The sequence below is a fragment of the Triticum urartu genome, chromosome 5 (genome assembly GCF_003073215.2).
Source record: "Triticum urartu cultivar G1812 chromosome 5, Tu2.1, whole genome shotgun sequence".
In the NCBI taxonomy this organism is placed as follows: domain Eukaryota; kingdom Viridiplantae; phylum Streptophyta; class Magnoliopsida; order Poales; family Poaceae; genus Triticum; species Triticum urartu.
In genome coordinates, this window is record NC_053026.1 from 337,448,628 (window position 1) to 337,520,716 (window position 72,089).

Here is a 72,089-nt window from a genome sequence, read left to right on the forward strand (position 1 = left end):
TACCCTCCCGTGGCAGCGGGTTCCTATTGGAAACTAAGGGATATTAAGGCCTCCTTTTAATAGAGTACCGGACCAAAGTATTAACACTTAGTGAATACATGAACTCCTCAAACTACGATCATCACAGGTGAGTATCCTGATTATTGTCACTTCGGGGTTAACGGATCATAACACATAATAGGTGACCATAGACTTGCAAGATAGGATCAAGAACTCACATATTTTCATGAAAACATAATAGGTTCAGATCTGAAATCATGGCACTCGGTCCCTAGTGACAGGCATTAAGCATAGCAAAGTCATAGCAACATCAATCTCAGAACATAGTGGATACTAGGGATCAAACCCTAACAAAACTAACTCGATTACATGATAAATCTCATCCAACCCATCACCGTCTAGCAAGCCTACGATGGAATTACTCACGCACGGCGGTGAGCATCTTGAAATTGGTGATGGAGGAAGGTTGATGATGACGATGGCGATAGATTCCCCTCTTCGGAGCCCCGAATGGACTCCAGATCAGCCCTCCCGAGAGAGATTAGGGCTTGGTGGTGGCTCCATATCGTAAAATCCTTCTCTCTCATTTTTTCTCCCCGAACATGAATATATGGAGTTGGAGTTGAGGTCGGTGGAGCACTAGGGGGCCCACGAGGCAGGGGGCGCGCCCCCCACCCTCGTGGACAGGGTGTGGGCCCCCTGGCCTTGATTCTTTCGCCAGTATTTTTATATATTCCAAAAATATTCTCCATTGATTTTTAGGTCATTCCGAGAACTTTTATTTCTGCACAAAAATAACACCATGGCAATTCTGCTGAAAATAACGTCAGTCTGGTTTAGTTCCATTCAAATCATGCAAGTTAGAGTCCAAAACAAGGGCAAAAGTGTTTGAAAAAGTAGATACATTGGAGACGAATCAGTGGGGAAGAGGGATCTTTATCCACTTCAAATAAAACCATAGAATCATCAAAACAAGCACACAACACAAAGAAAATAGAATATGTCAAAAACAGAACAGTCTGTAGCAATATGGATATTTCGAATACTTATGTAACTCCAAAAACTCTGAAAAATTAGGATGACCTGGGAAATTTGCATGTTAATCATGTGCAAAAAGAATTGGTATTTTATCGCTCTCTGGTTAGACATGAGAATTGTTTTCATGAGTGTAAAAGTTTATGTTTTTCAGCAAGATCAAACAACTATCTCCCAAGAAGATCCTAAAGGATTTACTTGGCACAAATACTAATTAAAACACAAAAACACAATCATAGCAGTAGCATAATTGTGCTAACACTTAAGAATAGAAAGCAAAAAGCAAAAATAAATTTTATTCATTGGGTTACCTCCCAACATGCTCTTTCTTTTATAGCCATTAAGATAGGCTTTGAGATTTCAATGGTGCTCACACGAAAGATAAGAATTGAAACACAAAGAGAGCATCATGAAACATATGACAAACACATCTAAGTCTAACATACTTCCTATGCATGGGAATTTTATAAGCAAACAAATTATCAAGACAAGAAACATCTAACATATGCAAAGAAGAGGAATAAAACATTGCCGGTCTCAACATAACGAGAGGTAATTTAGTAACATGAAAATTTGTACAACCATATTTTCCTCTCTCATAATAATTACATGTAGGATCATAATTAAATTTAATAATATAGCTATCATATAAAGTTTTCACTTCATGATCCATATGCACAAAAGTTTTATGATCTTCCAATATAGTGGGATAATCATCAACTAAAGTCATGACGTCTCCAAACCCACTTTTATCAAAAATTTCATAAGATTGAACACTCTCAAAATATGTGGGATTATTTTTACTAAAAGTTGACGCTCTTCCAAACCCACTTTCAATATTATCGCGAACATTATTATCAATATCATATTCATCACGAGGCTTAAATAAATCTTCAAGATCATAAGAAGAATCACCCCAATCATGATCATTGCAACAAGTAGTGGACATAGAAAAATTAGCATCCCCAAGCTTGGGATTTTGCATATTATTAGCAGAATTGACATTAATAGAATTCATAGTAAAATCATTGTAATCATGCTTTTCATTCAAGGGGCTATCATGAATCACTTCATAAATTTCTTCATCACAATTTTCAGATTCACGAATCTCAAGCAAAACTTCATAAAGATAATCTAGTGCACTCAAATCACTAGCAATTGGTTCATCATAATTGGATCTTTTGAAAAGATTAGCAAGTGGATGAGGATCCATATTAATAGTTTTTAGCAAGCAAAGATGCAAGCAAATAGAAGGCACATGGAAACAAAGTAGGCAAACAAGAACACACACAAAACAGATCTGACAAGAAAACGGCGAACGAAAAAGAAGGCGAATAAAACAACAATTTTTTGTGAAGTAGGGCAGAGGAAAATGAGAGGCAAATGGAAAATAATGTAAATTGTGAGGATATGATATTTGTGATTAGGAACCTGGTAGATGTTGATGATCCTCCCCGACAACGGTGCCAGAAATTCCTTTTGATGCGGCTTGAAGCTACGTCAGTATTTCCCCAAAGAGGAAGGGATGATGCAGCACAACGACGGTAGGTATTTCCCTCAGTGATGAGACCAAGGTTATCGAACCAGTAGGAGAACCAAGCAACAATATGTAAACGGCACCTGCACATAAATAACAAATACTCGCAACCCGACGTATTAAAGGGGTTGTCAAACCCTTTAGGGTAACAGTGCCGAAAATTGGCAAACGGACATTGATACGTCTCCAATGTATCTATAATTTTTGATTGTTCCATGCTATTACATTATCAACCTTGGATGTTTTATATGCTATTTTATATGATTTTTGGGACTAACCTATTAACCTAGAGCCCAGTGCCAGTTTCTGTTTTTTCCTTGTTTTTGAGTATCGTAGAAAAGGAAAATCAAACGGAGTCCAATTGACCTGAAATTTCACGGAGATCATTTTTGGAGCAGAAGAAGCCCACGAAGTACCGGAGTATTCTAGAATTTTCCCTTGATAAAGTTCTTGATTTTGATCTAGAGGAAATTTATATGTATTGTGCGGTGAATTGCATTGAAAATCCTTATATTTCCAATTACATAAAGACAATAAAACAAATAGAAGATGAAGAGAATACTAATGAAAGGGAAGAGACTTCCCAATATCCTCCTATTATTTCTTATGATGAATCAGGTAACGAGGAAGAGCTTCTATCCAACCAATCTCATTAATAAGGAGCCCCAAAAAGAGGGTTAAACCCACACATGATGCGAAGAAGCAAAAGAAAAGACGTAGAAGCAATGGTAAAAAGGTATCCCTCCCAAATGATGTTGCTCCTATTACTCATTGTGATGATGATAATTGCTATACTATTGGTTCTATCCATACTATTAATGATGAGAGTGATTATGCTTCTGATACGAAAAGGCACAAGCTTGGGGATGCTATGTTTGATGAGAATGACATGTTTGAGAATTTATTTGCTGCAATTAATGTTTGTCCCAAGCTTGGGGATGCTATGTTTTATGAAGATGATATTTTTAACCCCCCAAGTTTTGATATGCAAATTTATTATGATGATAGCATGCATCCTATTTATGATGACAATTATGAAAGTGGATTTGGAGAGGTCATGACTTTATTTAGTAATGATTCCACTATCTTGGAAGAGGTTTCAATTGATTATGATGAGAACAAAGTTGCTACTTATGATGATTATTGTGATGACACTTATGCTATAAAAAGTAGTGATGATTATATTAAAACTTGTCATGATTATGATTACCCTTTTCTAAACATTACTCTTTTAATGTGGAAACAATTTATAGTATTCGGGTTTCTTATGATACTCCCACTATTCCGGATGAGAATAATTTCGCTTATGTGGAGAATAGTAAATTTCTATGCTTGTAGATCATGAAAAGAATGCTTTATGTGATAGTTATATTTTTGAATTCATTCATGGTGCTACTAAAAATTATTATGAGGGAGGAATATATGCTTGTAAGAATTGCACTAATATCAAGTTTCCTCTCTATTTTCTTAAAGTTTTGAAGTTGTGCTTGTTTTGCCCTCCTATGCTAGTTGATTATTGTTCCCATAAGTTTTTTGCTCAAAAAATCCCTATGCATAGGAAGTGGGTTAGACTTAAATGTTCTAGTCATATTCTTCAAGATGCTCTCTTTATGTTTCAATTCTTATCTTTTATGTGAGCATCATTGAAATCTTCATGCCTAGCTAGGGGCGTTAAACAATAGCGCTTGTTGGGAGGCAACCCAACTTCATTTTGTTCTTTGATTTTTGCTCATGTTTAGTAATAAATAATTCATCCAGCCTCTATTTATATGTGGTTTTATGTTTTAATTAGTGTTTGTGCCAAGTAGAACCTTTGGTAACACTGGGGTGAAGTCTTTGCAATCTTGCTGTAAAAAACAGAAACTTTAGCGCTCACGAGTTTTGCTGCCATTTTTACTGGAGAGTGCGATTAGGTTCATTCTTTTTGCAGATGATTAATAGACAAATTTATCATGTCCACCAATTTATTTCAGAATTTTGGGGGTTACAGAAGTATACGTTTGATACAGATTACTACACACTGTTCTATTTTTGACAGATTCTGTTTTCATTGTGTTGTTTGCTTATTTTGATGAATCTATGAGTAGTATCGGAGGGTATGAACCATAGAGAAGTTGGAATATAGTAGATATTACACCAATTTTAATTTAGAATGAGTTCACAACAGTACCTAAGTGGTAATTTATTTTCTTATACTAACGGAGCTTACAAGTTTTATGTTAAGTTTTGTGTTGTGAAGTTTTCAAGTTTTGGGTAAACATTCGATGGGCTATGGAATAAGGAGTGGCAAGAGCCTAAGCTTGGGGATGCCCCGGATGGCATCCCCTCTTTCGTCTTCGTTCATCGTTAACTTTACTTGGAGCTATATTTTTATTCACCACATGATATGTGTTTTGCTTGGAGCGTCATTTTATTTTCTTTTGTTTTGCTTGATGTTTGAATAAAATACCAAGATCTGAAATTCTTAAATGTTAGAGAGTCTTCACATAGTTGCATAATTATTCGACTACTCATTGATCTTCACTTATATCTCGTGGAGTAGTTTGTCGTTTGCTCTAGTACTTCACTTATATCTTTTTAGAGCATGGCGGTAGTTTTATTTTGAAGAAATTGTTGAACTCTCATGCTTCACTTATATTATTTTGAGAGTCTTTAGAACAACATGGTAATTTGCTTGGGTTATAAAATTAGTCCTACTATGATGGGCATTCAAGATGGGTATAATAAAAACTTTCATATAGAGTGCATTGAATACTATGAGAAGTTTGATACTTGATGATTGTTTTGAGATATGAAGATGGTGATATTAGAGTCATGCTAGTTGAGTAGTTGTGAATTTGAGAGATACTTGTGTTAAAGTTTGTGATTCCCGTAGCATGCACGTATGGTGAACCGTTATGTGATGAAGTCGGGGCATGATTTATTTTTTGATTGTCTTCCTTATGAGTGGCGGTCGGGGACGAGCGATGGTCTTTTCCTACCAATCTACCCCCTAGGAGCATGCACGTAGTACTTCATTTCGATAACTAATAGATTTTTGCAATAAGTATGTGAGTTCTTTATGACTAATGTTGAGTCCATGGATTATACGCACTCTCACCCTTCCACCATTGCTAGCCTCTCTAATACCGTGCACTTTTCGTCGGTATCATACACCCACCATATACCTTCCTCAAAACAGCCACCATACCTACCTAGTATGGCATTTCCATAGCCATTCTGAGATATATTGCCATGCAACTTTCCACCGTTCCATTCATTATGACACATTCCATCATTGTCATATTGCTTTGCATGATCATGTAGTTGACATCGTATTTGTGGCAAAGCTACCGTTCATAATTCTTTCATACATGTCATGCTTGATTCATTGCACATCCCTGTACACCACCGGAGGCATTCACATAGAGTCATATTTTGTTCTAAGTATCGAGTTGTAAGTAAATAAAAGTGGGATGATCATCATTATTAGAGCATTGTCCCATGTGAGGAAAGGATGATGAAGACTATGATTCCCCCACAAGTCAGGATGAGACTCTGGACGAAAAATAAAAAAAGGAGAAAAAAGAGGCCATAAAAAAGGAGAAGGCCCAAAAAACAAAAAAAACCAAAAAAAGAGAAAAAGAGAGAAGGGGAAATGCTACTATCCTTTTACCACACTTGTGCTTCAAAGTAGCACCATGATCTTCATGATAGAGAGTCTCCTATGTTGTCACTTTCATATACTAGTGGGAATCTTTCATTATAGAACTTGGCTTGTATATTCCAATGATGGGCTTCCTCAATATGCCCTAGGTCTTCGTGAGCAAGTGAGTTGGATGCACACCCACTTAGTTTCTTTTTGAGCTTTCATACACTATAGCTCTAGTGCATCCGTTGCATGGCAATCCCTACTCACTCACACTGATATTTATTGATGGGCATCTACATAGCCCGTTGATACGCCTAGTTGATGTGAGACTATCTTCTCTTTTTTGTCTTCTCCACAACCACCATTCTATTCCACCTATAGTTCTATATCCATGGCTCATGCTCATGTATTACATTAAGATTGAAAAAGTTTGAGAACATCAAAAGTATGAAACAATTGTTTGGCTTGTCATCGGGTTTGTGCATGATTTAGATATTTTGTGTGATGAAGATAAAGCATATAGCCAAACCATATGATTTTGTAGGGATAGCTTTCTTTGGCCATGTTATTTTGAGAAGACATGATTACTTTGTTAGTATGCTTGAAGTATTATTATTTTTATGTCAATATTAAACTTTTGTCTTGAATCTTATGGATCTGAATATAATTGCCAATAAAGATAATTACATGGATAAATATGTTAGGTAGCATTCCACATCAAAATTTCTGTTTTTATCATTTACCTACTCGGGGACGAGCAGGAATTAAGCTTGGGGATGCTTTATACGTCTCCAACGTATCTATAATTTTTGATTGTTCCATGCTATTATATTATCAACCGTGGATGTTTTATATGCATTTATATTCTATTTTATATGATTTTTGGGACTAACCTATTAACCTAGAGCCCAGTGCCAGTTTATGTTTTTTCCTTGTTTTTGAGTATCGCAGAAAAGGAAAATCAAACAGAGTCCAATTGACCTGAAATTTCATGGAGATCATTTTTGGACCAAAAGAAGCTCACAAAGTACCGGACATGGGCCAGAAGAGTCCCGAGGCCACCACGAGGGTGTGGGGCACGCCCTGCCCCCTGGGCGCGCCCCCTACCTCGTGGCCCCCTCGGGGACCCCCTGACTTGTTCCCGACTCCAACACCTCTTATATAACCCCAAACTTCCAGAAAGAAACCTAGATCGGGAGTCCCGCCGCCGCAAGCCTTTGTAGCCACCGAAAACCAATTTAGACCCGTTCTGGCACCCTGCCGGAGGGGGGAATCCCTTTCCGGTGGCCATCTTCATCATCTCGGCGCTCTCCATGACGAGGAGGGAGGAGTTCACCCTCGGGGCTGAGGGTATGTACCAGTAGCTATGTGTTTGATCTCTCTCTCTCTCTCATGTTCTTGATTTGGCACGATCTTGATGTATCGTGAGCTTTGCTGTTATAGTTGGATCTTATGATGTTTCTCCCCCTCTATCTCCTTGTGATGGATTGAGTTTTCCCTTTGAAGTTATCTTATCAGATTGAGTCTTTAAGGATTTGAGAACACTTGATGTATGTCTTGCATGTGCTTATCTGTGGTGACAATGGGATATCACGTGATACACTTGATGTATGTTTTGGTGATCAACTTGCGAGTTTCGTGACCTCGTGAACTTATGCATAGGGGTTGGCACACGTTTTCGTCTTGACTCTCCGGTAGAAACTTTGGGGCACTCTTTGAAGTTCTTTGTGTTGGTTGAATAGATGAACCTGAGATTGTGTGATGCATATCGTATAATCATACCCACGGATACTTGAGGTGACATTGGAGTATCTAGGTGACATTAGTTTTTTGGTTGATTTGTGTCTTAAGGTGTTATTCTAGTACTAACTCTAGGATAGATTGAAAGGAAAGAATAGCTTCGTGTTATTTTACTACGGACTCTTGAATAGATCGATCAGAAAGGATAACTTTGAGGTGGTTTCGTACCTTACAATAATCTCTTCGTTTGTTCTCCACTATTAGTGACTTTGGAGTTACTCTTTGTTGCATGTTGAGGGATAGTTATATGATCCAATTATGTTATTATTGTTGAGAGAACTTGCACTAGTGAAAGTATGAACCCTAGGCCTTGTTTCAACGCATTGCAATACCATTTTCGCTCACTTTTATCATTAGTTACCTTGCTGTTTTTATATTTTTAGATTACAAAAACCTATATCTACCATCCATATTGCACTTGTATCACCATCTCTTCGCCGAACTAGTGCACCTATACAATTTACCATTGTATTGGGTGTGTTGGGGACACAAGAGACTCTTTGTTATTTGGTTGCGGGGTTGCTTGAGAGAGACCATCTTCATCCTACGCCTCCCATGGATTGATAAACCTTAGGTCATCTACTTGAGGGAAATTTGCTACTGTCCTACAAACCTCTGCACTTGGAGGCCCAGCAATGTCTACAAGAAGAAGGTTGTGTAGTAGACATCAGACATGAATAAATTGTAGTAGATTGATAGATCGAACGCCAAATAAAATAAAGTGCAGCAAGGTATTTTTGTATTTTTGGTTTAATAGATCTGAAAATAAAAGGTAAATAAAATAGATCACAAATGCAAATAATATGAGAAAGAGACCCAGGGGCCGTAGATTTCACTAGTGGATTCTCTCGAAAAAAATAGCAAACAATGGGTAAACAAATTATTGTTGGGTAATTGATAGAACTTCAAATAATCATGACGATATCCAGGCAATGATCATTATATAGGCATCATGTCCAAGATTAGTAGACCGACTCCTGCCTGCATCTACTACTATTACTCCACACATCGACCGCTATCCAGCATGCATCTAGTGTATTAAGTTCATGGAGAAACGGAGTAATGCAATAAGAACGATGACATGATGTAAGGACATATTTATCCCTAAGTGTTTTGGTGATTGATGACAATGCATTTGCGGACTAATCGTGTGCCATGAGTTTTCCGGACACTTCTTTGCTAGGCACAAGACGATTGGGTGCCCCTCGAAGACTGACAAAGACGGCGTCTTTTCTACGTTTCTTTTTGGTGGATTTGAGTCGTAGGAAATCCGTACTATTAAGAGGGGGTCCGCGTTGGAAAGTTTTGGGTGGAATCATCACGTACACGTCTCCTTTTATCCCCTCCTTATTCCTTGGAGCTTCCTCCGTTTTTCCTGCCTCCTTTGACTGGCTGCTATTGTGGTTGCGGTAGTACCGCTCCTGGATCAACGGTAGTACCGTAGGCATCCACGGTAATACCGCGCGGTGGCACGGTAGTATCGCTGGTGCTCACAGTAGTACCACTCCCCTGGAGCCGCACTACCACTGCCCACCAGGCTAGTGCCACCCCTTTGCGGTAGTAGGAGCGGATGTAATTTTTTACATCCGCACCTGCCGCGGTAGTACCGCTTTCGCCGTGCGGTAGTACTGCGCTATGCGGTCAGGCAGTAGTACCGCCCCTCGGCAGTACTACTGTGTCGGGTTTTTGCTACTTCCGTTTATTTGCGGAAGTAGGCACGGTAGTTCCCCTTCCCCCTGGCTGGGACTTTTGCGTTGTGGTAGTACCGCATGGGGGGCGCAGTAGTACCGCGCGTGCGGAAGTACCGCCCCCAGCTTGCGTCTGTTTTTGTGCTGGGGTCGCGGCAATACCATGGGTCGGTACGGTTGTACCGCACTGCCGTGCGGTAGTACCGCTTGGTTGCAAGCAGTAGTACCGCGCGGCCTTGCGGTAGTACCGCTGGCCAGGCGCGGTAGTACAGCTGGCCGTGGGCTGGTTGGTGGGTAACGGTTGGATCTTTTCCACACACTATATAAAGGGTCTCCTTCTTCCCCATTGACTCACCTCTTCCACCATTAAAGCTCCATTATTGCTCCAAGCTCCATTTTCACCCGATCTCACTCCCTAGCCAACCAAACTTGTTGATTTGCTCGGGAGTGGTTGAGAAGGCCCCGATCTACACTTCCACCAAGAGATATTCGATTCCCCCCTACTAATCCCTTGCGGATCTTGTTACTCTTGGGTGTTTGAGCATCCTAGACGGTTGAGGTCACCGCGAAGCCATAGTCCATTGTGGTGAAGCTTCGTGGTGTCGTTGGGAGCCTCCAATTGAGTTGTGGAGATTGTCCCAACCTCGTTTGTAAAGGTTCGGTCTCCGCCTCCAAGGGCACCAATAGTGGAATCACGGCATCTCGCATTGTGTGAGGGCGTGAGGAGATTACGGTGGCCCTAGTGGCTTCTTGGGGAGCATTGTGCCTCCACACCGCTCCAACGGAGACGTACTTCCTCTCAAAGGGAAGGAACTTCGGCAACACATCCTCGTCTCCACTCTTGGTTATCTCGTGCCTTTACTTGTGTAGATTATTTGTTTCTTATATCTTGCTTGCTTGTGTTCCTATTCGTGTTGCATCATATAGGTTGCTCATCTAGTTGCATATCTAGACAACCTACTTTGATGCAAAGTTTAAATTGCTAAAGAAAAGCTAAAAATTGTTAGTTGCCTATTCACCCCCCCTCTAGTCAACCATATCGATCCTTTCAATTGGTATCAGAGCCTCGTCTCTTTATTAAGGACTTTACCATCCAAAGAGTATGGTTGATACCGTAGACGGTGCGGAGGAACACTCCGGTGTGAATCCTATTTCATCTACGGGCGATGGGGGAACTTCGGTCTCTCATGAAGAGTTCAATGTGGCCTTGGAGACATTGAAAACCTCCATGATGACCGAAGTTGAAAGCATGTTTACTAAATTTCTTGAGGGGCTTAAACTATCCACCGCACCGTTGAAAGTGGGTGATCCCGCCATCAAGGTGTCGGATGCTATCCCCGACAAGGGGGAAGCTAGTCGTGAAAGGCTCCTTCTTCTAGTGGCAAGAATGGCACCGACATCTTTGCCCATGTGGAACCACCACTTGTTTATGGTGGACCGGTTCCTTCCACTCATTTGAATCATGCCGGTCCTCCCCCTAAGATTGTGAAAAATGAGGATTTTGATTCTTGGGTTTACCGCTTTAAACGTCATTTAAATCATGTGAACACTAACCTTTGGAGAATCATTGAAGAAGGTTTCTATCCACATGATCCAAGCAACTTCACTCCTCGAGAAGCCGCGGACAATCAATTCAATGAGAATGCTCTCTTCATCATTCAAGATGCAATTCCACCCGAAGACCTACCTCATCTTCGTCCCTTCGCCTTGGCCAAAGATGCATGGCATTGTGTCATGTCTCTCTACCGGGGAAGCGCAAGCATTCAACGCTCCAACTATGAAGTGGTACAAGATGAGGCCGATGAGTTTGCAATGAAGGAAGATGAAGAACCTCGTGAGCTTTATCGGAGAGTAACCAAACTCGCTGTATCACTACGAGATCACGGGAGCAAGGACACGGATGACAATTGGATCAAGCGCAAATTCCTCAAGGCAATGATGCCCTACCACAAGGCCATGTCTTCCGTCATTCGTCAAAGACCGGACTTCCACACTTTGACCTCAAGCGAAGTGTTGGATGAGTTTGTGGCCATGAACATTTTGGACAAGACCGCCGATAATGCGGTGCTCCGTTCTCAACGGGCAAAGAAGCCTAACCTTGCATTGAAGGCCAAGCTCACCGTGGAAGAATAAGAAGAGGAAGAAGAGGAGAGCAACCCCGAAGATACGAAGTATGCATATCATGAACACATGGCACTTGCTTCAAGGCAATTTTGGAGCAAGAAAAACTCGAGGCCCAATTTTATCAAAAACAACTCGAGTGGCACAAGGGGCAAGAAACGTGTAAGGACTTGCTACAATTGCGGCAACGTGAGTCATTTCGTTGCGGAATGCCCATATGAGAAGAGGGAAGACAATGGTGGCAAACTCATCCGAAAGGACAAGGCCAAGTCGTTCCCCAACAAGAACAACTTCACCAAGAAGACTCCTCCCAAGGCTTTGGTTGTGCAAGAAGAGTACAATGAGGATGATGATGATGATGAAGATGATGAGTCGGTTGCCATGGCCTCCGTTGCCATTGCAACAACGTCACGGGTGTCTCTCTTTGACTCACCCAACGAGAGCATCACCGCCAAGTGCCTCATGGCTAAAGCCACCAACAAGGTAACCTCCAACATCAAAACTACCATCATTAATCATCCTTCCCCAACGGATAGCATTAATGAACTTGAGGGAGCTAATGTGGAGGCTAACGAGTTTGAGGCCTTTATGGGCAAACTCAAGGGAAAATCCAAGAAGCACTTTGTTGCTCTCTTGGAACAACTGGGTGAGGCCAATGACATGATCGAGGCTCACGAAGACACCATCTCTAAGATGGAAGGGCATAGTCGTGACTATGCCGATGAGATTTCGGATCTTTCCAATGCTCTTGAGGAAGAGCGTGGTCTTCATTTGGCTCTTGAGGAGTCACACAACGTTGATCATGCTAAGTTAAAGAAAGATTATGATCATGCCCTCATTGTTTCTCGTGTGCTAAATTCCGAGAAGGCCAAACTCGGGGTTGATCTTGCTAGACTCAAAGAGGAGTTTGATATACTTGACAAGGCCCACAAGGCCTTGAAGGGTATTCACGCTGGTCTCAAGGAGTCTCATGATCAACTCCAAGTGAAGCTAACTAAGGAGAAAGCAACTTTTCCTCATATGGTTTTAATTGATAATGCAAATGCTACTAGCCCGTGTTGTGAGCATATACATCTTGTTGAGGAAAATGCGAAGTTGAAGGAGCAACTTGAGAGAGGTCTTGCGACTTGCATACAAGGCAAGAAGAACCTCAACGATCTCTTGATCAACCAAAAGGGAGGTGTGGCCAAGGAAGGGGTTGGGTACGTGCCCGACTCCAAGAACAAGAAGAAGAATGACAAGACCAAACGACCTCCTCCCCTCATGCAAACCTTTGTGAGGGAGGGAGAGAGTGCCCCTGAGGAGAAGAAGAAGAACAATGTCAAGAAGGGCAATGCCATCCCTCTCAACAAAGCCGGCGATTTTAACCCTTCTTATGTGTTATGTCGTGCTAGTGATGGGCATGTTTATGCCAAATTTGTTGGTTCTCTTCATGAATACATTGAATGGTCTATTTGGGTTCCAAAAACCCTTGTTACTAACATCAAAGGACCCATTACAAAATGGGTACCTAAAACCAAGCATTGATCTCTTGTAGGTGTTTGCTTCCGGTGGGGGATCATGGTTGCTCGATAGCGGAGCTACAAATCATATGACCGGAAGCAAGGACTTGGTGGTGGACGTGCACAAGGTTCCATCTATGCCCACCAATGTCGAGTGGGGTGACGCCTCATCTTCTAAGGTATTGGGACTTGGCAAGGTGGTCATCTCTCATGATCTCACGGTCTAGAAGGTCATGCTTGTTGAGTCCCTTGCATACAATTTACTTTCCGTTCGTCAACTTGCTATCATGGGCTTTGCCACTTTCTTTGATATCGATACTGTGGCCCTCTTGTGGAGCAAGACTCTTAAAGTAGCCTTTGTTGGGCATGTCGAGAACGGTCTATATGTGATTAACTTTTCGGAGCGACCCACTAAGGCCGCGACATGCCTAATGGCTAAAGTTGATGTGGGATGGCTTTGGCATCGCTGTTTAGCCCATGTCAATATGAGATCTTTGCAAAGTCTCCTCAAGGGGGACCATGTCCGTGGACTAACGAATGTTAGTTTTGCTAAAGATCGTGCTTGCAGTGCATGTATTGAAGGAAAGCTACATGAGAAGGCTCACTCTCCCACGACTATCATTTATTCAAAGAAGCCTTTGGAGCTCCTTCACATGGATCTCTTTGGGCCTCCATCCTTCGATAGTCTTGGAGGTAGGAACTATTGCTTGGTGATTGTGGATGACTACTCAAGGTACACGTGGGTGTATTTCTTCAAGAGTAAGAGCGAGACCCAACAAACCGTCATTGACTTTGCAAATGAAGCACAACGTCAACACAATGCAAAGGTCTTGACAATAAGAAGTGACAACGGCACCGAGTTCAAGAACTACACCTTGGATGAGTTTCTTAGTGACGAGGGAATCAAGCATCAATATTCCGCACCCTACACCCCTCAACAAAACGGTGTTGCGGAGAGGAAGAACCGGACGTTGATGGATGCGGCAAGGACCATGATGGCGGAGTTCAAGTCTCCGTACAACTTTTGGGCCGAAGCCATCAACACCGCGTGTCATGCATCAAATCGGCTCTACCTCTGCAAGGGCTTGAACAAGACTCCATATGAAATACTCACCGGTAACAAGCCCAACCTCAAGTACTTCCGGGTATTCGGGTGTAAGTGTTTCATTCTCAAGAAGGGTGTTCGGTTGTCTAAATTTGAGGCTAGAGCTTATGAGGGCATATTTGTTGGTTATGCTACAAACTCTCATGCTTACCGTGTCCTCAATAAATCCACGGGACTTATTGAGGAGACGTGTAACGTGGAGTTTGATGAGAATAACGTCTCCCAAGTGGAGCAAAGTGGCACTTGTGATGTAGGTGATGAAATTCCTCCTCAAGCCATAAGAAGAATGGGTGTTGGTTTCATCCTACCCATTGAGGAACCCCTTGTGGCCGAAGGAGAAGGACAATGCTCCACTCAAGTGGAGCCATCACCAACCCAAGGCCCACACGCTTCCGAAGAACAAAGTGAAGGCCCTCAACCTCATGAACAAGACCAAGGGCAATATCATACTCAAGACGGTGTGGACACACCAAGTGATGCCCAAGGTCAAGTTCTCTCCCCCGAGCAAGTTCAAGATCAAGAACAAGTTCATGACGGCGCTCAAGATGATCAAGTAACCGCTCCTCAACTCACCACCGAGGAGGAATTAGAGCGCCGTGCTGCCAAGGTTGCTTCCAAGCTCTCCACCAAGGAACATCTCATGATGAATGTGCTTGGAAGTTTAAGAAAGGGGGTAAGCACTCGTAGAAAATTAGCAAATTATTGTGAGCATCACGCATTTATCTCTTGTGTGGAACCCCACAAGGTCTATGAGGCGCTAGAAGATCCGTATTGGCTCAATGCCATGCACGAAGAACTCAACAACTTCGAGCGCAACAAAGTGTGGAGATTGGTGCCAAGGCCAACGGGGAACCACAATGTCATTGGAACCAAGTGGATATTCAAGAACAAGCAAGATGCCCATGGGATTATCATTCGCAACAAGGCTCATTTGGTAGCACAAGGCTACTCCCAAGTCGAGGGTATCAACTACGGTGAAACCTTTGCTCCCGTTGCTCATCTTGAATCCATTCGCATGTTGATTGCATATGCTTCTCATCATAACTTTAAGTTACAACAAATGGATGTGAAGAGTGCTTTTCTTAATGGTCCCATTAATGAATTGGTGTACGTCAAGCAACCCCCCGGGTTCGAGGATCCCTACTTTCCCGATCATGTGTATCAACTCGATAAGGCACTCTATGGCCTTAAACAAGCCCCACGTGCATGGTATGACCACCTTACCGAGTTGTTACAAGACCGTGGTTTTGAAGTTGGGCTAATCGACCCCACTCTTTTTACTAAGAAGGTCAAAGGGGAGTTGTTTGTGTGCCAATTATATGTTGATGATATTATCTTTGGTTCTCCTAACAAAGCTTTCAATGAGGAATTTGCCGCTCTCATGACCTCAAAGTTCGAGATGTCCTCCATGGGAGAGTTGAAGTTCTTTCTAGGGTTCGAAGTGAAGCAAAGAAGAGAAGGAACCTTCATCAATCAATCCAAATACACTCAAGACATGCTCAAGAGATTCAAGCTAAGTGACGTCAAGCCGGCTTCCACTCCAATGCCCACCAAGTGCCAACTTGACTTAGATCCCAATGGTAAAGTGGTGGATCAAAAGGTATATCGTTCCATGATTGGTTCCTTGCTTTACCTTTGTGCATCTAGACCGGACATCATGTTGAGTGTGGGAATTTGTGCACGGTTTCAAGCCACACCTAAGGAAAGTCACTATGTGGCGGTTAAACGAATCTTTCGATATTTGGCTCATACCCCAAACTTTGGCTTATGGTACCTAAGAGGATCAAACTTCAAGCTTGTAGGGTACTCGGATTCCGATTGGGCGGGAGACAAAGTGGATAGGAATTCCACTTCCGGAGGGTGCCAATTCCTTGGTTGCTCTTTGGTAAGTTGGTCTTCCAAAAAGCAAAGTTGTGTGTCTCTCTCGTCCACTGAAGCGGAGTATGTGGCGGCCGGTAGTTGTTGTGCACAACTCTTATGGATGAGGCAAAATTTAAAGGATTATGGTGTCACTTGTGACAAAGTGCCTCTTTGGTGTGACAATGAAAGTGCCATCAAGATCTCTCTCAACCCGGTGCAACACTTCAAGACGAAGCATATTGAGATCCGGTATCACTTCATCCGGGATCACATTAGGCGAGGAGAGATCGAGCTCAACTACGTCAACACTCATGATAACCTTGCAGATATCTTCACGAAGCCCTTGGATGAAGCAAGATTTCGCGAGTTAAGGCATGAGCTAAATATCATCGATTCGAGCAATGTTGCTTGAACCCTTGCACACCCCACCATACTCAACGTGTTGTCCTATTTAGATGTAGGCATGGACATAGGGGGAGTGATGTTCTCTCAATGAACTCTCCCTCCCCCATTATGCATAAATCAATCAAGTCTTTCACATTAGCCATGTTTGATGGTACCTGTGCTTCAAAGACGAGTTTTGGTCATGGACCCACGGATAATTCTTCGCGGTGCCATACCAATTGACTCAAACATAGGTGGCTACGGCCACCGCCCTCTCTTTTGGAGAGGTGGTGTCTCGTGGTTGGTTCGTTTATCGTGTGCCTTTCTGGTTTTGTGTGTTGCGTGGTCTTGTGGTGTCGTGTTGGCTCGGAGTGGTTTGTGCAAAGATCCAGTTTTTCGCACTCGAAACGTGCATCTTCTTGAGCCCACGGTACTACCGCGTCTGGGCGCGGTACTACCGCTTTGGGAGGCACGGTACTACCGCGCCACAGCACGGTACTACCGCTCTGGTGTGGTACCTCGGAAGTACCGCACTGTGCGGTACTACCGTGTCTGGGCACGGTACTACCGCGTCGTCAAGGGCACGTGGGGGTTATGACTCGGGCAGGGGAGTTCCAACTCCCCATACCCATTCATTGTGTCTCTCTCCACGTCTCTCCCTCTCAAGAACGGCGCTGGAGGCCCTCGCCGGATCTTCCTCTCCGGCCACTCTCCTCGGATTCCGACCGGTGGGATCGTTCCCCACCACTTCCTCTTGCCATGGACCAAGGTTTTTCCCCAAATCCCTCTTTTTTCTTGGTTGTTCTCTTGCTTCTAGGCTTTTGGGGAGAAACTTGTCGTTCTTGAGATTTTAGGCCAAATCTATGCAAGAGTAGGATGTAGGAGAGTCGTGATGCGTAGGAAACATACTTGATATGCTGTCTTGTGTTAGCTTTGTCCAACCGTAGTACCGCCGTGGTTTCGCGGGCTTTCTCAGATTTGAACCAGTTCAGATCTGACGCGGTGCGGTACTACCGTGCCCGATGTGCGGTACTACCGCTCTTGCGGTACTACCGCCCGTCAGGTGCGGTACTACCGCTCCGCAGACGCGGTACTACCGCGCCGGCTGCGGCGCTAAGGTCGTACTACCGCTCCTACACCCGGTACTACCGTGATCTTGCACGGTACTACCGCGTCTAAGAGCCGTACTACTCTCTTAGCTCCGCAGCTCTTGGCAGTACCACCGTAGGGATCAAATCTCTCTCTAGGCATTTATCATGTGTGCTTTCTACTTGTTTCACTTGCTTTGTTGTGGTCTTTGCATTAATCTCTCTTGGCTGTTGTGGGTGTTTTTGCGTTCTGTGTCTCAGGTGGTGGCTCTCGCCGTTCCCATCCTAGTCGTGACACTGGCTCCAAGCGTCTGCGCAACCCTCAAGATGAAGCCCCAGAGGGCTCCAATGCCCCCAAGCGCAATGTCAAGACCACTGCCAGCAAGCAAAAGGAACCGGCTAAGGGCATGGACGAAATTTCAACCACTGAGTATGTCGAGCGCCGGAAGATCAATCCCTATGTGAATCCTCGGGCTATCCTCAGAGGCACCGAGTTGTTCTGGACCAAGCAACATGTTCTCATCTATCTGGATGTGATCAAGAACAAGCAGAATACCTTCGTTGATGTCAAGTGGATAGACATGCATCACCTGCGGAAAGACAAGTTTCGTGACTATTTTGGAGAGGCTCTGGACTTGGTGGAGCAATTTGCTATTGAGCCGGTGATCTCCTTTCACCTTGACTATGACCCTGAGCTTATCTGTCAGTTCTTTGCCTCGGTGTACTTTCATCCCGGGGAGGAGCGGAGGATGACCTAGATGACCAATGGCCGTCAGCTGTCTGCTACATGGAAAGAGTTCATGGATCTGCTGCACATTCCTGATGACGGGCTTCACACCCCCGTTGGCGTTCGCCCCCATGCCAACTCTGAGTCTGCCAACAAGAACCAGCTTCAGCCCTTCCTTGTTGAGAAGGTACTCCCCAATGGCAAGTCATCTTGGGTGTTGAACTCCTTTCTGGATATCATGCATCGCATCTTCCGCAACACTCTGTTCCCAGGCATTGGCGACAAGGACAAGGTTCATGCATATCTAGTGGACATGTTGCTCTTGTGTGCAGAGGCACGTACTTCTCAGACTCAACCACTTGATGTCTCACACATCATGTGGTGTGAGCTTCGGTTTGCGGTGTTCACTCACAAGGTACCTATCTATGGACCGTACCTGTTTCTGCTGCTCTCCACCACTTGGGAGAAGACGTATCCAGGTGATGAGTTCCTTGCTCCAGACTGGATTCGCCATGAGTTCATCAGCCTCCGCGTCAAGCCCAACTGGGCCAACACCACTACCCGTGCTGAGGCATCTTCTGCTAGGAGGGCTGCTGGTGAGGGGGAGGCTGCTGCTGAGAACCGTGCTGCTAGGTCCACCACTTCTTCCTCTGAGCCGTCATGGGCCAAGAAGCTGAAGGACAAGATGAAGACTCTCTTCTACATGCAGGCAAAGGGACAGTACAGGGCTCACGTGACTGACAAGGAGAGTCGCCGCCGTGACAAGAAGGTGATGAGGCTCTTTGGAGAGGATGTGTCTGGCGGGTCTAAGGACGTCATCACACCTGAGGCTGCCTGGATGTCAAAGCAGGGATACAAGTGGACCAGTTCAGAGGATGACATCAAGGAGACTATCCCCGCCGCTGAGTCTGACGAGGAGCACGAGGAGCAGTGGGACGACTTCTCTGCCTGAGCCACCCCGTGTGTGTAGGTGTCCTCTCTGCCTTTTTGGCGTCTCGATGCCAAAGGGGGAGAGAGTGTAGGGATTTGCGTTGTGTCGTGCTTGGTGTGTTTGTTTGCTTTGTCATTTGGACCTCATTTGCCTCGTTTGCTTTTGTTCGGTTTGTGCCTTCGAGACCTATCCTCCATATGGTGTAAGACATATGCACTCTATCTATCTTAGTTATCTTATGTTTGTACTATCTTGTCTAGTGATAAATTTGCCTTGTCTCTATAATATAGGGGGAGCTCTGTTCCTAGTATTCGTGCTCATCTAGGTGGCACACATTTAGGGGGAGCCCGTCTATATTATAGAGAGGAGGGGTTTGCTTTTACTTAATAGTATTTTTCCTTGTGCAAATCCCGTTTTGTCATCAATCCACCAAAAAGGGGGAGATTATAAAGACATATTTATCCCTAAGTGTTTTGGTGATTGATGACAACGCATTTGTGGACTAATCGTGTGCCATGAGTTTTCCAGACACTTCTTTGCTAGGCACAAGACGATTGGGTGCCCCTCGAAGACTGACGAAGACGACGTCTTTTCTACGTTTCTTTTTGGTGGATTTGAGTCGTAGGAAAGCCGTACTATTAAGAGGGGGTCCGCGTTGGAAAGGTTTGGGTGGAATCATCACGTACACGTCTCCTTTTATCCCCTCCTTATTCCTTGGAGCTTCCTCCGTTTTTCCTGCCTCCTTTGACTGGCTGCTATTGTGGTTGCGGTAGTACCGCTCCTGGATCAACGGTAGTACCGTAGGCATCCATGGTAATACCGCGCGGTGGCGCGGTAGTACCGCTGGTGCTCACAGTAGTACCGCTCCCCTGGAGCCGCACTACCGCTGCCCACCAGGCTAGTGCCACCCCTTTGCGGTAGTAGGAGCGGATGTAATTTTTTACATCCGCACCTGCCGCGGTAGTACCGCTTTCGCCGTGCGGTAGTACCGCGCTATGCGGTCAGGCAGTAGTACCGCCCCTTGGCAGTACTACTGTGTCGGGTTTTTGCTACTTCCATTTATTTGCGGAAGTAGGCACGGTAGTTCCCCTTCCCCCTGGCTGGGACTTTTGCATTGCGGTAGTACCGCATGGGGGGCGCGGTAGTACCGCGCGTGCGGAAGTACCGCCCCCAGCTTGCGTCTGTTTTTGTGCTGGGGTCGCGGCAGTACCGTGGGTCGGTACGGTTGTACCGCACTGCCGTGCGGTAGTACCGCTTGGTTGCAAGAAGTAGTACCACGTGGCCTTGCGGTAGTACCGCTGGCCAGACGCGGTAGTACCGCTGGCCGCGGGCTGGTTGGTGGGTAACGGTTGGATCTTTTCCACACACTATATAAAGGGTCTCCTTCTTCCTCGTTGACTCACCTCTTCCACCATTAAAGCTCCATTATTGCTCCAAGCTCCATTTTCGCCCGATCTCACTCCCTAGCCAACCAAACTTGTTGATTTGCTCGGGAGTGGTTGAGAAGGCCCCGATCTACACTTCCACCAAGAGATATTTGATTCCCCCTACTAATCCCTTGCGGATCTTGTTACTCTTGGGTGTTTGAGCATCCTAGACGGTTGAGGTCACCGCGAAGCCATAGTCCATTGTGGTGAAGCTTCGTGGTGTCGTTGGGAGCCTCCAATTGAGTTGTGGAGATTGCCCCAACCTCGTTTGTAAAGGTTCGGTCGTCGCCTCCAAGGGCACCAATAGTGGAATCACGGCATCTCACATTGTGTGAGGGCGTGAGGAGATTACGGTGGCCCTAGTGGCTTCTTGGGGAGCATTGTGCCTCCACACCGCTCCAACGGAGACGTACTCCCTCTCAAAGGGAAGGAACTTCGGCAACACATCCTCGTCTCCACCGTCTCCACTCTTGGTTATCTCGTGCCTTTACTTGTGGAGATTATTTGTTTCTTATATCTTGCTTGCTTGTGTTCCTATTCGTGTTGCATCATATAGGTTGCTCATCTAGTTGCATATCTAGACAACCTACTTTGATGCAAAGTTTAAATTGCTAAAGAAAAGCTAAAAATTGTTAGTTGCCTATTCACCCCTCCCTCTAGTCAACCATATCGATCCTTTCACATGATATGGACAAGATCTATTTATGTAGAAATAGACCCCATCGTTTTATCCTTAGTAGCAACGATACATACGTGTCAGTTCCCCTTCTGTCACTGGGATCAAGCACCGTAAGATCGAACCCACTACAAAGCACTTGTTCCCATTGCAAGATAAATAGATCAAGTTGGCCAAACAAAACCCAAATATTGGAGAATAAATACGAGGCTATAAGCAATCATGCATATAAGAGATCAAAGAAACTCAAATAACTTTCATGGATAAAAAGATCTGATCATAAACTCAAAGTTCATCCGATCCCAACAAACACATTGCAAAAAGAGTTACATCATATGGACCGCCAAGAGACCACTGTATTGAGAATCAAACGAGAGAGAGGAATACATCTAGCTATTAACTACAGACCTGAAGGTCTACGAAGAACTACTCACGCATCATCGGAGAGGCACCAATGGAAGTGGTGAACCCCTCCGTGATGGTGTCTAGATTAGATCTAGTGGTTCTGGACTCTGCGGCAGCTGGAATTGATTTTCGTCGACTCCCCTGGGGTTTCTAGAATATTGGGGTATTTATAGAGTAAAAAGACGGTCCAGGGGGCACCCGAGGTGGGCACAACCCACCAGGGCATGCCTGGGCCTCCTGGCGTGTCCTGGTGGGTTGTGCTCCCCTCAGAGCACCCTCCATGTGCTTCTTCGGCCCATTGGTTGTCTTCTGGTCCAAAAAAATTCACAAAAAGTTTCGCTGTGTTTGGACTCCGTTTGGTATTGATTTCCTGCGATGTAAAAAACATGCAAAAAACAGCAACTGGCACTTGGCACTATGTCAATAGGTTAGTACCAACAAATGATATAAAATGATTATAAAACATCCAAGAATTATAATATAACAACATGGAACAATAAAAAATTATAGATACGTTGGAGACGTATCATATGTCACTCACTTTTATTGTTGTCAAATGTCGCTGTTTTGTGATGCTCTTGTACAAGTGATGCTGCTATATAAGTAGTGCTGTTATTATATGATGATGTTGTACAAGTGTTGTTGCCGGTACGTATGCAAGTTTTGCCGTTTTGTGATGTTGTTACATGTACAAGTGCTGTTGTTGTTGTTGTTGTTTATTTTATTTTATTTTTATATAAAATCATTCAAAAATATATTCATTTTAGTTTCACTCAATAGAACAATGTGCAATGTAGATCCAGCAACAAATGAGCAATTCCAATAAAACTTATGACTATCCAAACAAGCCATGGAATTGAACCACCCTCTCTGAATGCCAAGTGCCAATTACTTGACATCCAAACAGCCGAATTCACATTCAATATCAATATCAATGTCCTGTATGATTTGGCAATGCTTCAATTCAATGCCAAGCCTCCCAATGTCTACATCCAAACGGTGTGTCAAAGATAATAGGAATACTTTCTTCTTAACTCCATCATCTCATAAACTTGCAAGCTTAAACAATCCACAAAGTTCATCTATATAGATTAGGTGCATACCAGTATGTATTGTTCCATCTCCTGCATGAGGATTAGCAAGTAGTTTTCCCATAATACCCAAAGGTTTTCATAATAAATATTTTCAGTAGGTTGAAGAGGGGCTCTTACCACTTCCGGTCGAGGTGAATATACCCCGAATAAGCTCCTCAAAATAAATGTTTCCTTACCAAATTCAGCATGTAATATATATGTTTCCTTAGCAAAAGCACTTCACTCCCCGGCAACGGTGCTAGAAAAGAGTCTTTACGACCCACAAGTATAGGGGATCAATATAGTCCTTGTGTCGAACTCAACGAGGAGCAGAAGGAATTGATAAGCGGTTTCAGCAAGGTACTCTCTCAAAGTGTTGTAAAGTAGTAGTAACAAATAGTTTAATAGCAAGTAACAAAGTAACCAAAGTAACAAGGTGCGACAAAGTGGCCCAATCCTTTCATTGCAAAGGACAAGCCAGAAGTACTTCTTATATTAAGCAAAGCATTTTCGAGGACACATGGGAATTTCATCTGGTCACATTCATCATGTTTAGTTGATTCACGTTCACTACTTTGATAAGTTGTTATGTGGGTGAACCGGTGCTAGGGTGTTGTTATTACTTGAACAAACAACCCACTTATGATTATCCACACTCGCAAGCATCCGCAACTACGAAATAAGAATTAAGATAATTCTAACCATAGCATGAAATATATGGATCCAAATCAGTCCCTTATGGAATAGCGCATAAACTAGGGTTTAAATTTCTATCACTCTCACAACCCATCATCTACTTACTACCCCACAATGCCTTCCCCTTAGTCCCAAGCATGGTAATGTGTCGTGTAGTCGACATTCACACGACACCACTAGAGAAAGAACAACATACACATCATCAAAATATTGAACGGATACCAACTTCACATGATTACTTATAACAAGACTTTTCACATGTCCTCAAGAACAAATGGAACTACTCACAAATCATATCCATGTTCATGATCAAAGCATAAAATTATATGATTAACAATCTGAACATATGATCTTCCACCAAATAAATCAACTAGCATCAATTGCAAGATGTAATCAACACTACTAGCAACCAACATGTACTAATATGAGGTTTTGAGACAAAGATTGAATATAAGAGATGAACTAGGGTTTGAGACGAGATGGTGCTGGTGAAAATGTTGATGAAGATTGGTACTCCCATAGTGAGAGGGTTGTTGGTGATGTCGATGGCTTCGATTTCCCCTCCCGGAGGAAAGTATCCCCGGTGGAACCGCTTCGCCGGAGAGCAAAAGTCCAGGTTCCAGCTTGAGACGATGGCGCTTCATCCCAAAAGTCATCTCTTGATTTTTTTTTCTAGGGTAAATGGCTTCGTATTGGCGAAGGAGGGCCACAGAGGCCTACTGATAGGCCCACAAGCTCACATGGCGCGCCCCAGGGGAGGGGCACGTCATCTGAGCTTGTGGATCACTGGTGAGCAGGTGAGGCCCATTATGGTGATTCTTCTTTTAGTATTTTTTATTTATCCCAAAATAAATCTCCGTAAATTTTTAGGTCATTTGGAGCTCCGGATAATAGTTATCTCTGTTCTAGCTCTCTTTAGGTCCAAAATTCCAGTTGCCGACATTTTTCTTCTCCATGCATATCTTGCATAATAAGAGAGAAAAGACATTATAACTGCATCATAAAGTGATATATTGATCTAAACATTATAAATAACAGTAGGAAAACATGATGCAAAATGGACGTATCAAGCTGCAGCGCGACGCACACACTCCTCCTTCTCCTTCTCCCGCCGCTCCTCCTCTTCCTCCCATGCCTAGTGGGAACGATGTTCTTCCTCCCCGCGCTCGGTCTGCATTCGGCGCTCGCCATTGGCCCGCTCCTCTGCCAGCACGATCTGCCTCCACCATGGTACGCAGCCTCCTACTCCAACATTGCGCCCAGCTAGATGGCCGGCGCGTTCACCCACTCACGCAGGCCGCCAGTCCAGGCTTACTTCCCCGGCTCGGCCTCCGTGGGCTCCTCCTTGGGGGCGGCCGAGGCTGGTTCAGGCAGAGGCGACGACGGCAGAGGGTAATCACATTCCTCGACCGCCTACAATTGCAGCGCCTCCTCCATGCCTGGCTAGCGCGCGTCCTCCTCACGCTGGGACTCCACTAGGGCGCACTGGAGCACCTCCTCCAGTGCGGTTTGGTATGCCACCTTCGCCGCCTCGTCCTCCTGTGCCACCAACGGGGGCAGCGACATGTAGCCGTCCTCAAGCTGGACGGTGCCGTGGTGTCACACGTCATGCTCGGTGGCGAACTAGACTTCCCAGTTGGGGGAGTCTAGCGCTTACGCTGGGTCGCGACGCTGCTCTAGCATCAGGAGGGCATGATGCTTGCGCACCTCCTTCATGTGCATGCAGCACACCGCCAGCACCGGGATGCGTTGAGGGTCAAGGTGCCAACCGTGGGAGAGGTTGACATCGTGCCACGACATCAGGATGTAGAGCCGATCCGTGGCCAGCGACCCCTCTCCCCACGCGGCACCATCGCGAAGGTGTCTGATGACGGTGGCACGCGGGATGAGCCAGCGCCTGTGTCGAACATGCACTTGCCCTTGCCCTTGTTGAAGAAACCCATGGCGAACGCGCGGGGCTGGCTAGGCTAGGCTAGGGTTTTGCTGTCACCGTCGAGGGAGTAAGGGTGGCCAGATGTGGACGGATGGAAGAAGTGGATGAGGCCGGTCGTGGGCTCTGGAGGCTTCCAGACGCTGCCATGTGGGCCCAGGGTAGATGAACACATTGACTACGACCACGTGGGGTAGTTGGGCGGCCGTCACACGGGTCTAAGGCGGACACTGAACAGACACACGGCTCGTCCATTTTATATCCGTGTGAATGCAAGTCGGACGTAAATATGGACCAGAAATGCGTCTAGACGGATGACGAGCAGACGAATGCATCGGCGGGTTGGGCCGGCGTCCATCCATTTGCATGGGCGGGTTGGGCGGGCTCGTCCATTTTATATAATGCAAATCGAACGTAAATATGGACCGGAAATGCGTAGGGGACGAATTTTCGATTTGCATGGGCGGATTGGGCCGGCGTCCATCCATTTGCATGGGCGGGTTGGGCCGGCGTCCATCCACCGTTTTTGTCCGTCCAGTTGCCCTTACCCCTCCAATTCGCTCTCTCTCTCTCTCTTTCTCTCCCCTCTACAATTTTCTTGAGACAACGGCCCCCCCCCCCCCCCCCCCCCCCTCTCTACTTATCCCCATCGCCCGTATCCCCGGTTACTTGCTCACTCTGGCTCCGAGGAACAGAACCCACAACCTGATCAGGAGGTACGGATCGTTTCTCCTCCATCGAGCTTCCGTCGATCTATCTCACTACCCGTGGTGTTTAATTTGAATCGACCGTGTCTTAGCGAGAGAGGAGACGGCGGCGCCCTGGTAAGTCCCCTCTCTGGCCGTCCTCCTGCTCCCGTACTCGGCAGATCCGTCCGCCCTGCCGGCCCTCCTCCTCCTCCCCTGCGGTTGCCCCCCTAGCCGGCCCTCCTCCTCCCCTGCTTGCTTCTCTTCTGCCCGTGGCCGCCATGGGCTTGCCCGAGCCGTCCGCCGCCGCTCATGCTCCTATTCCCGTCCTCCGGCGTACGTCTCCTGCTCCATCTTCCCTCCCGTGCTCCCTTGTCCCTCCTCCTCTGCTTGCGGGGTCCCAATCTCCTCTGGTCCATAGCCACCAGATCCAGTCGCCCCCTTCCCCTGCCTCTACTCATCTTTCTTGTTCATATATACTCAAGTCTCATCCCCTGCCTCTCCTCATCCTCCCAGCAAGCAATTGCTTAGCATTGTAACAGTCCTTGTTTTTTTTTGGAAAGTTTCCTAACCCTAGTTATATGTTGGTGCAGATCTTACTTTTCCTTGGGAATTTGAAAGACCTATTTAAACTACATGTGTTGTACTTTATTGGCGTATAAACTATTTTTTTTATTTTTTGCGTCAATATTATATGATGTCCCCTTGGATTTCTAGAATATTTGATAAAACATTGCTACATAATCATCCAATTATAGTAACACATTATACAACTTCTGTTTTGATGCATATACTAATGTTGCTATGCATATGACATCCAAACATGATTACGTATTGAAACCTGAGTAGGATTCTGTGAGCCAATTCAATTAACACCCAAACAACCGAATTCGTATTCATGTCCATTACAGTTTCCTGTCTGAATTGGAATTGAAACCAATTCAATACGGAGGCCTTGAATACAGACATCCAAACACAGCATTAATGTTATGATATGGTTTGCTATAGGGTTAAGGTTGAACACCAATTGAGTTCGAGTGTTGGGATTCGGAATGGCTCGTCGTCTCATTAGGCCCGCCGCGGCGTGCCAAGGTTGCGGTTTGGTTAAGGCTGGGTTTCTGGGCGTGGTCTCCCCTCTCCATGTGATTCCACTTTCCCTCAACTACTCACTCGTTTCCTTCCAGTGTTCTCCTGCAAATTGTAGCTAGTTTCCCTTCTAGAGTTTACAAACACCTAATGTTTCAATGTTGGAATTGCTACCGACAGTGTAATTTCAAGTTAAATTACTCCTTTTGTGCTGGTTTGATGGGATTCTTCATTTATTTGCGCATCTGACATAGATTTGTACTTCCTCTGTTTCAAAATAATTGAAGTTTAAGGTTTCTCCTAAGTCAAACTTCATTAAGTTCGGCCAAGTCTTCTATATAAAAGTATATCAACATCCACAACAGAAAATTTGCTCCATTAGATTCATTATGAAATATATTTCCATATTATGTAAATTTGATATTGTAGATCTTTGTATAGACTTGGTCAAACGTAAATAAGTTTGACTGAAGATAATCCTAGAACTTACTATTTTGGTTAGGAGGGAGTACTAGATTGGCAGAGCTCATATTTATGTATTGTGGGGCCGTTCTCTAGCATACTGCCATTGAGTGATCTACTGGGCCTTTCTTGACTACTTTCCTCCTTTTTTTTCTGCCAGTATCAAAGATTGCCTTACTCCTCTTCAAAGAGAGGTTCCCCAGGGAATAAGTACTCTGGCTGCCTCGCTAATCTAACAAAGGAGGTGCGGCCCCTCTTGTAATCTTGTGGTTTCATGATAATGATATATATTTATTGCACATTGTTACCCCCTTTCAGTTTTGGCCTTGTTGCATGCCTTTACTTTGCGTTGCTTATAGATTATGGTGTGCATTGTTGCAGGGTTCACACTGGACAGGAACAAGGTCCAATCCTTTGTTGTCGTTACATGTTAGTTTTATCTTCCATACATCATTACCATCCTTTGTTAAACATTGCGTATGTGTTTCCTCAATGTTGTGTTAATTGGGCTGGCAATAAAGTGTTGCGTTTTATGCAACTAAAAAGAATTTTATGAATTAAATAATATGTACTTTCTGGCAAGTGCGTCCAAATGGCACATTTCTTACTTAATTTCATGTGGCATACATGTATATTCCGTGTTCTTATTATTTTCTTTTGTATTTCAGAGTTCAAAGTTTGTCAGCAAGAGGACAGCTTGTTTGATTGCAACAGGGCCATCTCCTGCTGCAACTGAAGAACCAGAGATGGACCATCCAAAGGAGATATTCTTGAAAGACTACAAAAAACCTGACTACTTGTTTGACACGGTAACTCAGCTTTCTTTTTCAAGCATATACAGCGCACAGCTTTCAGTATATGCGCTTCCATTCTTGGATATTTTCAACTGCTATGGCATATGGGTTGTTTCTGTAGCAGTTCACAAATTTTACTAGGAAGAAATGCTGGTGTGTAGAGTTTATCTGGGTTTGCGGTGCACTATAGCGATGCAATTGCAGTGCTTGTGTGCTGTCTGCACCACCACCACAACAACAAAGCCTTTAGTCCCAAACAAGTTGGGGTAGGGTAGATGTGAGACCCATAAGATCTCGCAACTAACTCATGGTTCTGGCACATGGATAGCAATCTTCCACGCACCCCTGTCCATGGCTAGTTCTTAGTCGATACACCAGTCCTTCAGATCTCTCTTCGCGACTCCTCCCATGTCAAGTTTGGTCTACCGCAACCTCTCTTGACCTTATCGGCACGCTTTAGCTGTCCGCTATGCACTGACGCTTCTACATGCCTGCACTGAATATGCCCAAACCATCTCAGACGATGTTGGACAAGCTTCTCTTCAGTCAACGCTACCCTAGCTCTCTCGTATATCATCATTCCGGACTCGATCCTTCCTTGTGTGGCCACACATCCATCTCAACATGCGCATCTCTGCCACACCTAAGTGTCGAACATGTCGCCTTTTAGACGGCCAACACTCAGCGCCATCCAACATTGCGGGTCGAACCGCCGTCCATCTCAACATGCACATCTCCACCACACCTAACTGTTGAACATGTCACCCTTTAGTCAGCCAACACTCAGCGTCATACAACATTGCGGGTCGAACCGCTGTCCTATAGAACTTGCCTTTTAGCTTTTGTGGCACTCTCTTGTCACAGAGATTGCCAGAAGCTTGGCGCCACTTCATCCATCCGGCTTTGATTCCATGGTTCACATCTTCATCGATATCCCCATCCTTCAGCAGCATAGACCCCAAATATCTAAATGTGTCCTTCTGAGGCACCACCTGCCCATCAAGGTTAACCTCCTCCTCGTGCCTAGTAGTACTGAAACCGCACCTTGTGTACTCGGTTTTAGTTCTACTAAGTCTAAAACCTTTGGATTTCAAGGTTTCTCTCCATAGCTCTAACTTCTTATTGACCCCGTCCGACTATCATCGACTAGCACCACATCATTTGCGAAGGGCATACACCATGGTATATCTCCTTATATATCCGTTGTGACCTCATCCATCACCAGAGCAAAAAGATAAGGGCTCAAAGCTGACCCCTGGTGCAGTCGTATTTTAATCGGGAAGTCATCAATGTCGCCATCACTTGTTCAAACACTTGTCACAACATTATCATACATGTCCTTGATGAGGGTAATGTACTTTGCTGGGACTTTGTGTTTCTCCAAGGCCCACCACATGACATTCCGTGGTATCTTATCGTAGGCCTTCTCTAAGTCAATGAACACCATATGTAGGTCCTTTTGCTCAATGCATCTCTCCATGTGTTGTCGTACCAAGAAAATGGCTTCCATGGTCGACCTCCCAGGCATGAAACCAAAATGATTTTTGGTCACGCTTGTTATACTTTGATAGGGGCAAAGGTGTCCCATCTTTCGATGAGATGGTGGCTATCGTTTTTGGTGGAGTAGACTTTGACGATTCTACTAAGAACGCGTGAGGACGTCGCGCCTTAGCAATCGCTAAACCAACTTTGAGAGGTTATTAACCACGCCGGAGCACGATCAACCTGACCACGAAGGTCTATTTCTTGCGCGCATACGAAGAACAAGCAAGAAACTAAGATTGCAATCTGGATACTACGAATATAAGAGGAAAGCTTTGTTAAACAAATGGGGTTCTGTGATGTCTTTATCTGGTTGTTGAACACAAGCGAAGTATGCGAGTTGCAGCTATGGCGAACTTAATCTAAACAAAACCCAAAGTCTAAACGGCGCCTTACGGGCTGTATTTGTAGGGGGAAAGAGGGTGGATTTCGTCCCCCCTTGGCAAGGTGGGACTAAAACACCTCCTGAGTCGTTTCCCCTACAATACAGATTAAAAAAAATAGCCTATAAGTAGTATTTCAAAATTAAGTGGGCCTGGCCCAAGAATAAGGTGGTGCAACACCTATATTAAGCTATGGACGAAATTTATGAAAAGACATCTTGTATATTTCGTCCATGTCCTTGTGCATCATCATGGTGGCTCCGAAGTGCTGAAAACTTCACCAGAAACTCTGTTCTTGCTCCCCTTGCACGCGCCATCTTCTCCATGCTTGATCATGCTCCAATGTTCATCGTTCTTGTCCATGCTTGGCCCTTCATTTATAAGCAAAACAAATGTATCCAATTTAGGCAGCATCATATTCTCATGAACATTAGAATCATTACCAAGAAACGGAAGTACCTGGTAATTTAATTGGCGTGCGCGAGCTCTAGTAATTGGTCCAGTATATGTAGCAGTAGGGGTGTGGGTGTAACTTTGTTAGTGATGTCCTCATAATGCTTAAGCGATGCTCAATGACTCTCTCCCATAGCTTCATTGTATGGCTCATCATCTTAGTTCCGCGGTACTTAGTACAACTCTAAACATCCCCTTTTTTCTTGAAGATTGGTACTAATATACTTCGTCTCCATTATTCTGGCATCTTGTTTGCCCAAAAGATGAGGTTGACAAGCTTAGTTAGCCATACTATACCTATGTCTCCGAGGCCTCTCCACACCTCAATGGGGATACAATCAAGGACCATCACCTTGCCTCCTTTCATCATTTTTAAAGCCTTCTTGACCACCGACTCCTGGATTGGCCACACAAAACGCCTGCTGGTATCATCAAAGGAGTCATCCAGTTCAATGGTAGAACTCTCATTCTCCCCATTGAACAACTTGTCGAAGTACTCCCGTCATCTATGCTTAATCTCCTCGTCCTTTACTAGGAGCTGGTCTGCTCCATACTTGATGCATTTGACTTGGTTAACATCCCTCGTCTTCCTCTCTCGGATCTTGGTTATCTTATAAATGTCCCTTTTGCCTTCCTTCATGTCTAACCGCTGGAAGAGGTCCTCATACGCCCGACCCCTTGCTTCACTCACAGCTCGCTTTGCGGCCTTCTTTGCCATCTTGTACTTTGCTAAGTTGTCTGCACTCTTATCTAGGTAGAGGCGTCTAAAACAATCTTTCTTCTCCTTAATAGCCTTGTGGACATCATCATTCCACTACCAGGTATCGTTAGCTTCTCTTTTACTGACCGTGGACACTCCAAACTCCTCTGAGGCCACCTTACGAATGCAAGTCACCATCTTCATCCACATATTGTTTGCATCGCCTCCTTCCTCCAAAGGGCCCTCCTTAATGACCCTCTCCTTGAATGCCTGAGCTCCCCCCCCCCCCCCCCCCCCCCCCCCCCCCCCCCTTGAGCTTCCACCACTTCGTTCTAGCGACTTTGGCACGCTTATCCCGCTGGACATGAATCCGAAAGCGGAAGTCAGCCACCACTAGCTTATGCTGAGGGACAACACTCTCTCCAAGTATCACCCTACAATCTAGACACGCACGCCTGTCATCTCTTCTTGAGAGGATGAAATCAATCTAGCTAGAGTGCTGACCACTACTAAAAGTCACTAATGTGATTCTCTCTTTTGAAAGAGGGGTGTTAGCTATGATCATGTCGTAGACTAGAGCAAAGCTTAAGACATCTTCTTCTCCTTGATTCCTAATGCCATAACCAAAGCCTCCATGCACCCCTTCAAAACCTGTGTTAGATGTATCCACGTGGCCATTGAGGTCTCCTATGAAGAGCTTCTCGCTAATCGGTACACTCTTAACCAGAACTCCCTCTTGGTGTTCTCATTGTGGCCTACTTGCGAGGCATGCGCGCTGATAACATTGAGAACTAAGGCCCTGTTCGGATCTCCACCGGCTTCCTGAAATAGCTGGCTTCCCCGCTTCTAGCTGGCTTCTAGCTTCTTGGTGGAGCATCGACTCGTTCGGCTGTACGTGCTCAATTCCTTACGTACGCATGGACTGGTAGCCCAGGAAATCAGGCTAAAGCCTGTTCGGCCGTGGTTTGGGCCAGTCATATTGGCCCAGTTCGGTGGAGGAAGCAGGTTCTAGTGGCCGAAACGGTACGTGAGGCTCACTTCGGAAGGGTAGTGGAATGTAATTTCAATCAACTCCTGCCTTCCATGTGTCGAGGGCCAGCTTGAAGCGATCGAAACGGTACGCAAGGTACACTTTGGAAGGGCATTCCCATGTAATTTTGACCAACTCCCGCTTCTCTATTTCGCGAAGCTGGTCTGGCGCTGCTCCTCATCTCTGTCAAAATTGCACTACGTATTCTCTGTCTACACGGAGCCGGCTCCTCGGAGCAGAGCCGTTCGGCTGGCTTCTCGGAGCAAGTTTAGGAAGCCATCTTCTAGAGAGCTTCCAAATGGAGCCTAAGTCCCCAACTACCAGCTTGACCAGGATAATCCGCCCCCCATGTCTTTTGACGTCTACCACTCCATACTTGAGGCTCTTGTTGAGCGAGACGCCTACTCCATTTCTGTTTGCAGTCGTCCCCGTGTACCACTACTTGAAGCTGGAATCCTCCACCTCCTTCGCCTTTTGTCCCCTCCATTTGGTTTCTTGGACGCAAAGAATATCCACACCTCCCAGCTGTATCAACTAGCTCCTGAAACCTACCTGTCAGGGACCCTATGTTCCAGCTACCTAAGCAGATCCTCCTAGGCTCGGCTAGCTTCCTCACCCTTCACACTCGTCGAGTCAAATGCGAAGACCCTTTCTCATTTTCCAGTACAACGGGGTGTCGATGTGGCGCGTCGCTGAAAGGGTTACGCCCCAACAAAAATCTTCTAGGTTTCATCACCATAAGAGTGGCTGAGTTTTCATGTTGTCTCTCCAAGCCTATCACAACCCTCCTCCTTTACCCGGGCTTGGGACCAGCTATGTTGAGACAACATAAGCGGAGTTGTGTGCTGGCTGCATGATAAAATAAATTCAAGTCAAAATTATACTTCCCCTGTAAATTAGCCATAGATTTTGCTATTTTCTATCTGTACAGTACTTCTAACTTCTTACTGTTACAAAATTATTCTGCAGGTGGATTTAGAATTTCAACTTGGTGATGAAAAGACCATGGTTACTTCTAAAATAGCTGTATCTCCAGGCAATGAAGGTGAAGATTCATCCTGGGAGCTGTACTTTAGTTAGAGAATCATAGCAGTGTTGTACCTTTTGAAACATGTCATTAGTTTTCTAGTTAGATGCTTCAGGACTTTCTTGTATATTTGTTTGTTCATCTATTATTTTTCTCAGTTTGAGACGTTCAAAATGAGGTTCTGGACCTCATCACAAACTCTTTGTAGCAGGCACCTCATCTCCACTCGCTCTTCATGGATGTGATCTGAAGCTGTTATCAATCAAAATCAATGGCACAGAGCTGAAGGTACTTCATGTGATCTACTTTTGCCATGTAGCATGATGTCGCGTGTGCATGTGCTCACATGATCCACATAAGTTCATGATTTTGAGAAATAAGTTGGGAATAAGGTGAAATTATTCTAGGGTGGTCGAAACCTTTGTTCACGGTTAAATATTAGACGCAGTTTACACGCAATGTTCTTATTTGGAACAGAAGTAGTTGGACAAAGCACATGCATGTACATGACAGACAGAGAAAGAAGCCCATCTATTAGCTGTAGTAGATTTTATCAGTGGCCAAGAGAATAAGCAGTCCCACTGGGCATTCATACTGCATTCTTCAGGCTATACTTTCCACCTAGCTATTACATGTACACCTGTAATTGCGACTCCACACTGAGTAGTAGCAAACATCTGTTTTTATCCCAATATCTGTGTGTCTAATTATTTGAAGCCCAGTGTGGTTCATAAGTGTATTCATGCAGAAGTTCCTGCATCTTTTGGATGTAATGTAAGTATGCTAATTATCTGACTTGTGTATACTCTGAACACTAGAGTGACAAGTATACAGTTGATCCACGCCATCTGACGATTTTGACACCACCTGCTGGTGTATTCAACATGGAAATTGTTACGGAGATTTATCCTCAGCTCAACACATCTTTGGAGGTACAAACCACTGGGAGGGGCACAAACTTTATTACTTCTTGGAATTAAGATCTCTTGTATTCTGTTCTGATTTGTTATAAGCTTACAGGGTCTGTACAGGTCGACTGGTAATTTTTGCACCCAATGTGAAGCAGAAGGATTCCGGAAAATTACCTACTTTCAGGTAGGTTTGCCATTTTGGAAATTATGCTCAATAGGTAACCGTGATGATTTTCTCTGTTGTAGGAGTATGCATATGCATGAAACTAATCAATCTCGTTTTTCTGTCCATCAAAGATTATGTTTTACCTTTTTTTTCTGGTGATGAGATGACTTACATTTGCAAATATTAAATGCTATCACAGGATCGCCCGGACGTGATGGCAAAATATACTTGTCGTATTGAAGGTGATAAAACTCTGTATCCGGTGTTGTTGTCTAACGGCAATCTTATCGAACAGGGTGATCTTGAGGTACACTGCTTTCATGTGCAATTGTCAGAGCGACCACACCGATGTGCTCAACCACATGCTTTTTTTTTGAACTATAGGGTGGAAAGCATTACGCACTATGGGAGGACCCATTCAAGAAACCATGCTACTTGTTTGCGCTAGTTGCTGGTCAGTTGGAGTGCCGGGAGGACTCATTTGTTACATGTTCTGGCCGCAAAGTTACACTTCGAATTTGGACTCCTGCTCAAGATTTGCCAAAAACATCACATGCTATGTATTCTCTTAAAGAAGCTATGAAATGGGATGAGGAGGTTGGTCTACTAGACTGATTTGTCTTGGTTATTTTGCTACAATTATTTAGCAGAATAAGTGACATAATTACTAATCAGATAATTAATCTAATTCCACCTCTGTGTTGTTCCAGGTTTTTGGTCTTGAATATGATCTTGATTTGTTCAACATTGTTGTTGTTCCTGATTTCAATATGTAAGTTTGTTTCCTATTTGCATCGGCATTCTGCCCAAAAATGGTGGTATTATGATTTTTTTTAATGGCATTGCCTTGCCCTGATAAAACAACTTTGTATTATTCGCAGGGGAGCAATGGAAAACAAGAGCTTGAACGTAAGAATTTGCCTCTGCTTAGAAAATATATTTGCAGACAAAAATTTGATGATGTTCTGTTTATCAACGAACAGGTATTTCAATCTAGACTTGTGCTAGCATCACCAGAAGCTGCCACTGATGGTGATTATGCTGCAATTTTGGGTGTCATTGGACATGAGGTATATCACATAGAAGTTTCAGTTTTTCTTTTCCAATATGTATTTGTTATGGCCACATAATTTTGATATTTTTATTGAATTTGGTTATACTTCTGATCTTGGCTGCATGTATTTCTGCAGTATTTCCACAACTGGACTGGGAATAGGTAGTTATCTCAACAACACACCATACTGGATGTATCTTTTATTGTTTTTGCTTTCTTAGAAGATAAAGGGTCTGGTTGGCCTGTTGCTGATCGCATCTTTACTAGGGTTTTCAGCTATTCCACTTCGAAACATTTTGAACCTTGAAAGGGAAAGCATATTGAAGCAACTATGTTTTTTCCTGATGCGGCCATATGCATGATTAGTCTAGACTGGAAATAATCTCTTTGTGCCTATCTAATTGCAGAGTGACTTGCCGTGATTGGTTCCAACTAACATTGAAAGAAGGACTAACTGTCTTCAGGGATCAGGTATTCATGCAGTAGATCATAATGTTATGTAATGTAAATTTGCTTTTATTTTTTCTAAACTAATTAAGGATGTTGTGCAGGAATTCTCATCAGATCTTGGCTGTCGCACAGTAAAGCGCATAGCTGATGTCTCTAAACTTAGATCCTATCAATTCCCTCAGGTTCTTTACATGTGCATTCTGTGTTACTACATTTCTCATTAGTCGGATGTAGATCCTGCAATGAACTTCCAGCCACAAGGTTTCTTCTGTTCTTTAATCATTGCTTATTCCTTGATATCCAGGATGCTGGGCCTATGGCACATCCTATTCGCCCCCTTTCATATATCAAGGTAATCATACTTAAGTCTCAGTTGTTTGATTTTAATTACTGCTAAACGTACAAGTACCATAAGTATCTGTGGTATAATTATTTTTTTGAATTTGATTTCCAGATGGACAACTTCTATACCGGTCAGTTGCTTTTTCTGAAATATTATGCACTTAATAGGGTGTACAACAATGTTAACTAATTACTTCCAATCCCTGATAAAACCCTGAAACTTTTCTGATGAACATTCTTTGGTGACCTTGAATGTGGATGACATGGTCAGTCACGGTATGCTTTTTCCCTGTTCTGTTTTGTATTAGCTAAGCTTTGCAATGGAAATCTTCTGACATTCTCTTTTGCTGCTTTTTACCTCATCATCTGATGGTTATGGAATTTCCGCACAGGTTTACGAAAAGGTATTGGGTTTAGCTTGTCATCTCATGTGACTTAGACAATAACTGTAGGATGTAACAAATGGATATGCACTTCTTGTAGGGTGCTGAAGTCGTCAGGATGTACAAGACAATGTTTGGAGCTTCAGGGTTTCGAAAGGTAAAAGTCAAGTGTGGTAACTGTGTTTTGGTCATGTCCTTCTTTTACACAATTGTACTATTTCTTAATTATGAAAAATCAGTGGGCACTCAATTATTTCCTACTCTTCTATTTTGGCCAAAAAGGAGGCACCTAATATGCAGGACATATCTGTGATGTGAATCTGCTACATATTATGCATGCCATGGGGTGTCTCTCCTCTTCAGCTGTTGAATATTTGTTATATATTCATGCGGCTTATTTACCAGATCGTCTTCTGTTGCAGGGCATGGATCTTTACTTCCAAAGGCATGATGGACAAGCCGTGACTTGTGAAGACTTTTACGCAGCCATGTGTGATGCAAATAATGCACACTTGCCGAACTTTTTACAATGGTAATACATGTCAATCATTTTACCTGTTGCATGCACGATCTGATTTCGAAAGATCCATCCAATAGGTACTCTCAAGCAGGTACACCTACTGTAAAGGTAACTTCATCATATGATGAAGGTTCCCAGGCATTCTCTTTGAAATTAAGGTAAGCTTTCACATTCTCCATTTTTTATCTACCTCTACCAAACTTGATAAAATAATCTACGTTGAGATTATTCTTCCATTTTACTCTATTTCCGTTTTCCTTCCGTCAATTCTAACAGAAAGTAATTTTGTGTGCCCTGTTATTCAGCTCTTTGTAGCTTATTTTTGGGAGGGTTGCTAAATTCATCTTCCTTCTTTTAATCTTTTAGTCAAGAAGTGCCCCCTACCCCTGGCCAACCGATGAAAGAGCCAATGTTCATACCTGTTGCTGTTGGACTTGTTGATTCGACCGGAAAAGATATGCCCCTGACTTCCATCTACAGTGACGGAAGGGTCCAAACACTCTCTAATGATGGTCATCCAATCTTCACCACAGTGCTTCAGTTTAAGAAGGTACACAATTATTAGTCTTCCTGCAAAAAGGTTCTCTTAAACGCCAATGGCAAGCCTTTTTTCTTTTTGAACAAGCAAAGCTGTAACTTGGTCTGTGCTTGTAACTACCATCTATAGTAGCATCCCGTGCAGTTCAGCTGCAGTATTCTCCATTCTTCATTCAGTCTTGTATCTTCTGCATTAGTCTTCTGTACATTCGAAAGTCATTTTTGCTGGATCTTAATGTCTGTAGGAATTCAGATTTGAACAAAAATCAAGTAATTTATCTTTCATCAGCTTATCAGCCTTCTCTATATGTGCAATAGATATTCAATTGTTTATTCACATTCTTGTCTGATTTTTAAAGTCGCTGAATGAGATATGCTTTGATCTTTCAGAATGAGGAAGAGTTTATATTCAATAATGTGCCTGAGAGACCAGTTCCTTCCTTGTTGAGGGGATACAGTGCTCCCATCCGTCTTGATTCTGATCTGACTGAGAGTGACTTATATTTCTTACTTGCCAATGATTCAGATGAATTTAACAGGTTTCTTCTTGTTTACTTGTTAAATATTTTAATGTGGAGTTGAATATAACAATGCAGAGTTGAATATAACAATTCTTGTATTCCATAGATGGGAAGCAGGTCAAATATTGGCACGCAAATTGATGTTCAGTCTTGTGGCTGACTTCCAACAACAGAAAACACTGGCCCTAAATACAAAATTTGTTGATGGACTTAGAGCAATCCTGCGAAGCACAAGCTTGGATAAAGTAATTATTGTTCTGCCCCAGTTGTGATTTATGACTGCAAAATTTATAGTTATAAAGGGCTAATCTGAGTTCCTACAGGAATTCATTGCAAAAGCAATAACTCTGCCTGGTCAAGGTGAGATTATGGATATGATGTCAATTGCAGATCCCGATGCAGTTCATGCTGTCCGGACCTTTATTAAGAAAGAACTCGCCTTTCAACTCAAGGACGATCTTCTCGCAGCTGTAAGTGACATCAGGCAACATTTTAAAGTTGTCTGAAATTTGTGGCAATGTGCTCTATTTTAGTAACTGGTTTTTAGGCAATATTGAGTGAAGATCTAGACTATACTATTCAGTAAATCACTATGAGTGGGGGGTCATTATTTGGGCATTTGATAACAAACCAGTGAAGTAGTTTTAATCTTGTTTTTGTTACTAGCCAGTAGGCTGTTGCAATTTTGTCCTCATTCCCTCATTATTTGTTCGTCATAGGTAACAAGCAACAGAAGCTCTGAAGCTTATGCATTTAACCATGATAGCGTGGCTCGCCGTGCGTTGAAAAATACATGTCTTGGTATGTTCTTATTTTTGTAAGTTCTGCTCCAAAATGGGAAGGTTTCAGGCAGCGTATCTTAATATATTCCTGGGTGATGTTTGCAGCTTATCTTGCATCCCTGAATGAGCCAGATGTCACTGAACTTGCATTAAATGAATACAAGTGTGCTACTAACATGACCGAGCAGTTTGCTGCATTAGCAGCATTGTCTCAAAATCCAGGTCAAGTCCGTGAGGATGCCCTTTTGGACTTCTATAACAAATGGCAGCAAGATTATTTGGTAAGATAGTTACTGCATGTACATAATTAATTCTTGCCAAATTATTTTATTGTACCACCTAAGTGAAGAGTAATTTCTGTTACATGGGAGCTTATACTTGCTTGTGTTCCAATAGGTTGTAAGCAAGTGGTTTGCTCTTCAAGCTACCTCGGACATTCCTGGAAATGTAGCCAATGTTCAAAAGTTACTGGCTCATCCTGCTTTTGATATGCGGAATCCGAACAAGGTACATGGTGTTAGCTGGACGTTTTTGGCATTTAAATTGGTCTAGAGTTTTGAAGATTTGCTTCTGGCTTAGGTATACTCTTTAATTGGAGGATTTTGTGGGTCACCTGTGAGTTTTCATGCGAAAGATGGTTCTGGCTACAAGTTCTTGGGTGAAGTTGTCTTACAGCTCGACAAAATAAATCCTCAGGTTTCCTTAACTGTAATTGCTAAATGAATAAACACCTTGCTTCCATTTTGTGTTTCAACTGGTTTTGATTACATTTGTTACATTAAACAATGTAGGTGGCATCCCGCATGGTTTCAGCGTTCTCTCGATGGAGGAGATATGATGAGACCAGACAAGCTCTTGCTAAGGTCTGTCTAAAAGTCCTAACTCTCTGCATTTAAATCGCAATGGGTTGCTTGTATTGCATAAACAGGTACTCTAAACGCTACTTTCTTCTACAGGCCCAGCTGGAGATGATCATCTCAGCCAATGGACTCTCTGAAAATGTCTATGAGATAGCTTTGAAAAGTTTGGCAGCTTAGTTTCCTGATGCAAAGAAACAATTTGACTCTGCCAGTCGGTTCGACACAGAAAGTGTACTTAACTGAATATATTCTACTACTGTATCTGGCATAAGTAAAATAACAGGCTACTGTAGTGGCAATACATTTGAATTCTGGCATTATTGTTGTAATGTGGTGTTGAATCATGTTTTCCTGAAAGACGGTGCCACCGGTTAATACTCAGGGCACTTTTGAGTACATGCGCCACATGTCAAAATCAGTGGCAAATCATATGGAGCCAAATGGATGAAGTCAACGTCATGCCTATTTTGAAATTTTAAAATGTATTACTACCTCTATTAGGGAATACCTAACATGGTTTTAGTTCAAAGTGGAGGGAGTACTTTCAAACCAACCAGCGAAAAAAATAATCTGCTTTCACTATGTGGACTTCTTTGAAACTAGTTCTCGTATGGGCATGTTATTTTTGAAAATCAACTTTATGGTAGCAATGTGCTTTTCTAGCACAGATCGGTTTTCTATCACAACAAAAGCCAATGATTTGTTTTACATTATTTGATGGAGAAAAACATATTCCTGAAAAATTGTTGCTTGCATATCATTCAAGCAATATTTTGCTTATATGTTACCTTTGGCCACGCTAATTTGTGTTTTGAAAGATACACGGCTGAAGTTTTAAAGTACTATAATAACATTTTTAATTGTGGAACTTGCTTTTTCATATATATCAATTGAAATATGTCCACTTTGATTCTAACTTTGAAGGCCGTGTGATGAGAAACATATATATACACACAAAAATATAGCATTATTAGGATTTAGTTTTACACAAAAAAGAAGCAACTTATTGGTATGTGCTACAAAAAGCAAGTTCGTACCATAAACTTGCTTTTCTAGTGTAAAATTGTGTTTTGAAAATATTTATTGAAACATGCCCATATGGGATCTAATTTTGAAGAACTCATTTTCAGATAATGAAGGCGGATTTTGATTTGACCGGTGAGCTTGAAAGTAATACATTTTTGAAATATCAGGATAGGTTTGCATGGCGCTGACATAATCTACTTTGTGTATACGTGGCATATTTTTTAGTATGTTGCTTGAGTGCAGATGTGTGCCCCTGTACTTGCGGGCGCTATGCAACCTATAAAGGATGCTAGGCTATCCGTCATTTCTGGAGCAACCGGGTGTGCTGCGCTCGTTGGATCGAACGATCTATTTACTGTTGCTGCGTTTTGGCTGCTTGCAGCTGGTTCACCGTTGGTTTTCTTTCACATTCTTAGCTGCTTCACAGGTGGATGACAAATGGGGCTCGCTATGTGTGGGGTCAAGAGAACAGGATGGTTTTTCTTTAGTTGTGCGTGAGAAAAGTATACAACCTTAGACGGACGAGTAGTACAAGAAAAAGGCGACGCGGCTTTCTCCTCTAGCTTCTCGTTTCCTCTTCCCACCCAATCGCTTGCCGTCATCAAGGCCTCCTCCACCCCGCTGCTCATCTCCACCTCCCGCGTGCCCTCTCGGTAGCGGCCACATCCGCTGCGGTGCATCCCCTCTCGGCCGCCACCTCTCCTCATCTCCTCGTTTCCTCCCAGGTTCCCGATCTGGAGCGAGAGAGGCAGACCGGCAACAAGCGCCGGCACCGCCGTGGGATGATGGAGGCCGACACCTCGCCTCACCTCCTCCCGTGTTCCGGTGGGGCCACCGAGGACGAGGGGAGCAACAACCATAGCAGGTGTGGTGCCGACGAACGCGAGCAGCAGCAGCAGGCGGTAGTGCTGGCGCAGTAGTGCCGGCGAACGCGAGCAGCCACAGCCGCAACAAGCGGCAATGCTGGCGAAGTGGTGGTCCACGGTGCCATCGTCGTTGTCCTCAGCAGAAGGTCAAGCCAAGATGATCGAACGACGCCACAACGGAACCGACCATAAATCCCGGACCCGAGTCTCATCCTTCCTCCATTCTCATCCTTCCCATGATCAAAGCAAAGCAATAAAATGGTTAGCCAAAAATTATTCTTGGCTGTGCAGATACCAAAAAAGGGGAGATCTTTAGGTCAATGAAGGGAATACCAAAAACTGCGACGTGCTTACAGAAGAGTGTGTAGTTCTCGTTTTAAGTTCACAAATATTGCAGTCTATTAAAAAATTAAGCTGAATTTTCCAGCCAGCGTTGCATGTGCGTAGAGAAAATGCAAATTTCCTTGAGATTGAGATGGTTCATCACCAAAATCGCGTCTTTCTCCTCCTTGGGGGCATCGTCTCGAAGCCGGCTATAACTGGGAGACTGGTGGATGGTGGCATCTTCGTCGTGGATGGCGGCATCTTCGCCGTGTGGATTGCTGAGGCGGGGCGCTGGTTTCTGTTTGGCAACGATGATGGCGTCGAGAGGAGCTCGGGTCGCGGCGTGGACTTGGTAGTCGGTTCTTTCCGGCGTGTCCGAGGTGCTCTTATGACACGGTCGGCGCAAGTCCTGCATATTTCCCTGGTGAGGCTCGTCGTCGAAATCAGAGCTGTCGGTTGCTTGCGCGTGTGGCCATCCGGTGGCATGTGCCGTCGTGGCTTCTATGCAGCTGTTTACGGGTTGGCTTCGAGGTTGGAGCTCTATGGTGAAGTCGGAGTCGCTCGTTCGAGGCAATCGGTGATGACGATGACGCTTGCGACTCCTCGGCGAATGCCTTTCTTCTTTACAGCTTTGTGTCCTATGTCGGTGGCCAGGTTGGCCGGTCATGCCCATGTCATGTGGGTTGAGTTGTATCAGTTTTAGCCCGGTTTTCCACCAATTAACCGGGTAATTCTCTTTTTCTTAATTAATGAAAATGGCAAATCTTTTGCCTTGTTTAAAAAATAATAATCTTTGAGAGATATTCCAAGGCGAGTTAGTCTTTTAGATGCTATCCTGACAGCAATTTTTAATTCTTCTATAGCTAACTCAGTCTTTGAGAGATATTCCAAGGCGAGTTAACTAGGGCTGTTTTACAGAACCTAATGATTTTATTGATTATTACGCTCCTTCCGAATGCTCATTCCGCGCAACACACGGTATGGTTGCTGATGTTCACTTAGGCATTACTGTACAGAGGCATATTCATGTATTCAACGAAGGACGAAATGGATCGGCGTGTTTGAGAGCTCACAAACGAAATAGGGCGAGACTACCTGCGACATCCACGGAACCGGACGCGGTGCCGCTGGCTCCACACCGTGGCGGCGGGAAGGGAAGGCGCACAGCCGCTCGCTGGCCGCCCGCGCGTCGTCTTGCGCACGACGGCAGTTCCGCAGCCCCACGCTTTCTCTCGACTGAGATTGCGATCCATCCGTCTCCTCTGGGACATCTTGTGCTGTGTCGTCCTCCACTTGGCTAGCCTAGCCCTGCTACCTTCCAAGCTAACCGTCTTGCAGGGCAGAGAAGGCGTATGAAAAACTGAGAGTGCTCTGGAAACTTAAGCGCATTTTACTTTTTCGAAATACTTGGTGTGATAATCAGCACAGGGTTTTATCCAAAGAAGGTGTGAGCCGACAGCGGTAGAAAAGGCAACTCCAAGGTGGATCACCAAAACAAACATAGCAAATATTCGTCGACATGTACGTGCAGGGCCGAGCCGGCAAAATTTAGGGCCCTGTGCCAAACACTAAACTGAGGCCTACTTTCTTATAAAAATAAAACTACTGTATATTCAAGTTACCGATAAGTCCTTTATGATGTTGAATTAAATCCTCTAATTTTTTCTAAAATATCTTATATTTCTTGTTACCAGATTCATATATTTTAGATAGATTTTTCGAGGACATAACTTGGATCTTGAAACACATGACTTCTACACCAATTAATATAAAAGAATATAAATGATGGGAAAACAAGACTAAAGGGATATACATCCAACAGTTACCAGCAAACCATTTGTAAAAAACTGGGACCGATGAACTCACGGACGTCAAACTTGACTTGGTCAAACTGTCCCTCGTCTCTCCTTTAGTCCATCTCGCTTCATCCAGCAGAAGAGGGAAAGTAACAACAAGCGAGATAGCACATGTTCTGAGATGCAGTAATGTTGATTAGTTAATTTGATTAAGTGGATTTAGCGCATCGCCGGAATACAACCATGTGTCTGCCCTGTTTACCTGCTGGTTGTTGCTGCCAGCGTTGCGGGCGCTGCCGATGCCGGCGGCCGCCATTCCTCTGTTGCGTCGTCAGGTTGCATCTGTCGACCAGCTGCGGCGTCGTTAGGGTTAGTGCGAACTATGGGTATTCTCATAGGCCATGGATTAGCGACATACGCGTGCGACGCTATCAGGGCCTTTCGGCCTGCTGGTTCAACTAGGCCTAGCTGTTGATGTGCTTCTAATTTGGGGCCCCCTGCCACCTGGAGGCCCTGTGCGGCCGCACACCCCTGGACTCGAGCCTGTGTACGTGGACATCGATAAGGGAGCTGGTCATCCAACCGCATGCACCAAATAAAAACGAACACGATATTATTTATATTAGGATTTTTTTGCAGGGTATATTAGGATTTCTTTTACATAGCAAAAGTAATTTTTAGCTTGGTCTACTCTTGGCCGGCCGTAGGCACGTCCCCGTGTTCAATGCCATGCTCTTCGTCGGACATGGGAACGTCTGTCTCCCACGTCTTATTCCTCATCGGAGTCCACTACCTGACCGGGAACGTCGTCAGTGGAGGTGAGGTTAATGATCAACGTGGACACTCCGGCCTTGTGGTTGTTACAACCCGGTGCAAACAACGTGGAGCTGCTGACATTGACAGTGTCCCTCGCCCGCCACCACTTGTGACGCCTCCTCAACCAGGTGCTCGCGCTCAACCTCGTTGACGCGAAGTCGCCACCTCTCACACAGTGGCGGAGACAGGGGGACCAGCAGGGGATCCCCCCCCCTAACATCTGGGGTTTAGTGCATAGAGTGGATAAATAGTGATTATTTGCTGCTAAAAAACAGTTTTTCAATGGTTTGCCCTTCCCTAATCAGTTTTAACAGCACTTGGCCTTAGTGATACATTTTTTTTTCTGGCTCCACCACTGCTCTCGTAGCGGATAACGTAGGCGTTGCGCATGGACTTGTACAATGCCGCTGCCCATCCACAGTGCCTCGGACTCTCCACGGCCATTGTCGGGAGGCCTCCTCGTTTGCCTAATCGTCGGTTATCTGGCCTTCGTGAGCTAGTGCTTCTCGAGGAGCTGCAGGTTGTACCGCTGCTCCTCCTGCATCATCCGAAATGCAGAGATCAGCGGTGCCGCCTGTTCCTCCTGCTCTACCACCACCATGATGTTGCCGTAAGCGCACATGCGCTTGCGACATGGTGAACCCGCATGACCGGCGTGAGCGCCTGGTCCTCATCAGATGCCTCCTCCATCATTCGGTCCTTGTCGTCCGAGCTCTCCTCTAGTGAGCTCGCATGAAGGCCCGCGTTTATGTGGCGCACACGCCGGGCTTGCCAACAGTGCACAAGGTCCGCGATCTCGTGTCGGTGCAGCGGCAAGAGCTTCTTTGACCACCCACGGATGGTACCGAGCATTGTGTCGACGGTCGCGGAAGAAGGTGGACGAGAAGCGGTGGTGCGCCGACGGGCAAACTAGGGGAGATGGGGCTCGGAGGAGGTGCAGTTTGTGCCGCGGATGACCATCCTTGAATAGCGGGCGCCGGGCAGACCGAAGGCGGTTTGAATGTGGGCGTCTGGAGTGGGTTTCTCGTCTGCCGCGCAGGTTGAATACCGGGCAGGTAGATGGACGACCAACGATAGTTTGAATACGGTGGGAAGTCGTCCCATCGGTTTGTCCGTTCACTTCTTTCTGAACCGGCATTAACGTGGCTTGTAGAGCAAGCGGAGACGCCGTGAGCGGCGGGCCAGTGTGAGTTTCTGGACTACTGTGCCGATTGAATGTCACGCCCGTTCAGCTAGCGTGTGACAGTGGTTGGTCACGTCTGCTCTGAACGGACAAGAATGAGCGCCGAGAGCGGATGGACATCTAGAGTGGAAGTGCGAGGAGGGATATGGGTGGGGCTGTGTAGTCGGAGGCGAGCATTTGGATCATTTGCCCCATTTTACATGGGGTTTGATAATTCGCCCCAGGGTTGTCTCAATGGCGAGTGGCCTCGGCTCCACCCGTAATCTGGTGGGTCGGGGGGGGGGGGCAAATGATCAAAGTTAGAAGTAAAGTGAGGCAAAAAAAAAAATCCAAATTCTCAGTCGGAGGCTTAGGTAGCACGAGTTACGCCCACAAATTTTCCGCTGGTTTGATATCAGTTTGTAGGATTTTGAACGTTAAGACGCGCTCATGGATATTTAAGATATGATGGATAATAGCGGTGCGGACGTTTTATGGGAGGTTTGATGTACACGTTGCATATAACAGTGTTAAAGATAATATATATATAGTGTATTAAAATCGTCCCTCCTCGTGCGCCTCATTTTCCTCTCCACTTCGTGGCGGAGTGGTGTCCTCTTCCCAGGCAAGCCAAGCCAGCTGAGCCGAAGCTGCAGTTGCGAATCAGAGAAGTCACCGGCCTCCCCTCCTCTCTCTTCTCCACGCCCCGAGAAATCAAAAGCCCACGTGAGGTACCCCTTGCTTGCCAAACTCCCACTCCCCCGCATCCACTCATTTCGCCCCTCTGTTCCGCCGAATCCTTTTTCGTTTCTTCCGGAATCTGATGCTTGATTCCGCCGGCTCGCAGCGCCTTGGGTGAAACTGATTTACCGAAGGTGTAGTTTTTGGGATTCTGCATGTTTGCTGCATCTCTTTCCGGTAGATGCTCAGGCAGTCTTGTTGGACAAAATTCATGATTTTGCCTTAATTGACGATATGGTTCTTTTCTACCCTGATATATGTTTCTGATGATTTCTTGACTAACTCATTCGGGACAACCTGTAGTTATTCCTTCTGAAAGAAAGTGTTTAGTTGATACGTAGTAACCATGTGGAGCCAGGCCATTACTTATTTTGTTGGAAACTGGGAAGATCTTGTATAATTTAGGGCCTTCTCGTTATTGTCTCTACCTTGCACTTGTGGTTAGAATGACATTTCATTGTGTTCCATATTTGTTTCATACTAATAATGGCAAGGTACTACACACAGGGCCTTTTTGATTGTCCAATGGCGATGATGATGGCTGATCTTAGCTTTTCAGCGTCTATATCGAATGCCAAGCTACCAAGGTATGGAAATGACTCTTCCTTGGTTAAGAGATCTTCAATGTTCCGAGCAGAAGCCCGGTCCACGGATTCGGAGAAATATACTACCAATGGCCGGTCGAGGAAGATGGTTCCCACAACCGAATTGATGAGGAGCAAGGGCGGTGGCCGTGCAAGAACTGATACAGTTAATGGTTCTCTGAATGGAGCTGTCAATGGCTCGACCAAGGCGGTCATCAATGGTTCTACAAATGGCGTTGTCAACGGTTCGACCAGAGCAGTCATTAACGGTTCTCCAAAGGCGGTTGTTACCGGGACCAGTTTGGTGAATGGCAGCAACATGTCTGCTCTAGTTAAGACCCAGAAGCAAATGAGTGCTAGAGATGATCCCTTTGAAGAGGAGCTCAAGGTTTTGCCATCTGATGAGGGATTCAGTTGGGCAAAGGCTAACTACAACTCTGTGCAGAGGAGTATAGATATCTGGTCTTTCGTGCTTTCTCTTCGAATACGTATTTTATTCGACAATGCAAAATGGGCCTATCCAGGTGGATTCTCAGAGGAAAATCAGGTACATTAACAATGAAATGGCTAAGCAATTTAACCAGTAATTCTATAAGTTCAGTCAAGTCAGGAAATGAAAAATATTGTAAGCTGCCATTTCCTTGAAATCCCCAATGTGAAGGTGGTCTTAAAGTCCTGTTGTTAGCACATGAGAATTTTGCTTTAGTAATGGTGCAAAACCACATCAGTTTTAACTGCTGAAATGGGTGTATTCCTGTTTTACTGCACATGTTAACTGGAACCGCCTTTGAATTCGCAGAAAATCCGGAGGAGAAACACTGCATCATGGTTAAGAGAACAAGTATTGCAGCTTGGCCCAACTTTTATCAAGCTTGGACAGCTATCCTCCACAAGATCTGATTTGTTCCCAAAAGAATTCGTTGACGAGCTTGCAAAATTGCAGGTATTCATTCTTTGTCTAGGAAATTTTGGTGAAGGCTTCCTTTCTTTATCTCCTCTCTTCTGTTAAACTAGAATTATTTTTTTCTCGCAAAGGATTATTCCTGTTTACTGCTTGTAGTAGTTTGTTACATGGTGTACTTCTTCAACAAAATAGTAAACATGCACCATGTACCTTTTGCTTTTCTGCAGGACAGAGTACCTGCATTTTCTCCTGAGAAGGCAAAGGCTTTCATAGAGAAGGAAATGGGGTGCTCAGTTGATGTTGCGTTCAAAGAATTTGAGGACCGTCCAATAGCTGCTGCTAGTCTTGGTCAGGTGCTTAGTTCCTACATTATCCAGCATATACATTTTCCCTACTCATTGACAATTCAGGCAGCGTCATATTATATCATTATTAGTATTTAAGAAGAATATAAAATATACATATTTTTCCTTTCATGCTAGTTAAACTATTTAATTACCATATACAGTGTTCTTATTTTCATATGTAAAATGTTTGCCTATAATTTGTGCCAGTTTATATCTGATGTCTTTGTCTTCTACTGTGACATACTGATGATACTACACCATTGAGATTAATGGTCATATTTGTCTAATGTCAGTCTTTATGCTCTTTATGCTGTGTTTCTTCAAATTGTACTTACAAATTCCCGTGATATCAATTTTCAGGTACATCGTGCGGTGCTTCATAATGGAGAGAGAGTTGCAGTGAAAGTTCAGCGACCAGGGCTCAGAAAACTTTTTGATATTGACCTAAGTAAGAGACATGTGTTATTGGTGTTCTTAAGTAGAGAACTATTGCTTATTTAACAAACAGAACAAATAACTCACATATATGTTGTTGGTGTTCTTAAATCAAAAACTATTGCTTATTTAACAAACGAAACTAATATAAGTTGAGATGATTTGTTTATTATTCTTGAAAATATAGCGGTTACTATTCTAATTAGTTCCATACTTCCAGTGAATTTGATAGTAATTTTATCTTTTATACATACAGAAATAGGTGAAATTAAGAACTTATGTGTTTCTTCTTTTTAAAGTTTTTCCTCTCATTTCTTGCATAAGTTTATAAAAGTTACAATTATTTCCTGTTTATTATTTACCCAAACTGTTGTATGTTAAATGTTTTATAAACTTCTTAATAATTCTAGTCATCTTTGCTTTCTTCTAGGGAATCTAAAGCTAGTAGCCGAGTATTTTCAGAGAAGTGAAAAATTTGGAGGTCCTTCAAGGGACTGGATTGGTATTTATGATGAATGTTCCAAGTAAGTATGCATCAATGTATTGGCCCATCCATATGCATTATTTGTAATAATCCATTATTCAGCTATGGATACAATGTGTTTATTCTATGCCAGTCCCTGTTCAGTACCCAGTTTCTTGCGAGAAATTATGTTGCTTTAGTGGAATGACTATTTGTCTGCCATTTTATCTCATATTGTGACCTCAATATTTTTTCTAATCAATAAGTGTTGACTTGGTCATGCCAGTGTGCAATTTCATCATGTCAATTTTGGCATTTATTCGTGTAAGTAACTGATAAGTTGACAAAGAAAACATGATATCAGATTGGCAAGGTTCAGGTAATTTATTACATATATTACCTATTTTTGGCTAGGTAGTACCTTACAACGGTTACATTCACTAACTTGTAAGAGATGGTAATATATCATACATGGAACATCTTTGATTACGAAAACAGAGAATACATTGCAATAAGAGTAGTGATTGTCAGCTCTGTTCAGAGACAGAGATCTCAAATTATTCTAGTTTTTAGTATTGAAATTGAACTTACAAACAGAAGTTGACCACCCTGATTTCTGTGATTTCAGAATTTTGTATGAAGAAATTGATTACATCAATGAAGGAAAGAATGCAGACAGATTTCGTCGAGATTTCAGAAATATAAAATGGGTTCGCGTGCCAGTACGTCTTTTGGACCCCAAATGCAATTTTTTAGGGCTTTGTTTCAGTACTCCACTTTGAATATACCCAAAATCATACTCCCTCCATCCGCGAATAAGTGTACATCTAGCTTTTGTCTTAAGTCAAAGTTTTAAAACTTTGATCACCTTTCTAGAAAAAAGTAAAAGCATTTATGGCACCAAATTAGTATCACTAGATTTGTTTTGAAATGCACTTTGATAATATATCAATTTGATGTCATATATGTTAATACTGTTTTCTATAAAGTTGGTCAAAATTTTAGAACTTTGACTTAGAACAAAAGCTAGATGTACACTTATTCGCGGACGGAGGGAGTATAGCCCTACTCACAATACTTAATCAAATTAAGAACGGGCAAACATCCCCGTGGGGAATGTTTTGAGTGTTTAATGTACAGTGACCAATCTGTCTGCTTGGTCTCTGTGCCTCCAGCAGGCATCCTCTTGCAATCACCTGCCTGGTCTCATCCTGGTCCGCATGCAGCTTGTGATAATTGATACGAAAATCTGCAGCATTCCAAATAGCCTTTTGATTGATTAGTTCAGTACGGTGGTTTCTGTATATGAATGTTGTGAGGCACGGTATGGAGCATAAATCCTTTCTGTAGCATTAATTTATTTGGTTTTCACACCTCATACATTTCCCACTCTTGTGTTTTGCCTTCCTAGGAAGGCCAATAGCAGAGAAAGTAGGGACGTTTTCTGACTTTCTGTTGCATATAATAGCCTATGATATGTTTGGGTTGATTGCTAGTGGGTAGCCCAAGCAGCAAAGGTTTGGTCAGGACAGATTGTACTCTTGGACGTGGCCTGTGGCTTGTTGTACCCCTTTAAATTGTAGTTGATGATTTTACTTGCATTCAATCAGCATAGAGATGTCTAAACTTTAGTTAAAGTGGAGTACTAAAACAAAACCCTTATTCTTTTCTTTCTGAAATCTTGCTTCAAAGTTTAAAATGACTTGCCATTATGCTGCTTCTGTAGCTTATCATGTGGGATTACACAACTGAAAAGGTGTTAACCCTGGAGTATGCTCCTGGTACGCGTTAATTATTTCTTGTAATTTCAAGTAATCCGAGTTAACTTTTTCTTGAGAGTTTGTATTTTTCACAATGGTTATCCATTTATAAAGTGATTTGTTAGACATGTTAGTTACTATTTAGTGAAATCAGTTATGATGCCATACAGTTTCATTTTCTTGTATAGATTTGAAGTACTCCCTCGGATCCAAATTAATTGTCACAACTTTAGTACAAAGTTTTACTAAAGCTGCGACGATTAATTTGGATCGGAGGGAGTAATATATATGCATATTACCTTGTCATGCAGAATAGGCTTACACAAACTAATCCACTTTCAGTTACTTATTATATGGTTATGCCAATTATTGATCTTCAATCCTCTGTCTCGTCTGAGAGAATTCTAATAAGTACATCAATAAATCCATTATATCTAGCCATGTATGATTACATATATTTCTACACGCCAAATTAATGTGACTACCTTCTGGTTCCACTTTTGCTGTCAAAAGGATTTTACATATTTCTGTTGTCTTTTCACTTAATACAACGAAGATCAAGCACAGTTTTTAGCGGACGATTGTCCTTTCAGTTGTAACTCAGACCAATTTTTTCCAGTTGTAATGCGGAAGTATATGTTTTTATAACATTTTTTACCATGAAATATTCTATTTTAATCTGTTTTGTCATTTATACAGGTATTAAGATAAACAACTTGGCGGTGCTAGACAGCCGGGGATATAGTCGTTCTCTGATTGCATCCCGTTCAATAGAGTCGTACCTAATTCAGGTCAATGTTTTCTTAGTGTACTTTTTGTGTTTGTACAAAGCTCAGTTTAGTTGCTTGTGGTTTTTTACATAATTTATAGAAAACGCTTCTCACAACACAATGTCTACTCTTCTAAGAAAACTGATAGAAGACTTGTTTAATAATTCATTATTGGGCTATTGCCTTTGTAAATTTCCTATTTGTTGCCTGTTAAATGTGACTAAAACCTGCGGGTATCATGTTTTAACACTGGGCTTGTTTTTAGTTGAAGAATTTTTATCTGGGAAGTATTAACCATGCAGTTTGGGCTATTAACTGGCTGGTTTCAAGAGAGTTTGCATGATCTTATTAGATTACTTTTGTTTTCTTAAATGAGAGGCCTGGGTAAACATGGCACACTTTACATTGTGTATCAAAAATTAGATGGTCTGGCTCTGCTTCAGTACTAGTTTCGTTTTTTTAAGCCTGGACTCTTTGGCTGCCTTTACTCCATGATTCCACATTTTGCCTAGTAAAAATCTCAAAGGATGCTGTTGGCAATAATTTAAGAAATACATATCGACCACACATGCTGACTCGTAAGTATCGAACCATGCAGTCCTTATAATTTCAAAGAAGTGGCGGTATTGCTAGATGATATAAAATTCCTGGATCCTGTACAGTGGTGCAGTTGGCTGCCTGGTTGTCTTAATTGATGTTTAAGCATGCACAACCTTCACTGACTCATTCTCCAACGTTTTGTGTTATATATTTTGTATATTCTGTTTTATGCTCAATATTGACACCAAGTTATTTCTTTTTTTAGTGGATCAGTGCATGTGATAGTTATTTGCACTAAGATTTTTATTCCATGTAAAACACAGATACTGAAGACCGGTTTCTTCCATGCTGATCCTCATCCTGGAAACCTTGCCATAGACAAGGATGGCTCTCTAATATATTATGATTTTGGAATGATGGGTGAAATCAAATCATTCACTCGAGATAGATTACTCTCCTTGTTCTATGCCGTGTATGAGAAGGATGCAAACAAGGTATCTTCATATCCTCATATGAGTGGTGCACACATAATAGTTTTCTGAATTTTCCTAGCATCTTTCCTTGCATGGTATTGAGTAATTTAAGATGCTCATTTTTTTGGCAGTACATATACTCTTTTTCTCAGTCAGCTCTATCTTACAGGTTATAAAAGCTTTAATTGACCTGGAAGCTCTTCAGCCAACAGGAGACCTCTCGCCGGTTTGTAGGACATGTTATTTCCTAGGCAGAAAAGTTACTGAAGAAATTTCATTCAACATTTATTTTCTGCCCCCTTTTTTGTTATACAGGTAAGAAGGTCCGTACAATATTTCTTGGACAATCTGCTGAGCCAGTCACCGGATCAACAGCAGACTCTAGCTGCAATTGGAGAGGTTGCCTAACCTTATAATTTTACATGAATCAGTTTGCATGTAAAAAGACTGAGATATTGAAGTTAATCCTGTGTTTTACCTTCCCAGGACTTGTTTGCAATTGCGCAAGATCAACCTTTCCGTTTTCCTTCCACATTTACGTTCGTCATAAGGGCATTCTCAACTCTTGAAGGTTCTCCATTCTCCTTATATCTTGACAACATTACAATATCTACAGATCGAAAGTGCCTTTCTGCTCCCGAGCTCATTTGAGCTCGGTGAACAGTAAAATCGAAAAAAAATAAAAAAAAATTCAAAAAATTCCAAATTTTTTTTGGGAGAAACATTGACAAAAGTTCTAAGTGCTTGCAAAAATTCATCATGAAATCACATTCCTGTAAAGCGTGGCAAAAAAAACAAATTCATTGCTCCAAAATGCTTTTGAAAGTAGCTTTTTCAGAGTACTGATTTTGTTTTTTTTGCCACGCCTTCTAGAAATGTGATTTCATGGCGAATTTTTGCAAGCACTTAGAACTTTTGTCAATGTTTCTCCCAAAAAAATTTGGATTTTTTTTTTGATTTAGTTTTGATTTTACTTTTCACCCGAGCTCATTTGAGCTCGGGTGCAGAAACTCCGCGTCCATCTACAGATCCATTTCTTTCGATAGTATCACTTCTGATTTCTTCTTCATTTTTATGAATGCATTGTCTTGATGATTTGGTACAGATATCTCAGTATGTTCTTGGTTATAATCTTGCAAAATGTTCCTCATTTGCAAACAGTATATTATAAACAATAACAAAGGAAAAATGCATCTATACCTGTTGTTAAAAGGATATAATGGCTCTAAGCTGCAAAACATATTCATTTCCACTTTGAAGAATCTCTTCTCATCATTCGAAGGTCATTAGTTATTTGTAGTAAATCAATTTTATGCACTTGCTGCAAATGGGGTGACGTGTTTTGTTATGTCATCTGTGGTTGAGATCGAGACTTGAAAGTGGACTTTGTGCAGTGCATGCACCCAGGTGATTTGATGAAAAAGTAAAAGACACATATTAAATTATAAGAAATTCAAAGCCTTTTGTGGATATACATTGTTGGCTGGATTGTGAACTTACAAAATTTGAGCCAAAATGTGTCCATTTGCGTCCTGTACAAAGAAAGAAGGAACAACTGTCTAGAACTGACTGTAACTGTACATAATTTTTTTGGTGCATAACACAAATGAACATGTTTTTTCGCCACAATTTTACATGTGTAAAAAAATCAATGAAGACAAGCAATTTCGGATTTTTTATTCAGAACTTGTATACTCCTTGAGTGATTTTTCTATTTCTACCGCCCAGGCGCCCACTGCACAGCACTTAATGTTTGGCCGAGTGAAATGAAGCATATATCTTGAGACCTGCTCCAGGCCTCTAAACACTCACACTGATATTAAAATTATTAGCTATGTGATTAACTTCATAAAAAGTTTACCTATTTACCATCTATTAGATTAACTATTTGTCGGTCAATGATTGTGTTGGTATATTCATGTTTCACAGGCATCGGGTACATACTGGATCCTGATTTTTCCTTTGTCAAAGTTGCTGCACCATATGCACAGGTTAGGATTATTCTCTATCCTACCATTACTCCTCCATCCACTATGTTTTCTTTTCTTTATCCTTTTTTTTAGAAAATGGAAGCATGTTTTCTCTGCTCTCTTAAATGGTCAGAAGTGGACTCCAACTTTGCTAGAGCATATAGAAGTTGTTACCAAGATAGATCATCTTGTTAATATACTATGCTCGTGTGCAACTTGTTATTTCTGCTAACATAGTTCTGTTCCATTTTCCTCATAACAGCAGAAACTCTTTATCCTTTCAACATCTATCTGTGAATTCTAACCTTATTCCATTTGAACTCCAGGAACTGCTAGACTTGAAAACGAGACGAAGAGCTGGACCTGAATTAGTCCAGGAGATAAGAAAGCAAGCAAATGATGTAAAGACTTAAATCTGTGATTGATATGATTTTCTCATTTACTCTCGTTTCTACGCTTCTAGTTGTTGCGCATGCCATTGACTGCTATGTCCATATATACAGGCCCGTGATTCTACGATCTCAATGCCCTACAGAATCCAACGGATCGAGGATTTTGTGGGGCAACTCGAGTCGGGTGATCTGAAACTCAGAGTCAGAGTACTTGAGGTATGGCTCTGCTGATGACTTCACTTCTGTCTAGCATCTTTTTCTGCCATCATAAATTAATTGCTTTGGTCGGAAGTCAACCTGAAACTTACATGATGGCATTTGCAGTCGGAACGAGCTGCTCGTAAAGCTAACGTACTTCAGATGGCGACCATGTATACAGCCATGGGTGGTACTCTCTTGAATATTGGGGTCGTCATGGGTAGTCAAGGAAACCAAATAGTCGCAAATGGGTCTTTCATCGGCGCAGGTAGGATTTGTTACTTGTTTCCTGAAAAATCCGCTCAACAAATTCTCCATAATACGGCAACTTTCAACCTTATATGAAACCTTTCATATCTTTGCTTGTATTTGTAGCTAACCTGAATTTATAAACTACTGATGTTTTCAAACATGTCCTTTCTTGATTGGTCCAATTCTTGCTCCCAACTGAATTTGCAGGCATTTTCTTGGCATTATTGGTTGCATCTATGCGAAGAGTGAAGAAACTCGAGAAATTCGAGACGATGATGTGATCGCCGGGCTTCATTTTGGACATCTGCACAAAAACCAAGACAAATGGTTCGCACTTTTGTAAAGAAATTAAATGGGAACTGCTTTCTCATTCATAGGTAAATAATATATGTAGATTATGTAGGAGCAACATTCTTCCTGATAATGTTGTATCTTGTTGAAACCTGTAAAAATCTGTCCAAGCAGTATACATTCTTTTAGCAGAAAGCTCAGATTATTCATCCGCAACTGATTAAGAAAGCTGGAGAATTAATTTATGTTTTTTTTACAGTTCCTGATTCTGTTTCCCTAATGCCCTGAAAATATTGCCCTTTGTTGTTTGCTTCCCAAGAAGATTGGTGCAATCCACCTGATTCTGTTTTGCACCCAAGAAGATTGTTTCTCTCCAGAATTGCGCCGTTAAAATCGCTTCCAAATGGCTATCAAATAGGGCTCAGCCTTTCATATCTCAGCTCATACATCATGATAAAACGGGTTTCATTGGGGGGACAGGGATAACCAAAAACTTCACTTACGCTGCTGATATGGTCCAATCCTGCTTCAAAAGGCAAAAACCTGTTATTATTGTAAGGCTCGATTTCCAGAAAGCTTTTGGCTCAGTTTCCTGGTCATCTCTATCGACTATCATGAGGGTCAAAGGGTTTCGACATCTTTAGTGTCGTTGGATTTAAAGTCTTAACGTGTCGAGTCTATCAGCGGTGCTGCTAAACTGCAGGCCCTTGGTTGCAGTGTTGTGGTGGTCTTAGGCAAGAAGACCCGTTTTCACCTCACCTGTTGTTTATAATGGGCGCGTCTAAGCGAGTGGTCGTTAGGCCTACTCCAACAGACACCCAAATAGTCCGGCCACGTTCATTTGGGCCGGACAGACGAGCCGGCCCAACACGCAACTTCATCCTTAAGTTGTGTCCGTTTTTCGTCTGACTCGATTCATTTCTGGCGTCTCGGCGTTTGCCTCGGACCCGTGTGTTGCCTGTCCAACTACCTCCCACCAACCATAGTTAATGCGCACGGGTGGATGGTGTATGTTGTGGGAATTGCGCGATGTATTGCTCTCGTGCATAGGCACGTATATATATGATGTACAAAGGTGGGCCACGAACCTCAACTATATAAGGAACTAGGAGGTGGGCCTAATACACAATATGCACATAACACATATACTCAACACCCCCCCCCCCCCCCCCCCCCCCCCCGCGCAGTCGAAGCGGCACCGCGGCTGAGTCAAAGACTGGAGCAGAACTCCTCAAATGACGCTGTAGGAAAGCCCTTGGTCATGATATCAGCAAATTGTTGGGAAGTAGGGACGTGTAAAACACGAATATGGCCAAGGGCCACCTGTTCCCGAACAAAATGAATATCCAACTCAATATGCTTGGTCCGTTGATGATGCACCGGGTTTGCGGAGAGGTAGACCGCCGAGACGTTGTCGTAGTAGACCATCATGGCACGCTCAACAGGACAAGAGAGCTCCTGAAGCAGCTGGCGAAGCCACGAACACTCGGCGACGACGTTGGCCACCGCACGATACTCAGCCTCAGCACTGGAACGAGAGACCATAGGCTGCCGCTTGGACGACCACGAGATAAGTGAGGGTCCAAGATAGACACAATAGGCCGAAGTGGAGCGACGAGTGTCAGGGCAGCCCGCCCAGTCTGCATCGAAGTAGGCGGTGAGGGCGGTGTCAGCGGAGGCGTGAAGCGTGACGCCAAGATCCATAGTGCCACAGATGTAGCGGAGAATCCGCTTGGCGGCAGCCCAGTGAACGTCTCGAGGAGCATGCATATGAAGACACACCTGCTGCACGGCATACTGGATCTCCGGTCGAGTCAGGGTGAGGTACTGGAGAGCACAAACGATAGACCGATAGAAAGCAGCATCTGAAGTAGGAGAACCGTCCGTGGCAGAAAGCTTGGCCTTCGTATCAACATGCGTAGCGGCGGGCTTGCAGTTAAGCATGCCGGCGCGCTCCAGGAGCTCGTGAGCGTACTTCCGCTGATGAAGGAAGAAACCATCCGGACGGTGCACCACCTCGACACCGAGGAAGTAGTGCAAAGGACCCAAGTCCTTCATGGCGAACTCAGTGCGAAGACGAGCCGTGATCTGACTGAGGAGACCAGCCGTACATGCCGTCAGGATGATGTCGTCGACATAGAGCAGCAAGTAGACCGTGTCAGAGCCCTGATGATAGACGAAGAGCGAGGCGTCCGAGCGGGTAGAACGGAACCCAAGCTGGTGGAGAAACGCCGCAATGCGCTGGTACCAAGCGCGCGGAGCCTGCTTGAGTCCGTACAAGGACCGCGAAAGCAGGCACACATGGTCGGGAAGCGCCGGGTTAACAAACCCGATGGGCTGCTGGCAGAAGACCTGCTCCTCGAGGTGACCATGGAGAAAGGCGTTGGAGACATCCATCTGGTGCACCGGCCAAGCATGGGAAACCGCAAGGTGGAGAACCGTGCGTATCGTGCCGGGCTTGACGACCAGAGCGAAGGTGTCGGTGAAGTCGATGCCAGCACGCTGTCGGAAGCCATGAACGACCCAGCTCGCTTTGTAGCGATCAAGGGTACCATCAGGACGGAGCTTGTGTTTAAAGACCCACTTCCCGGTAATCATGTTGGCGTGCCGGGGACGGGGAACAAGCTGCCACGTCCGTTTGCGCAACAGGACGTCGAACTCCTCTTGCATCGTAGCCATCCAGAGCGGGTCACGAAGAGCGGCTCGAACGGAGGACGACAACGGCGACGGTTGAGAGGTGGACGCCGCATGGACGTAATCATCCGAGGCGTAGCGCGAGCTCGGGCGAAAAACGCCCGTACGGGCGCGGGTGACCGGACCGGCCACAGGCGCCGGGGGCACCGAGGGGGCCACAGGCGCCGGGGGGACCGCGGGCGCAGAGGGGGCCGAGGGCGCTGGGGGTGCCAACGTCGGGGGCGCCGGGGGCACCAGCGCCGCGGCTGGAGGAGGCGCCGCATGCGGGGGGCGCGCCTCAAAGCCAGGGGCGGGCCAAGAGAGGCACGCGAGTGCCCCGGGTGAGGCGTCGAGGAGCCCGCGTCACCGGTGGCAGGAGGAACAGCCGGGGGTACCTGGTGAAATGGAAACACATACTCATCAAAGTAAACGTGTCGGGAAGTGAATACACGGTGGGAGACGGGATCGTAGCACCGATATCCCTTAAAGTTGGAAGGGTAGCCGATGAAGATGCAAGCGACAAAACGAGGTGCGAATTTGTGAGGAGCGGAATCGGCAATGCTAGGATAGCAAAGGCACCCGAAAATACGCAAGCCATCATACGATGGGGGTGTACCGAAGAGAAGATGGTGAGGTGCATAGTTCCACCGTGGGCGGCAAGGGCGAAGGTTAAGGAGAAGAGAAGCAACAGCGAGTGCGTCCGGCCAGAAATGAGGCGACACATTAGCATGGAACAGGAGCGTGCGAACGCAGTCGTTCAGGGTGCGAAGGACACGTTCGGCTCGACCGTTCTGCTGGAAGTATACGGGCATGTGAGACAAAAAAACTGTGCCATGATGCGATAGAAAAGTGCGGAAAGCAAGGTTGTCGAACTCTTTTCCATTGTCAGTCTGAAGAGCAAGGATGGGACACCCAAACTGCGTGCTGACATAGGAGTAAAAAGCCGTCAAAGTGGAGAGTGCATCCGACTTTCTGTGCAAAGGAAAAGTCCACACATAATGAGAATAATCATTAAGGATAACCAGATAGTATAAATAGCCCGAATTACTAGAAACCGGAGAGGTTCACACGTCGCTGTGAATCAACTGAAAAGGAAAAAAACGATGGTGGTGGAGTTATTAAACGGGAGGCGAACATGTTTGCCGACACGACAGGCATGACAGGTGTGATCCTCTATCTTATGGCAACTGAAATTGAAATTCCTAAGAATATGATGAAGTGTGACGGGGTTGGGATGACCCAAACGAGCATGCCAGAGATCGACGCCGGTGGAGACAGCAACCGGTGCGGTGGTGGAGGTGGACGGCGAATGCACCGGATAAAGCTTGTCGAAGCCGTCACATCGATGAAGTAACATCCTGGTTCGAGCGTCCTTAACACAAAACCCAAGTTCGTCAAATTCAACAGTAACAGGATTTTCACAAGTTAAACGATGAACAAAAATAAGGTTCTTAATAAAATGAGGTGACACAAGTATGTTAGACAAAGCAATATGCATGTAATTGGAAGAAAAAGAAGTATGCCCGACATGTGTGATAGGGAGTGTGGAACCGTCGTCGACAATGATGCGGCGGTCGGTGGTGACGGGAGTGAAGGAGGCAAGATTAGCAGGATGAGAAAACATGTAAGCCGTAGCCCCGGTGTCCATGTACCAATCATCACCTCTGGTGAAGTTGCTCGGTGTAGAAGCGGCATGCAGTGCGGGAAGGAGCACCGGATCCCAGAGCGCCGACGGCAGGGCCGGCGAGGGGGGCGGAGACGCCACGGGGAGGCCGTAGCCACCGCTCGGCAGCGGTGGTGGATACTCTCCATATAGTATGGGAAGCAGCCCTGGCTATGACTGCGGTGCCAGGTAGGCTAGATGGCCTGCCGGAAAAACCTGCTGGCCCGCTGACAGATGCGGAGCCCCGTACATGGGCGCGTCGAATGCCCCGCGCAACAGCAAGAGGTCGACGGACAGGGTCGGCGCCGGCGGCGGGGCGACGACGGATAACGTACGCCAGCGGGGGCAGCGAAGTCGAGCCGTGCGACAAGTCGGGACGGGCTGGTGGGTCCGCGCCGTAGGGCAAAGGCGGGACGCCACCCGAGCCTGATTGCTGATGGAGATACGGGGCAGCATCCTGGTGATGCGTATACGAAGCGGCACCGTAGAAGCCTGCAGACGAGACTCCATACAGAAACGGGACAACGTCCGGATGACTGATGGCTGGAGTGACGCCGTACGGCGTAGACGGGACGGCGGCGCTGTAGGAGCCCACCGGCGTCTGAGCGGCGGAGTCGCCGAAGACCGGCGACGGTGACGCAGCAGAGACCGGAGCAGTGACAGCTATGGAAGCGCCGTTCAGGGAAAGCAGCAGCGGAGAAGCCAAAAAACGGAGTAGCGGCGGCTAGCGGGTAGCAGGCGCGCGGCGGCAACAGCGACCTGACGATGCGTGGCGGCTGGGCGGACGAGGCGTGCGGCAACAGCGACTTGCGATGCGATGCGGGCGAGCAGGCAGCAACGATGCAAGCGGGCGGCAGCAACGATGCGGGCACACAGCGTAGCGGCTAGCGGGCCGGATCGATCAAGATAATCACCGGCTACACACGTAGGTGCTCGTACGTACGTCCAGAATTCATTAAGGTGCCTGCTTGCTTGTCTAGCTAGCTTGCATTATGTGTTTTGGCAGGCACGCGGGAGGATGGATGGATCATGACTGGCTCGGGGTAGCGAGCGCGCGGGCGGCTGCCGGTGCGGAGGACGCGTGAGCGGCGGTGGCGGGGCGGCGACGGCATGGAGGAGACGCGTGGGGACGACAATGGCGGAAGCAAAAAAGAAAATCTAGAAAAGTGATATCATGTATGTTGTGGAAATTACATGATGTATTGCTCTCGTACATAGGCACGTATATATGATATACAAAGGTGGATCATGAACCTTAACTATACAAGGAATTAGAAGACGGACCCAATACATACTATGCACATAATACATATACTCAACAGATGAGCCCGCAAGTTAGCCACCCAGACGGCTCCCGGCCATGTCATTTTTATGGCGAAGCCGTGGACTTCCACTGCCACTGTCATTTCCCCGTCCCATCCACTTCCCCACCATTGCCCCCTCCATCGGAGACACCAAACCCTAGCCACCATCCACCTTGCTCCCCACCGGTCATGGGCTTCTGGAAGTGACATCCCGACAAGAAGTGCAAGCACGACCGCGAGGCGGGGTCGTCGTCCGCCTAGTCCGGAAGCGCGGCCAGCCACTTCACCTCGTTGGCCTCCTTCTCCATCTCCCCGCTGGCGGCCACGCCATGCTTCCGGCCCTACGTCGAGGTCGAAGTGTGCCGCCGGTACTGGGAGACCGGCACCCTGCTGCTGTGGTCAGATGCGCACCTCCCCAATGGGTGGCATCTGAGCCCGTATCGGGTGCCCATTCCCCCCGTCCCGACGACCGACCGTGCCTGCCTCTAGGAGATCACCCACCGTCGTGCCAGGATTTCGCGCGAGCTCCTCTCTGACCGCAGGTATGCCGTCGACTCGCCCCTCTGGGACACATGGTTCCAGGACGAGCACGACATGCGCCGGCAAACCTTTTTTGCCGGCCGTGGTCCTATCCCGCCCCGTGTGTCCCAGAGTGCGGCCCGTGCCCCTCATGTGCGCGCACCGAGCCCAACAAGAGTGCGCAGCCGTACGTGGGTGCGCGGCCTGACGCCGACGCCGTCTCCCTCCTCGTCGCCACCACCCCCGTAGCCTCCCGCCATGACGACCGAGGAGGAGGAGCGGCTCCTGCAGGCCATCATGGAGGACTCCGAGCAGGAGTACCGGCGCCAACAGGAGCAGGAGTGGGAGGGCCCGCAAGGGAGGCTCGAGCTGTCAGCCGCCGTCCCACGTCTGGACACCCCCACCCTACATCGACCTGACGAGCGACGACGAGGATGGTGGCGCCTGAAGACGGCGGCGACGGCGACGGCTTCTGCAGCGCGCGGGGCAGCCACATTATATTTTTTTAAGTTTCTTTTAAAATTTCATCTTAAGTACTATGCATGGCCGCGACGACGGCAGACTGTTTAATTAAGTTTTTTTATGTTTTAAGCTATTCTACAATGCCTTTTTTTGTTTTCCATGTCTTTTTGTTTTTTTCTAAGTCCAGCACGGACAAGTTGGGGCCGTGGCCGCGCGTTGGGTGCCTCGACACTAGGCCGGCCCAAACCGGACATAGGCGTCCGTTTTCCCACCCCGAATGAACCAAATCCGAGCCAAACAGACGTCCATTTGATGCCGCACATTGAAGTTGGCCTTAACACGCTAGCAATCCCGAGCAAACACCCATACTATTTGTTCTTTCTGTGTGACCAAAAAGGAAAAATCTCTATGAACAAGTATGGACTCATGAAAACAGTGTAAACGCATATAGGATTGCTATAAAGTACACTCGAAGCAGCAGGGCTCACGCATTTAATTTGAGTATCTAAGTTTAGTGGATGCCTAATTTTCATCGCTGACACCCTGCCTCAACTAATAAGCGCTCACGCATATAGGATTGCTATAAAGTACACATGAAGCAAACACCCATCCTCACGCATTTCTGTGCAACCTTGTCTTTAGCCCGGCCAACTGCCTAGCAGTCGATGTGCAACTTTTCCTCCTATTCGTGGATGTGCAGTTTTCATCGCCGGCACCCCTTCCCAACTACCCTATGAGTGGATGTGCAATTTCACTTGTTGCCCTGGCCAACTTTCTAACAGTCGATGTGCAAGTTTTTCACCCGAGACATAAAATTGGCACATGCGCCACTAAGGTTGCATTCTATATTAGTGAAGTCGCACAACATAGCACCAAAAGTTGCACACAAAAAAGTTCATCGAAACATATCCATGTAGCATCTAGTTTTAAAGAGCACGCCATGAGGGTTTCCAACAATGAAAATGGATCTTGATTCTGATGCATGATTTGAATGTCATAGTTTTCTGAATTTCCTCATATAGAAATTAGTGGCACAAGGAGATATAACTAGGTGATGTGGGTAAGTTGGAACTGCATGCATGCGGTCGCATGGCAACGCTAAAACTTTTCATCTACAAGACGTCTCCTAGCTCAGACCAAATGAGAACCTTTTCATGTATGTGCTATAATTAGTGGATGGTTTCCATATTTAGGTATGTGCTCAAAAGACTCAAAAAGTGCAGCTGTATTTTTAAGAATTTAAGCTTTATAATTATAGTCCAACATCTAATTTTAAAAGTCTCCTCTACCGGTTTGATCAGATGTCCCCTAAATATGAACCTGCATTGCCTTGTTCTTCAATACGTGGATGACACTTTGATCATCCTCGAGGCCAATACATATCAACTAAACCATCTAAAATCCTTGCTATCTAATTTTCCAATTGCTACGGGTTTGCACATCAACTTAAAAAGAAAACACATTCTCCCCAATACATGTTGATCTAAACCTTTCATCTGTCCTTGCGGCGATCCTGGGATGCCCCATTGCGTCCTTCCCCCAATCGGCATGGCCACGGTGCACCCGCGGTTAGTTTAGTTGTTTCTCGCACCCTGTGTCCCCCAGTCACAAAGACCTCGCCACCACACTCCCCTGGACATCGCCCAACCCCTACCGTCATTCTCTCCCTACCATGCCAACCCTCGACGTTAGAGCCATGTCGGTCGAGCGCCATTACCAGCCAAACCCGCAACCCAGCTACTTCTCACCTACCTCGCTCTCATCTGCATCGTCGACCACCTCTAGAGCCCTGTAGGAATCCGCCGACTCCTGATGTCCTACAATATCTCACCATCACACCATCATAACTCGCCTACATCATCCAAAAAATTTCCTCCGACGCCCATGATCCCCACAAGTGTCATCTCGTGCTGGTGAAGCACGCGCTGCAATACGTGCGCGACACGCCTGCCCTTGGCCTTCATCTCCGCATCTCAGGTGTCCTGGATCTTCGCGCATTCCCTGTCGTGGAGTAGGCCGGCTGCCCCGATACGCATTGCTCCATGTCTGGCTTCTGTGTCTACCTCTACAACACGCTTGTCTCTGGTCCTCGAAGCGAAAAGCGTCCGTCTCATGCTCAAGCGCGGAGGCTAAATACCATAGTGTCACTAATGTCGTTGTTGATTGTGTCTGGCTCCGACAGCTTCTCGGTGACATGTCTCCAACGAATCTATAATTTATGAAGTATGCATGCTATATTTACATGAGTTTTGTATGGTTTTGGTTCACTTTTATATTATTTTTATGGACTAACGTATTAATCCAGTGCCCTGTGTCAGTTGTTGTTTTCTGCTTGTTTTTGGTTTTCCAAAAAATCCATACCAAATGAAATCCAAACACGACGAAACCTTTTGACGATTTTTTCTGGAACATAAGAGACCCCAAAGCTTCGTGGGAGGACTAGAAGACCCATGAGGTAGTGACAACATCACCACGTGCCCTAGGGGTAGGGAGGGGGCTGATGTCTTATGGGCCCCTCGTAACTCCTTTTGGCGTGAAATCAATGCTGAAAATTCTTATAAATAGAGAAACCCACAGAAATAAACCTAGAAATTCGACTCTGTCGCCGTAAGCCTCTATTCTGTAGTGATCCCATCTAGAGGCCTTTTTCGGCACCCTGTCGGAGGGGGAAAGCCATCACCGGAGGCCATCTTCATCATCCCCACTGCCTCCATGGCGAGGAGGGAGTAGTTCACCCTCCAGGGTAAGGGTATGTACTAGTAGCTATGTGTTCGATCTCTCTCTCTCTCTCTTGATTTGGTAGGATCTCGATGTACCATGAGCTTTGTTAATATAGTTGGATCATATGGTGTTCTTCCCTCTCTATATTTGTTGTGATGAATTGAGTCTTGCTCTTTGAGGTTTCATTGTTATCGGATTAAATATTTGGATTTGAGATCACTTGATTTCTATCCTGCATGTGGATACCCGTGGTGACAATGATGTATTCTATTGAGTCACTTGATATATGTTTTGGTAATCAACCTGTGGATTCCTGTGGTGACATTGAGGCAATCTAGGCATAGAGGTTGATACACATTTTCGTCCTACTTTCTCCGATAGGAACTTTGCAGTGATTCTATGTCGCACGTTGAGGGATGGTTATATGATTCAATTATGTTAACACTGTTGAGAGATCGCACTGGTGAAAGTATGAACCTTAGGCCTTGTTTCTAAGCATTGGTATACCGTTTTGCTTGCTGTTTGCTACTTGCACTACAAAAGAACACTTCCGTAATGATACATGTTTGTCACAGTGGGTCACGTTTTCTGCCATGCATGTACATCCATGACAATTTTATGACAGAATCAAGATAGTCATACATGTGCTGTCGTAGAAGTGTTCCTTGACAATACCAAAATTATCATCATGGAAGTGTCCACTTCCATGGCGATAAATGGCGCATCATGGAAGCATTTTCGTCAAGGGTAACCGACACATGACATCCACCGTAACGGGTCGCCTTAAGTTATTGGGTTCCTGTTTGTATCCAATAACCCGTTAACAGCCTGGGCCAATGGGGATTTTCCACGTGTAAAATTATCAATGGCTAGAGGAACCACGTGTCGGCTCAGCGTTGGGACAGATTTCATCAACTCATTGGACGGGAGGCACCTATGATACGTCAACACATGGAACGACCCAACAGCGGCCCATTCAGGTGAAAAGGACGACCCGTTTGATTTGATCAAAAGGTAGCTGGCCGGCCCACGGAAAGCCTGTTAACGGCCTGTTTGCATGTACCCCATTTACAGCCCGCTAACTCATGACCCGTTATGGCCTATCCGAATTAGGCCCAGTAGCGTCATCTGGGTCGTCCAATATGATTCCAGCCTATTGTAACTTTCGGCCCATGTATGGCCCATGATGTCTTTCAGCCCATATGAGGCCCTTTGTAACCCTAGGCCCATTAACGACCCGTGGTGAAACTGTCTCATAATGAATAGTATATCACTTTATGCCCATTAATGGCCCATTATTCCATTGGGCCATTTCCAGCCCGTGTTATCTTTTGGCCTTCCAAGGGCCCATTTATTCTTGGGCTCACTTCTAGTATTCAAATACTTACGGTCCATTACTGGTATGTTCTGCTTGTCTACCAAATTCAACTCGTGGCTACAGTCGGCCCGTTTGTGGCCCGTTAATCCATTGGGTCGTTTTCATAGCGTCATCAAATACGGCCCACTAACGACCCGTTCCGCCTGTCGATAGAATGAAGCCCGTTAAACATATCGACCTCTTAACAGCCCGTTATGGTCGGCCCATAAACAGACGATTCCCATTGTAGCCCTTTACGACCCATATTGTGGTCCGTTATTGGTCCACGAATAGTACGACCCATGTTTTGCCAATCGATTCTACGGCCCGTAGAAGGCCCATTGATTCTACGACCCGTAGAAGGCCCATGGATCCTTCGGCCTGCAGGAGGCCCACGGTCACTACAACAGGTAGCAGGACCATGGTTACAGGGGTCCGTATGTTACCCATGGTTACTGTGGCCTAGTTTTAAAAAATAGGTTATTGTGGCCACTAGAAAAACACGAAAAAAGAACTGTAGTGACTACAAGCAAACAACTAAACAAGACAATAAGGAAATAAATAAGCAAGCAACAAACTCTAGGCTATTACGGCTATTACACATATTACATCCACTAGGCATCAAAGTTTGCCACCAGTGCAAATATAGGGAACAAAGCAGCATATTACATACACCAACCATCTAAATTGGCCACCAGTGCAAATAAATGCGGCAACAAAACAAGTCCATAACTGAAACAACTTCATAAGAACTCAAGAAACATTATCCTGGGTATCCATCATGCTGGCGCTAAAATCCTCCAATGCTTGTTGTTGCACCAGAAAGTATGAATCTAAATTCTCCAGGAATTTCCGCAGTCCTTTGGCTTCTTGTGGCAGCACAACTGGTCGATGTCTTTTAGCTCGTAGTTGAGACTCAAGAAACCGGACTGATTCAGACAGTGAGTTCGAAGAGCTTGTGCCAGCGGCAGTGGCCAGTAACTCGAACACTACATCAAGACAGGACTATGGGGTTGTCCTACTGTCTTCAAGATAGTTTTTCTTAGCTTTTTTATTAGCTTTGTTGGAGACCAACAAGGATGTCTCACTATCCTGAACCTTATCTGCATTACTTCCTTTACCATTGCTTAATAAGGTACTCTTCCCTAATATTCTGTCAGCATTCTAAAATAAGAAAGAAGCAGACACATAACAGGTTTAGCATGTAGTATATGAAACTCATTTCGATGAACTAGTTCAGTAGTAAGGTGGACATGATTAAACTACCAACTCTTCTATTGCCAACTAGTACATAATAAAAGCATCAAACAAACATATATCTATGTCCACTGGCCACTGCATTGTCTTTGCAAATCAAAATAGAGACAGGTTCAAATTGTACCAGTTCAAGACAAAGCAGCATCAAAAGAATACAAGTGTGGGAAACTACACGGCATAACAAGATTTCAGATGGGTACCAGGGGTATACATGTACAACAACACTATTGGCTCTGTTGTGATGCTAGTAATGTGCATGCATGATATGAGAAGTCAACCGTATACAAATTGAAATTGAAATAAACAAAACAATTTAGAAGAGCAAACCTGTTAAAGAAACATGTTTAAACATACCCATTGTGTCATTGGAGTTTTGATTGAATCCTTCAATTTAAAGATAAGTTTGTATGAGTAAATACAATGATAAAAGAGCAAAGAAGTATGCACCATTGCAATGGAATCTTAAATGAGAACAATTGTTCTTCAGGTTTAAGCACTTGTTCTACACAAACAGAGTATAGTAAGATGCAGACATATAGTACTTCAAAATAAAAAAATGAGCTCATAGACCTTACCACATTCTTGGTTCGGGACCAGTACAGAACAAGGCGTTCCCAGTCATTGTCCCGTAAATGTGCCTCAGGAGAAAGTAAGGGAATTTGATGAATTTCTTTGCCAGTGAAGTACGTTTTCTTCAGGTAATTCTGATACTGCCACCAAGCATTCTTGAAGATAGCAGAGGTATTAGGACAGGTTACCTCATCCCGAGTTTCCAAACCGGTCCTTCCCTATAGAGAAAAATGGGAACATTTGATGTATTATAACCAGCATGGAGGTAGAATGTATGGAACAAAGCAAAGTAATTGCCATGAATAACATTACTTACACATAACTCCTGGACAAACACCTGCAACTAGTTTTTTCCTTCATCTTCAGTATAATATTTCCATGATGGGAAGATACACACATATGATTTAACAACATCAAATGCGATAGATGCTAAACTACGAATGGCTGGTTGTACTTCGTCCACATGAATAGGTGTACTAACGGGTGGAGTTGGGTTTCGCCATGGTAGTACTGGTGCTTTGGGCACTAGAGCTGCCTTACTAACTGCTCTTGTTTGGGAGCTCTGTGGTGGAGATGGTGCTGTGTCAACCAGAACTGGGTTACTATCTGCTAGGGTTAGATTGGGTGAAGCTGGTTCTTTGTCCATCGGAGTAGGGGTACAGTCTGCGAGAGTCTGGGTTATGTGTGGTAGGGCTGGTTCTTGTGCATGTACAACCAGGGCGCTATCTCCACCAAGAGGTACCACTATTTTATTTGAAGACCGTGTTTTTACTCCGCTAGATACTGCCATCAACCCTTCCAATTCAAATGACCGACACAAGAAAAGTAGTTGAATGTACAGACCTTGTATGAGAGACAGATGCGATAGATAGGATAGAAAAAAGAGGGCATGAAATAGTTCACATATATATTGTTTAACTAAAAAGGATAGCATGACATAATTTCACATATATGACGTCTATATAAACTGCATATCATAGCATGGCATAATTCAAAGATATGATGACTAACTAAACAGGATGACATGAGATAATTATATGATGTCTTTAGTAAATAGGTTTGCATGACATAATTCACATACATGTTATCTAAGTAATCAGGATCACGTGATATAATTCACATATGTGATTTATATACTAAGAAAAGGGCATTCACATATATGATATCTGAACTAACAACACAGTGTTGAATATTGTGTATATGATGCCTAAACTATGCAATGCAAGACGCCATATGCATGATATGAGCAGTATAACCATGCCAAGTTAGAGCATACACCTCGGTGGGGGAATAGGACTGGTCATCTTTCACCGAATCCATCTCTGAGGAGCTATTGGGACCTAGCAAGAGATCTGCTGTAACGCCCCGAGACCGATGTGCCACGTGTCTTCCAGTTATTCGCTGTGTTGCCTTGTCATGTGCTTGCGTGTCATGCATTTCATATCATGTCATCGTGTGCATCACATTTGCAAACGTGTTCGTCTCTTGCATCCGAGCATTTTCCCCGTTGTCCATTTTGCATTCCGGCGCTCCTATGTCCTCCGGTGTCCCTTTCTATATCTTTTCGTGTGCGGGTGTTAAACATTCTCGGATTGCACCACGACTTGCCAAGCGGCCTTGGTTTACTATCGGTAGACCGCCTGTCAAGTTTCGTGCCATTTGGACTTCGTTTGATACTCCAACGGTTAACCGAGGGACCGAAAAGGCCTCGTGTGTGTTGCAGCCCAACACCCCTCCAAAGTGGCCCAAAACCCACCTAAACCTCCTCCATCATCTAGGCCGTTCGATCACGATCGCGTGGCCGCAAACCGCACCTCATTTGGAGCTTCCTAGCTCCCTCTACCTCTATAAATAGACCCCCCATTCCAAATCTCGGGTCTCCTTCCCCGAAACCCTAAAAATTTGCTCCCCTAGCCGCCGCGTGTCCGAATTGGGCCGGACATGTCCGCCCGCTCCACCGGACCTACCGGATCGCGCCATGTGTCCCGCAGCAAGCCCCACATCACCGCCGACCCCGCGGGCCCGCGAGCCCGTGCGGGCCCCTCTAGGGCCCGTAGGCGCGCCGCCGCCCGAGCCTGTGCGGCGCCCGAGCCGCCCTGCTTCGTCCGGCGCCGACGTCCGCCGCCCCGCCGCCATCGCCACCGCCGTCCGGCGCCGACATCCGCCGCCCCGTTCATCGCCGGCAGGCGCCGCCCGAGACCGCCGCCCTCCGCCGCACCTCCTCCCCGCCAGATCCGGCCCTGGCGACCTCATCTTCGATCTGGCCTCTTCCTCCGGCGACCTCGGACTCCTCCGGCGAACCTCGTCGCGCGCTGCTACAGTGAACTCCGGCGAGATCCAGATCCAGATCCATTTTGCCTCGGTTGACTTTTTCTCCCCGGAACCCTAACTTTTTGCATACTTTGACGCATCATAACTTCCTCACCATTGCTCCGATTCGTGTGTGTAGCATATCGAAATGTTCTTCTCAACGAGTACTCCATTTCATCTCATTGCATCATTTTCATTTGAGCTCATCTTGATGCCCTAAATTCTATTGGAAGAGGGCTATGTGATGTTAGTTTCAGTTTCATATCAGCAAATGCACTTTTGTCATTTTTGCCTTGATTAATGTGTGCATGCTATGATCCTGAGCCCTACATGTATTTTGTTGTATGCCATGCCATCTTTACAGGGGTGTATGCCATGTATTTTTGTGATCTCTGTGGTGACTAGCACAAGCATCCAAAGTAGCTTACTTAATGTTGCTGATTTCAGGGACTTAGAAATATTCTAAGTCTCTGCCCTGTCATTATTTTTATGTCATATGTTCATGTTGATACCTAGTGATCCGTGCCTCTTTTGAGCATGATCAGCAAGGATGTTTTGTATATATTTTGGTGCTCTATCCATCCATGTCCTTGTTTGCATTTATGGAGCACCCTAGCTTGAGTCAATCGAGCTCTACTTTTGCTATAAAATGTTCCTGGCAGATTGCTAACATGTTTAGCGATTTTGCCGAGCTTGTTGTTGTTGATCCGTGCATGCTATGTTGTTGTTCTTGCCATGTTTAGCTTCTATGCCATATCTACTTGCTGGGTGTATGCTTAGTTTGTCATGCAATGCCTCGTAGTGAGTGCTTTGAGCTTGTTTACATGCCTACTTAATA

The 72,089-nt window shown here is 44.7% G+C and overlaps 2 protein-coding genes across 3 annotated transcripts; both read left to right on the top strand.

The window, feature by feature from the left end:
• The first annotated feature begins 26,288 nt into the window (after positions 1-26,288).
• On the top strand, positions 26,289-40,703 carry LOC125508901 (puromycin-sensitive aminopeptidase). 2 transcript variants are annotated; one of them, XM_048673699.1, is made up of 34 exons: positions 26,289-26,440; positions 27,311-27,444; positions 28,011-28,094; positions 28,232-28,279; positions 28,519-28,659; positions 33,722-33,797; positions 33,988-34,067; positions 34,598-34,711; positions 34,800-34,874; positions 35,056-35,163; positions 35,241-35,453; positions 35,567-35,628; positions 35,738-35,765; positions 35,840-35,926; positions 36,047-36,072; positions 36,318-36,381; positions 36,462-36,542; positions 36,665-36,712; positions 36,815-36,833; positions 36,974-36,978; positions 37,095-37,106; positions 37,186-37,242; positions 37,508-37,617; positions 37,683-37,763; positions 37,972-38,155; positions 38,533-38,681; positions 38,770-38,908; positions 38,987-39,133; positions 39,383-39,464; positions 39,551-39,726; positions 39,842-39,952; positions 40,025-40,141; positions 40,237-40,308; positions 40,402-40,703. In XM_048673699.1, the coding sequence occupies exons 2-34, from the start codon at positions 27,355-27,357 to the stop codon at positions 40,480-40,482; spliced, it is 2,967 nt and encodes a 988-aa protein (XP_048529656.1). In that variant the 5' UTR covers positions 26,289-26,440; positions 27,311-27,354; the 3' UTR covers positions 40,483-40,703. The 2 variants fall into 2 exon arrangements, with proteins under 2 accessions (XP_048529656.1, XP_048529657.1); XM_048673700.1 differs by having other exon boundaries at positions 33,991-34,067.
• A 6,165-nt stretch (positions 40,704-46,868) lies between these two features.
• On the top strand, positions 46,869-56,631 carry LOC125508902 (protein ACTIVITY OF BC1 COMPLEX KINASE 7, chloroplastic). Its single transcript, XM_048673701.1, has 18 exons — positions 46,869-47,170; positions 47,544-48,167; positions 48,420-48,563; positions 48,752-48,877; positions 49,232-49,319; positions 49,737-49,830; positions 50,398-50,491; positions 51,496-51,550; positions 52,229-52,320; positions 53,163-53,333; positions 53,482-53,538; positions 53,628-53,711; positions 53,799-53,883; positions 55,242-55,303; positions 55,609-55,683; positions 55,786-55,890; positions 55,999-56,140; positions 56,332-56,631. The coding sequence occupies exons 2-18, from the start codon at positions 47,562-47,564 to the stop codon at positions 56,403-56,405; spliced, it is 2,154 nt and encodes a 717-aa protein (XP_048529658.1). The 5' UTR covers positions 46,869-47,170; positions 47,544-47,561; the 3' UTR covers positions 56,406-56,631.
• Positions 56,632-72,089: the final 15,458 nt, after the last annotated feature.

Bases quoted from the DNA above. Each gene is read 5' to 3' on its own strand.
- LOC125508901 (XM_048673699.1), top strand. From the start codon at position 27,355: ATGGCTCGTCGTCTCATTAGGCCCGCCGCGGCGTGCCAAGGTTGCGGT. The intron at 36,073-36,317 runs GTAGTTATCTCA...ATCTAATTGCAG, and splicing joins CACAACTGGACTGGGAATAG to AGTGACTTGCCGTGATTGGT. The intron at 37,764-37,971 runs GTAAGCTTTCAC...TTAATCTTTTAG, and splicing joins GCATTCTCTTTGAAATTAAG to TCAAGAAGTGCCCCCTACCC.
- LOC125508902 (XM_048673701.1), top strand. From the start codon at position 47,562: ATGGCGATGATGATGGCTGATCTTAGCTTTTCAGCGTCTATATCGAAT. The intron at 52,321-53,162 runs GTCAATGTTTTC...TGTAAAACACAG, and splicing joins TAGAGTCGTACCTAATTCAG to ATACTGAAGACCGGTTTCTT. The intron at 55,684-55,785 runs GTAAAGACTTAA...CCATATATACAG, and splicing joins TAAGAAAGCAAGCAAATGAT to GCCCGTGATTCTACGATCTC.